Genomic DNA, 71,332 nt, shown 5'->3' on the forward strand with positions numbered 1-71,332 from the left:
TTTTTCTCAGCGATTTTACTATAACTGCGCATGTGCAGAGTGAGTTTCATAGCTTGTTTGTGATTGGAGATATTGAAGGTGTTACAACCGACCCGTGTTAAAACTGTCCCTGGTCTCCCCTACTTTTGTGTAAATAATGACTAAGGCAATTATACGGGTATCCAATATGTGCCATGATGGTAATGTGAATACTATTTTTAACATACACTCCCCTCATCGACACCCATTTCGTGACAATCTGTGGACGGTGAAGTGCAGTGGTGTAAATTAACTCAATTGATTTACTCAAGTAAACTACTGTACTTGAGTACAAATTTGAGGGATTTGTACTTGACTTGAGTTCTTAAATGTTTTGCTACTTTTTACTTCTACTCCACTACAATTCAAAGGTGCATTGTGTACTTTTACTCCACTGCATTTATTTAATATATTAAATTACTTTGCAGAGTTGAAATTATGATATTAAATATAATCCACAACTGAATATTATTTTAGTTACACCCGTAAATTCAGAAGCTACCCAAAGGAATTCAAATTAGATCCACCTTTACCAGCTGTTATAAACATATTAATGTATCAATAATTATAATCAAATCATATAATTATTCGAAAATGGGCCATTCTGCATAATGAGTATACTTTTGGTGCTTTAAGTATAATTTGATGCTAATACTTTTGTACTTTTACTTGAGTAACATTTGCAATGCAGGATTTTGACATGTCACAGAGTATTCCTTCCCTGTGGTATTGATACTTTTACTGAAATATAATAGCCTATATGAGTAGGCTACTTCTCACCTCTGCTCTTTAACAGACACTCTCCCTCATCTACACCCATTTGTTACAATCTGTGGTGAAGTGGAAGTAACAGCAGGGCTTGCCCTCTTATTCAGATTGTATCTAGTGTGGATAATTCGCCTTTTCAGCCATTAATGAGTTCCTTTAAATATCACTTAATTCATAAAATTGAGGTTCAAAGGTCCACTTGAGTTGTCAGTATAGTGCAATGAGGGCATGATGATTGTAGTTCAGGGGTGTCAAACTCAATTTAATCGTGGGCCACATCAGCATTATGGCTGCACTCAAAGGGCCGGTTGTAACTTTAAGACTATCAAAATACATATATATATAAATATATAAACTAATGTATTACAGTATATTACATTATTGCCTCTGCATTGGATTATTATCAGATAGGGTAATAACTTCATAATTAACTACGTCTGAAAGCAGAAGTCTGGGGCAAATAATTGCAAGTCTCTTCAGTGAGAATGTCACAAAATGATTTTTAAAAAAAGAGTCAAATTCTGAGAAAAGTGCACATTCTAAGAAAAAAGGCATATTTAGAAGAAAAAAAGTCTAATTTGAAATGCATTATGGGACATGTAGTTTATGGGCAACGTGCTTCTGTAAATCATTATGTAACCGTATAATAAACATATAATATTCTTTGCAAGCTCTTGTGGGGCCACAGAAAATGAAGTCACGGGCCGGATTTGGCCCCCAGGCCTTGAGTTTGACACCCCTGTTGTAGTTGTTGAAGAATGCCATCGGTCCATGTTTTTTTACATCTATAACAGGAAATAAAACCACCAACCTTTTGTTAAAGGCATGATGTTCATTATTTGTTGTTGTTTTTAGGCAGCAATGCAGCATTGTTGACTATCTATCTGTTATCCTAACAGTGATGTAATCCCTCCAAGTCAGAGTTCTCTAAAAATAAATAACAGGATACATCTGGTAAACAGACTCTCAGGAAATGGAAGGAAATGCACATCTGGGTTTACGACAGGCTTGTGTATTCTTTTTCTTAGAATCCACCTGGAAATCTGGTCTGTGTTTAACATCAAAGTCTGCTTTCTCACAGCAGACTCTTTTAACATCAAGACAAACAATATACAGAAAGTATTCAAAGTGCAGCAAGTGTTCAGAATAAGAAATGTATTACGACCATTACGACATATGTTGTTTATTTGAAATATATTAGAATAAAGTTTCTATACAAATCTCAACTAGTTTAAATATCTTAAAACACATTAATAGGTAACTAGCCATCAGTAAATCAATATAAAAACATTATAATGTTAGACTATCAATAGATCTATGCAACATATCTCATCTCTAAGAAACAAAGATGTCGTTCCTCAAGAGTGAAAACAATTCTGTAAATAGTAAATATAAGATACATTTGATAAAAGACTGCAACAGATGATTACTTACATTATGGATAAATATTTTTTGTCAGAAAATGTTTGAGAGAAGATTATGAAAATTGTCAAATCTTTAAAATGCTTGTTTTGTCCAATGCAAAATGTTTCTGTTTATAAGACAAATACTATCAAGTATCAAATGCTTACATATGAGAAACTGGAACAATAAAATGATACAATTTATTAAAAAACAATAATAATAAAAGGATTTACCAAAATATTTGCAGATTATAATTTTTTAACTAATCAGCCCTCTTCAGCTGTGATTTTCGCAAATCATTTTGCGTTATGCAAATGAAATATAAATATATTTAGATTATATTTAGGAATAACTCAATGTGCATGTTATACATAGTTTGACTCAGCTATTCCATTGAGAGTAATTATCCATAAGTGAAGTGAAACAAGCAAATACAGTCTTTAGCATACAGCTGGAAGGGACAGCTATGATAATTTTCCAAAGTAATAGCCGGTCTTACTTTGATGTTTTTCATACACCACCTCTACAGTTTGAGGATGGCTGTAATCATAGAGTGGATGACTCCACAGGCTCCTCTGGGACACTGTCCTGCTGAACCCCTGGCACAGACTCCATCTCAGTGGCAGAGATGGACTGGCTGAGCTCTCTCAGTGAACTCTTAGTAATGTCCAGGCATGCATGCTTCAGGATACGACGCACCTTTTTGCCTAGGAGCATATACAGGAGGGGGTTAATACAGCTGTTAAAAAAGCCTAAACTGGTGGCGAGAGGAAAGCCAGCGCTCAGTATGTTGTGAAGGTAAAATGAGGAATGTACGGATAACTCCATCAAGCTAAAAGTATGATAAGGTGCCCAGCATAAAAAGAAAGCCAGAATCACTGCAGAGATTGTTTTAGAGAAGCTTGACACCCGGACCGAGCCACCAGATCGATTCACCTTGATTGTCAGAAGGAGGCCCGTCACACATATGGCAGTAAAAGGTAAAATGAAGCCCACAGCAGTTCGAATGACCACTATCATAACGTGCCTCATGACTGCAGTATGTCTGTCCTGTGTGTGGAAGTTGTTGAAACACATAACCTTGTCATGTAGGCGCACTGTGTCACGGAAAATCAGCGCAGGGGAGCTTGTGGCAGCAGCCAGCAGCCATATGCAACCGCATACAACCCAGGCTCTCTTTATAGTGCGATACTTCTGAGACCAGTTCAGGTGGACAAGAGAAACATATCTGTCTATACTGAGCACTGTTAGAAACAGCACACTGGCATACATATTCATAACGGACACAAATGAGTTAAGCTTACACATGACCAAACCAAAGTCCCAGTGGAAGTCTCGCAGTATGTAATCAATGTAGAAAGGGAGGAAAAGCACAAATACAAAGTCTGCCAATGCCAGATTGAGCAACCAAACACTGTTGACTGTCTTTTTGCTTTTAAACGCTACCACCCAAATAACAGTTCCATTTCCAATCAGCCCGAGCACAAAGGAAATAATGTAGATGACCACTGAGATTATGTGCATAGTTTCCTTCTGTCTGTGGTTTACTTTAAGTTCCTCCAAGTCACCGTACTCCATGTCGTTTTCGTAGGTATAGTTTCCATAGTCCTCATCCAGTTCAGCCATTGTTGATGTAACCTCTGGTGAAGCTATCTGCGGGAAGGAAAAGCTCAAGATTAGATGTTCCTTAACACAGTAATTCAAAACATCCCAATGCATTATAATCTTCCTGTGTTCTCAACTCACACACTCTGTGTGATTATGCCGGACTGTTCCCCGGAAAGGATCCCGTCTGTCCTGTCTCTGATAAATCAGTTCCTGTGTTGAAGTCAGATAAGGGTGTGTTCCGAGTAACCCTGGAACATAATGTCAACAACCATTTGGATCATCAATGTGGTCAGTTAAATGCCCAACAGATGAGATAGAAAGAGGCGTCAAACTGCATGATTCACAGTGTTTGCTCTGAAACATCTGACAAATACTAAATTGTTACACATTGTACCGTTTTCATTTCATTGTTCAACTTTTCCAAGGTTATAACATTCCTAGATGTTTTCCACATATCAAACACTTGTATAATCATCACTAACGCCAGAATAAAGCCAACACAACACCTTTTATTATAGCCATATTTTTTTTAATTTACCAATGATGTTTATGTTACATAAGTGTTATAATCTGTTTTTTCTAGTCTTCATTGCATAACACACATGAAGTGATAGTATATGATTAAACTGTCTTTAGGAAACAGCATCATGAAAAATAGTAACTACCAGAAGAATAAGAACACTCATCACAGAAAAAAGTCAAGCTTAAATAGACAGATCAGACTTTGACATGTGTTGAAAAGCCATCAGACCAAATGGAAACTGTATGCCAAATCACTGCAATCAACACTTATTATTTAAATAACTAAAGCCTGTTGAGTAGGAAATAGTAGCTCATAGTAGACTTAGTGCCACATTAAGGCTACACAGTATTCGCATACTAATGGGATAAACAGCTTTCCAGTTCAGATTGAAAGACAGAGCATGGCTTACCTAAAAGTGCAGCTCTCCCTTGTATTAGTATTTGGCTGAAAAACAGCGACAGCTCCCGGCTGGATGAAAGTGACTGCTAACTTTTAGCCTTTTAGCTCCGTGTTGCCGGGCCTGGTCCCTAACGTCCCGATTCGGCTGCAGAAGTCTCTCTGCGGCATGTGTAATGTTTCCGTGCGTCCATCCAGATCAAACCCCATCTCAGAGGAGCTGTGATGTGCAGAGGGCGCGCCTGGCTGACGCGTCTAACATCAACCACGGAGTGAAGAAAAGTTATTGGTCACCCGCACTGAAGAATGCTTTCATTCACTGAGCAGCGGCTGCTTTTCATAACAGCAGAGTAAACCCTCCTCGCTTCCCCCAGTCAGTGCACAAACGGAAAAGTTGTGAGTGCTGCAGAAATGTGTCTGTTTTTTCCTGAAATGCACAAATTGCTTCAGTCTGTATGTAGTGCCAACTAAGGCAAAGTTTATTTTCGGCTGTCATATGCATTTTAACTGCATTTTATTTCCTCTTACCGTGCATTATCGCTTTCATTATGTAGACGTTTGACTGGTGCTCATTAACACAGAAAGTAAACCTGTCTGTGGCAGGCCTACTTCATGGTTGAAAAACATATAACATGAGGCTTTGAATCTAGATGTGAAAGCAGGCTTATTTGTAAACAGTTTATTAAAACTTGATGAATCCAGAATTATTTCAACCCTATTCCCAGACATAAAATAGTTTTCTGTGGCAATGTTTAAATTATGTATTATTATGTGGCAGATACATCACAGTTTATGTCTACAGTTTGAGGACCTGCAAGACCCCTTAAAATAAGGTCCAAAACAATAATATAAGTCACATTCAAAATCAATCATCTCCTAAACTACATCCTGCTCTTTAAAAATGTAGAAAATGTGAAGCCTGAAGCACTAAAGATAACCCTCAGACTTGCTAAAGCTTCCCCACACAAGGCATTATACAACTGTTTTCACAGACTAAATACATAACAAGCTGGACCCAGAGCACGGTCAGCACTTTCCCCAGTCTGGCTTTCACTCTGGTCTCCTAAAGATTACCTGTAAGGACATTTGCATTTTCAATCAGATTCGAACTAACAAAGACTTAAGCCTTTCATGTGGAATCTGCTGCTAACTTTTCCTTTTTTGTTTCATCAGATGGCCAGAATGCCCTGTCAGTTGTCTCAGTATCCAGCGACCCAAAATGAGCATCTCATCCCTCTGTGAGCCCTGAGGGGGGAGCTGTCACATCCTCCAAGAGTGTGTGTGCAGTGTGTTTCCAATTCAAAGCCCATGTAGCTCTCTGCCATCTCAGAAAGAGATTAAAGGGGGAATTTAAAGCCTGCACTGAGACTTTTAATGGTATTGTATATTTTAATTCATTTCTTATGGTCCACCACTGATAAAGAAATGTTCAATGTTACCAATTGACCAGGTTTGATCAGCCACAATTGTTTTCTGTGGGAAAGCTCTATCCATTTTCCTTTAGTGTCTTTTTCTTTAGTGCTGAAATATCAATACTATAGCATTGAGGAGATTGTGTCACTTAAATTCTATGTACAACAGCTAACCATTACTCGTTTATAGTTAATGAAAACCTGTTTGATTGCAATTTAATAAAATAATAAAATAAACTTCTACTGCATATGAAGAAGGTGTTCTGTTTTGTGATTTGTCTCACTAATACTCTATCTGACGAAAATGACTTGGACTCCAAGATACATATGAAAAGGTCAAAATTGTCCCATAGGACTGTTCCCCAGATGTTAGAAAAAACTTAAATATTCAAATTCATTATTGTACAATGTATGTATGTATGTATGTATGTATATATATATGTTGTTGTTGTTTTTTTGAATATTTTAACCAAGTGTTATTGACTCAATTTATCATCATTTTCTTTCTGAGAAGCAGACCATTTATAAATAACAGAATCCTTGTATTAAAATGGCTATAATGATTTATTACAACAAAAACACAAACATGTGCCCATACCATTTCGTTTAATGGTATTTTTATAGATGTTTTTTTCCTAATACCCCTACAAACAGGGTTCGAGTTATAAATTTAGCTCTATGGGGGTCTTTAAAACTAACGCACGCGCACAGTCACAGGCATAGATTGCGCAAAATAATGTATTGCGCACCTTGGAGGTGCAGACTCCAACTGATGGTATCTTTTAATTGCATACCCTTGAGAGTATACAATTAGCGTCTGATGTGTAATAATTTTGTATCACAAAAACTCAGGAACTCTGTACTTGTGGAGCGTCACAAACACGCCTCCGTTTATTACGTTTTACTCTCTCTCCACAACTTCAGGACAGACTGTGCATGCTCAAACACATGAACTCTCCCCCTAATACTTACACAATCAATAACAACGTAAGAGCTATACAAATTAAAGAAAATACAAAAATTAGCTCTAACAGATAAAACGAGAGAGAGAGAGACTTCACTGCTAATTACGTGGTCCAACAAACACACACATACACACACACACACCATCTTACCATTACGCAGATAAAATAGCCCAAAGTGGTCTTTTTTCAGCAGGCTGTGGTCGCGGTCTTGGAACCCATGATGTGGAAGTCCGATGTCCTTTATTTATCCACGATTGGATGAATGGGAAAGGGTCACATTTGTTGAATGGAGGCCCATTTAAGTCCACAAACAACAATGCGTTGAGGCTTCTGGCTCGCAGCCGGTTCCTGGTCTTACAGTCGGTGTCATTACATGCAGAAAAGCCCCTCTCGCACTCTGCAGATGTCGGAAGAACAGTGTTGCTCGCCACTATCAGTCTTTTCAAGGGTTTACCCTGATGTTCCTTGCCTTGTTGTTGTAGTTTCCAGTCTCTGAACTCACTGACAGCTTCAGTTGCGGACTCTCCGAGAAGTTTAGCAAACTTCCCCACCTCACTTTCTCCAAACAGAACAAGCTCCGTCCTCTCTTTTGGCCAGACGTGCTGATCCATTCTTTCACACACACATACGGGTTTTGGGCCGAGGGCGACACCGTACTTCCGGTATCCGCCATTTCACACGAGGTGCAAGCAGAATATCATAGTCTATTGCCTTAATCAATATAGTCAACTCCAAAATACCACATATATGCATTGGCATGATAATATTATTGTGACAAGTGGGGTATTCACCTGGTGTTTCCAGAAGATAGACGTAGATGCTGACAAAATCGACCGAAGGCCACTTTCGAGGGTCGTAATTCCATACATTGTAAGGGCAATCCGACAACCCACACAGCTCTAGTTTACGCTGGTAACGACCTAGAGCACACCCCTCAAATCCAGAGATGTAATCCGAAGACATGCAGCGATTTCTTCGGTCGTTAATTCAGAAAAAAAACCTAGTGCGCTCTGCCTGGCAACGTTAGCTAGCTGTTTATATTAGCACCTCCAGGATTTTTGCACCTCCAGAAAAATGGCGTATTTATATATATATATATGGCGCACGTTGCATTGTGGGTAGCTCGTGACGTCACTGTGTGTGAAAGAATAGGCTTCAACATAGTTACCAGCTCACTATCGGGGAGACACCTGGTGAGGTTATCAATGATTGACTGGTAAAATTGGGACTTCTTTACTTTAGGGTTAGTTTCTTTAATATCAACCCCTTTGAACTGGCCGCTTGTTATGCCCGATTTGACTTTTAGTTCAGGTTTCCCATCGTTGTCCTTCGTGGCAGAGAGCACCTCGAAACGTCTGATGTAGCGGCTTGCATCAACCAGGGACGTGTCGCGTTTCTGTAGTTTCAGGGAGAGACTTTGTAGTTCACGCAACACGTCTTTCATTGTCGCTAAATCAGTGAGGAATCCAGTGGATGTCAGATGCTTATGTAAACCAGTGTACTTGGCTTTCTCTGCACCGGAACGTGAGCCATCTTCACTAGCAGATTGAAAGTGATGTGCTAACACTGGGAAGTCCTACAGCACAGCTGTGACTGTGTTGTAACTGCTGGAAACCCATCTAATTGTAAAGACTTGTCCGATTTTCAGAATCTGCATGTTCTCATATTTCTTTTGGAAAAACATTTTTGTTTGCCTATTTACCTTGTTAACGTACATAATACTCATTACATTGAAAAATGCATTATTTGTGATCAAAATAATGGTTGTTGGTAATGTATATTAGCGACCCCCACAGATGTTTGATTTCACTAGATCCGTGGGAGCTCAGGCCCCGCTGTCACTGTCACTACCCGATCTGCAGCTCTGCCCGATCTGCAGTGCGCATGTGCAAGATGGTCCGCCATATTGGAGAACTCCGGACGGCAACCCAAGGACAGTTGACACAGTGGCTTTTGGCAAAGCTGAAAAATAAAACTCGAGAGAAATTAGTTATTGTTATTACAACGTGACTTCACTATTATTTAACAACTCTTTTTATGGGGTTCTTTTATTTGGGGTTAAGTACATTGTCAGTGAGAAAAGGATTTAACTTCTGTTAGACAGCCATATGCCATACATTTTTGCATACATTCACAGTAAATATTTATTCAGTATGATAGCTGTCTAACAGAAGTTAAATCCATTTCTCACTTATTCTGACAATGTACTTAACCCCAAATAAAATAAAAAGAGTTGTTAAATAATAGTGAAGTCACGTTGTAATAACAATAACTCATCCCGCTCGAGTTTTCTTTTTGAGCTTTGCCAAAAGCCACTGTGTCAAGTGTCCTTGGGTTGCCTACGGAGTTGTCCAATATGGCGGACCATCTCGCACATGCGCACTGCAGATCGGGCAGAGCTTTTTTGTATTCTTTTTTTTTTTTTATAAATGTTTTATTGAACATTTTTAAAACATACAAAAGCTCGGTGAGGATATCATCAACTTATAAACATAAGTGCAAGACATTCATTCACAATAAGACACACATAATACATCCAATAAGAGCCAGGGGGAGAGAAAAAAGCATAAAGGCACAAAAACATTTGAGAGGCATTAAGCTTACTTAAAATAATAACCATTTGGAAATATCATTGCAAATCTTTATAGACATGTTACGAGATTGTATTTTCCTAAGGGACATAAAAAAGGACTTGAACTCATTTATGAAACAGGGAAAGGAGGGCTTGCCTCCTCTCCATTTACTACAATGTAAATGGTATTTACCCAAAATAATAATTATATTTACCAAATCAGATATGGGAGATTCCAAATTATCAATATAATATAAAATGTGATATATTTTGAAGGCCGGAATGTTTGTTAATTTAAGTAACAACCAATCTCTCACATTCGACCAAAACAATTTAGAAAAAGGGCATGAGAAAAATAAATGTTCCAACAATTCATCAGATAAATTACAAGAGGAACATGGTTCCACTTCAAATTTAAATCTTGAATTTAAAAAAGTAGAAACCGGGTAGATTTTATGAACAATTTTAAAATGAGTTTCTTTTGCTTTAGGAGAAATAGGCCATATTATAAAACAAGATAGAGCTTTTTCCATTACAGATAAAGTGTCTAAATCGGTCCCTTGTGGAAATAAGCCTCTGTTCAAATTGTGAAAAATGTGGGATTTCAAAGAAGCATTAATAGAATTGTTATTCTTAAGAGTATCGCCAATACATTCCAAAGGTAAAACTGATACAACATTTGAGTACAGTAAAGTATTATGAATCATTTCAATAAGTGGTACAGGAATTGCTTTACAGATTTTGTTATAATCTTTAGCAGTATAACACGTTATATTGTATTTCGTTGAAAAAGCCAAAACATCTAGCAGTTTACCATTGCAATCTAGTAAATCACTAACAAACAAAATACCCCTCTCATGCCAATCACTCCTAAACAAGGATTTTCTGTTTATAATAATCACTCTATTGTTCCATAAAGTAGATCCATGAGGAGAAAAATTGTCGGTAGATCGGGCAGAGCTGCAGATCGGGTAGTGACAACCATGGATGTATAATAAGAACTGGATACAGCGTGGGAGGCGGGGTATGGAGTCAGATTTGGGTCAATATTCTAGCACGTAAAACAAGCTACTCACGAGCGGAAAATGTGCTTTTACACGCGCATAAAATGACTCGTGCGCAGATTAAACCCCCGCGAGCGGCTATGCGCTCGCTCGCGAGAGAGACAGCCCTCTTGCTCCCTCGCGGGAGTGTCAGCCTCACTCGCTCGCGGAGTCTGTCTACGCGCGCGTGAAACGTTTCTGACACTTTGGGGCGGAGCCACTGGACTTTGATTGACAGCTGCCAGGAACCCCGGAGTTGCCAGGTTTGATAAATGCCTGAACTACCAAGAGCCGAGGAGTGACAGCTGCAAGATCAGTTGGACGAGATTGAATGGTAAAATTGTCCATAAAAAACTATTATATTCGTAAAGTGTACAGCTAATATATATATATATATATATTAATTAATTAATTAACTTTTTTACAGCAATGGCGGATCGTGGAGCCTCTCATTCGTTCCCCGGAAGTTAGCGCCAAGGCTAGCAGAGCGGTAGAGTTGCAGCATAATAACCGTTCGTGACCCAATATACAAGCTGTTAATAAACTTTTCAATCAATCAATCAATCAATCAATCAAAGGTAAGAAGAAGTTTAAAGATTTATATTGCGGATATTATCAGTACATCTGATTCAAATTAACATGTGTATTAAAGGATGTCAGTGGATTATCCCTAAATCTACTGATTTTACAGATAACAGATCAAGCTAGGATACCGAAGCAAGTTAGCAACAGACGTTGAACAACCTTTTAATTGTAAATTCCGTTCTCTTAATGTCATTTGGTCCAACGTTGTTGAATTAGAGAAGAGGGGCTTCTAAACGGGATTGTATGCGGGGGTGGAGGGAGTTAAATATTAGATAAATATAACTTTGGTGCGTGTAAGAGTGAGTGTTTTTAGCAGAGCCATATTGTGTCCTTGTGATTATGTTGATTATTACCTGCCTGTATAATGTTGCAGCTCAGCTGATTTTGGATTGATGGCAAAGGGAGAGGGACTTAAGTGAGTGTGAAAACACAAGGTAAGTTTAATACTACTGTTTTATATAAGTAAGCATACTAAACATGTATTCTATCACTGTATTATATAAGTAATCTTGTTAGTAACCTACTGTATGGCAGGTGGAGGGGCAGTGATGTTACAGGTGGAGGAGCAAAACTGCAAGACTGCAAACTCACAAGACAGAGAAATCAAAGTTTGTTCTCCAGAGAAGAGGTTGATTTCACTTCAATTTTTTATTTCATATTTTCTAAAGATGTGGAAATGGCAACAAAAAAACACGTGAGAGCTGTAACCAAGACAACTGTAACAACAGGAGTAGAGAGCCACCAAGGTTTTTCAAGTCCCTCTCTTACTCCATTTTGCCAACCCAAACTTCCAGGTACATGACGGGACACCTTGCTTGTTTTTGTTGTTTGCTCTCCTCTGGCTGGGTGCTGGCAGGTGGAGGGCAGTGATGTTGGCAGGTGGAGGGGCAGTGATGTTACGGGTGGAGGGGCAGTGATGTTACGGGTGGAGGGGCAGTGATGTTAGCTGGGTGCTGGCAGGTGGAAGAGCAATGTTTAGTCCAAATATTTCCATTGCAACGGCTAATGGAAATGATTGCAGCTGTGGATCTGTTTGGGGGTTGCTGGATGTGGTAGCTTGGCTGCTGTTGTTCCTTTTCACCTTTTTGGATTGGCTCTTGCTTCCAAAATGGCCATCTTTTAATTTTATTTTTTTTCTGTCATTTCTGATTTGTTTTGCCTCAATTCTCAGCCTCAGCCGTATAAATCTTTTTACGAGTTTTTGTTGTACTCCACAGCATGACGGAAGCCTGCTGGAGAGGGCCTGAGCTTCTTTCTCCAAGACACCCACTGCGTTGGGGAGCTACATGAGGGAGGAACCAGTCTTGGTCCTAAATAGTTCCTCAATTTGGTGAATGAAGTCAAAGGCTTCTTGGGAGGGACGACAAAGAGCACCTGCTTTGAAGTCTTTCAAGTCCACTAACAAGCTGTTGTCACCAGAAGGACTCTCATCATGGTGCTCTGTTGCAATTTTGCATTTTTCACAGATGCTGGCAAACTTGATGATTTTGTGGACGATGTAGCCTGCAAGATGGAAGAGAATACATTTCTCAGTTTTTGTGAGGTCAGGTGCTGCTGCTCTGTTCACCGCCATCAGCTGTTCCACTCTGACTGATGGAGTGATTTTTGGCTCCCCTGTGTCCAGGAAGTCTGCCAAAAAGCTACTGTGGTCTTCCTGGTAGCTCCCAGAGCTGATGGTGGTGAGGAACTGCCCCACAGATATGATTCTCAGTACATGATGGAATTCCACTGGAGTTGGGACAGGATTTTTAGACCTCACACAGCTGAATGTATTTTCAAGGCAGTCTTGTGTGAACCTTGACGTTAACACAAACCTGTGTCCTTGTGTAAGTATCTCCTCTTGTATGGCCAAAATTGATGTTGTTGCCATTATCCCCCCTGTTTGAACAGGCTTCCAACCTCCCTTTTGACCTATCTTTATCCCACGAAACAGATGGACGATGTTCTGGAGGAAGGTGATGGCCTTTTGGTACTCCTCCATCTTGAGCCTGCTCAGGGCTGTAATTGGATGGCGAGATGACATCAGATCAAACCAACGATCAACCTGCTCCAGGAACCACGCTGTCGTCAGGTATGACAGAGGGCGGTTTTCTTGCTGCACCATGTATTTCAGCCCAGCACTTGTAGCCTTACTGAACACATTTAGAGCAAGACCAACCTTCATCTTATCAAAGTGACTTGGCTCGATGGCTGCAGCTGAAAGATGGGGAGCTATATTTAAGGCCATCCCTTCCTGAAAGGTCAATAAGTCCTTAATGGGGACCACAGAAACCTCGTTAGAGGGGAGGTTCTCTCTGTTAACAACATCCTCAGGAATTATGAAGACCTGCCCACGGACAAGGGCACTTTTTAAATTTTTTACCAGATGTGGGACATCGGGCATGAAATAGAGCTGCCTGTCTGGTTTTGCTGGATGTGGCACCGATGTTTTATTTTGGTCCACCCCAAAGGATTTCCACATGGCTCGGTTAGGGCTACCCATGTCGGTGGTGACATCAAGCACATGTAGCCCTATGGATGCTGCCCTCTGTATTATCTCAATAATGATTGGCCTGTACTCTGCTCCATTGGTAGAATTGCCAGTGTAATGATATGCCACTACTTGCTTCCACCGTGTTGTGTTTCCAGCCAACATAAACACACAAGCATGTGTTGCCACCCCTGTGTGACCTGGTAAAGTCACATCACCGTACAGTTTGCCTGTAATCATGTCTAACTCCACACTTGGTGTGATTGTCATTTCATCCAAGGTCAACACACACTCCCTTTCAAGGTCTGTCAATTTATCTGCCTTCAATTTTAGGAAATCAAAGACCTCTGTCAACACACCAGGCTCAAACTTAACACATTGCATCCTTCTTTGCAGTGTCCTTATTCCTGGAAGGGGAATCTTCAATTCCTGCAGAGTTTTGTAACCCGTTGGTCCGCTCGCAAAGCGAATTTTTAAAGCCTTCTTAATTGTCTCATTGCTCCATTTCATCCCCTTTGTGGTGAGTCTGCCTAATGCCTTCAGTTGGTCTTTTGAAAACGTTTTCTTATATTTCTTGTCCCTAATTGTCATTGTTTTCTTGAGAGCTGCATTTTCCTTCCTGATTTTTCTTAGTGCAGCCTTTGCTTTTTTGGTGATTCCTTCTTGGCTCTTTAATTGTTGTAATAGATCTGTTTGAATGGCTGCTGGTTCCCTCGTATGCTGACTGGCTGCTGGTTCCCTCGTATGCTGACTGGCTGCTGGTTCCCTCGTATGCTGACTGGCTGCTGGCTGAGTGGGTGGTGTCCGCCCTCCCTGTCTCTCCTCACTAGCCATGTCCTCTCTTTCTTCACCCTCACTTTCCTTTCTCTCAGTCTCCTCATCCCTTCTTCCCTCAATCTTTGAGACTAATGTAAGTAGAAGACATGGCACTGTAAATGTTCGAACATTTAAAATATTATACCACTTAAAAATAAGAAATATTACTTTTGTTACTAAGAGTTCATACTTATTATACCTGTGTCACCTTTCACACTATAGCTGTGATCATGAGCTATGGGCTTTGTAGATACAGGTCCCGGGGTGAATCGTGGTGCAGGGGCCCTTCTCTTTTTGACCACAGGGCGATGCACGAAGATGGTGGGTATAGCCTCTGCTCTCAGCCTAGTCTTGCCCTTTTTTGTCTTGACAAACTGGTCTGCATCAAAATGTGCCTGCGGAGTGACTTGAGGTTACTTCACACACAGAACAACTGTGTCTGAATCTTGTCTGCCCACATACATATTCCATAGTGGTTGAATACACAGTATTAGGAAACACTTTATACTTACTGGACATTTTATACTCATTACATACTGTATATAAAATATGACCAAGAATGTGAGACAACTTTATAGAAATTCATATCACATCTGTTACTGATGCAATTTGTCATACTTTATTAAATTCACAAATAATAAAGTTCCATAACTTCAGTTGGGAACAAAGACCACACCTTATCTCCCCAAGGCAATTTCCCATCTAATAGGTGTGCTATATAGGTGTGTATAACCCTTTCTCCTGTCTGTTTATCCCTCTTTCAGCACAAGAACCAGAGGGGGATTCAATGGAGCCTGAATACCTGCACTGAGACCCTCACCCTGCACCCTGAGTCTCAACTCTGTGTTTTTCAAGCCTTTCCCTGTTTTTTTGTATTAAACAAAACATTAAGCTTTCCCAATGGTGTGGTTTTCGTTTTGTGAAAAAGTGCAAATGCAGTGTTTGTATATAATTACCTCACATATTTTTTTGCTGTTGGTCGTGAAATTGCTCCTGCTGACTTGAGCCAGCCATTTTTTCCTCCGCTCTGTGTCAGTGGGGAAGCCGTACATTTGTACTCCTTTCTCGGAGCGATTTGAGCATCCCCAGGCAGCACAGCAAACCATGGTGGCGACTGGGAGGCAGCACAGCAAACCAGGACAACACGGAGGAAAAGGCACAGACAAACTGCATGATATGCTATTCAATGTTTATTGAATTCCATGTATTTGCAATGGATAATCCTAAAACAACACATTTAACATCATCATCATCATGCTGCTGCTGCTAGTCCTTTGATAGTCACCTGTCGGTCTCCTGTCCTTTCTGAAAGCCATAAAGATGACATTAGTCATTTAGATAACTTGTGTCCTCAATTACCATGGGATTACTGAAACTACCATGAATTTAAGAAAATGGTAGACATTAATCTAATCTGAATTTTAAAGCATTACTTTAGATCCCCTCCCTCTAAATATATCAATAAACATTAGAAAGTGATGCTCCTGACTACCATACAAGTTTAAGAAGATAATATTGGTTTTAAAGAATTCAAAGCTATAAATAAACAGCAACAGGCTCTTTAACCAAGGCACTGTTAGCCTACCATGTAAACTAGTTGTTCACACTAATCCTAATATTATCACTTAATATTAGCAAATTCTATTTTATTTTTTAAAACATATTGATGTAAATACATACACATATCGATTTGTTGTATAAATATTGCAAATCAAAACCTTTATTCACTAATAATTACCAAAAATCGTAGTTCTATCTCCTGTTATCAGTGCATTCACATTGCCCGCCATGAACTTCCGGGGAACGATCCTCGTCTACATGAACCACGTGACGATAACCGTTTTTGGACTTCCGTTGTCGTAACTCTTCTATTATACGGCTCTGGTGTATTGTATTCACTGAATTTCACTCTCTGCCTTTAACGGCTTGTTGTAGCTCCAGCCGCCACCCTCCCTGTGAGCACAGTGTGCTCTGATTGGTCGGGACCAAACCTGCTGAACACGTAACATGAACGTGCCGGGCGGCGCGGTCCCGTGGGTTAGATGCGCGTTCATAATGGGGAAATAACTCTCAGAATAACGTTATTAGCACATTTTTACAACTTGAGGAACGAATGTTTTTAATAAGGGCTATACAAGTGTTCATACTGGGTAGTTTATTTAGTTTAAAAAAAAGTATCCAACGATTTACAGACCACTCTTTCCACATGTAAGTCAATGGGAAAAAGTGTTTCCGGGCCTGGCAACCAAACGGAAGTGTAGTACCGCCGTTTGGCCACCACGAATTTTTTCATCTGAGTCCGGCGCACTTCCTGGCGGCTTGGTAGTGACACCCTCCTTATGGGAGCTCAGCTCCCATTGGCTCCCACGTAACTCGAACCCTGCCTACAAAAATCACTCGTGGGTGATTATGGCTGAAGGGAGCTGAGAGGGTAATTTCCTGTTTTGTTTTCTGGTCGATGTTGTCTGACAGCCGTCTCCTCGAGGTCACCTGCAGGAGCCTCCTGTGGTCCAGGAGGGAGGACTGACGTTTGTGTTCACCGAGGAGGAGTCTGTTGGTGGACTTCCAGTAGCTGCCTGGCCACCGCCTTCTTTCTGCTCCCCCCCCCCCTCCTCCTCCTCCTCCTCATCCGCTACTGCAGCAGCAGCCCGGTGCCTCCCGGATCCATGAAGGAAGCCCCTCTGCACGGCACGTCCCCTGCCACGATGGGCCGCAAGCTATACACTGCGTTGTTGTGTTGATAATGAGATATTTCAGTTATCAAATATGAATCATGCATTTTATATTTCTGGCCACTTTGCTCGTCAGCATCCTTTCGCCTTGGCTTCATCTATCACTAGCGTCATCCGGTATGTATTGCAATAGCCTGCTGGCTTTCTTTTATGCTCACTTTCATCTTATTAAATAGGCGTTTCACTTTATGTGCCGGGCTAAAATAACATCTGAAAATGTACTGCGGGTGCACAACATCGTGTTCCACCCCGCAAAAAAACGATATTTGATTTAATATGCGGCATCTACAGCGTGATGGTGCATGGGACAGATTACAGCATCTCAGCATCTATCGTTGAGCTCTTAAAACAGATAGTGCTTTTTAGTATGTTGAAGTATCACAGTGAATTAACAGTGTTTTTTTTTTACTTTAAGTGCATTGTATTATATGCTATTGTTGTCTGAGGCTGTTTGGATTTATATTGCAAAATACACACTGCATTAATCCATCTGATGCAGAGTTTTTGACTTTGGCAATGCACAAGTAGCCTTACTGAAATGAAGCTATTTATATTCTGTATTGTAAATCAACCGTATGTGGTTGACTGTCAGTATACGATAGCATGTAACCATCTTCCTGAACTGTGTCCTGAAGAATCGCAATGAAGCCGGGGCCACTTTCCTCAGTATTGTCAATGCGTTTCATGAATAAAGCATGACATTTGGCTGTGTATGTGTTTGTCAGGTTTTTCATGTATGGTGGCAATTGTCTTGCAGATTCTCAAGGAGTAGGGGACAAGGTTGAATGGGACGCAGTGCCAGCCTCGCCAGAGCAACAGGCAACTGCAGCACCTGCCACAGACAACACAACCCACCATGCAGTAGAGCATGTGATCACCTACCCCTCCCGTTTGATATACTACCTAAACGAGGACTCAGAGAGTACTTACCATGACCTGGACACCCGGATCAAAAACCAAGCCACAGACGGGCAGGTAAGTCAGCAAGAAGGAAGGGTGGGGGAGAGTGATTGATACTGGGATGTGGTCAGAAGTTATTTGCTATTCACTTAATAGCATGCTGTGTGGCCAAGGCTTTGAAGTTAGAAGTAAGAAGCAGTACATTACGGTTTATGCATTTATAAACTGGAAGGATGCCAGAGCCACCATGCTAAAGCTAAAGGAAACCTTTTCTTCCAGCTTTCCCACTTTGCATTACCATCTGCCATGCATCTGTCATCAGTGCACTGTACTGTGGAGGATGTTGAAGGTGGACCCTAGAGGATTTTCAGTTTGTAGACGACCATAATCGTAAACTTTGCATCATCTCTAATAACAACTCTCCTTTACAGCCGGTCCACCTCGCTCAAGCCAGTTTCCAGTTAGAGGCCTTTGGCTCCAGATTTGCTCTGGATCTAGCATTGAACACGTAAGTCCATCTCATCTTATCCAGTAACTAGGGCTGTTGTGAGTTTGTCTACAATGTTGTCATTCAAAAGTACTACTAAAAATATAGTCATCTAAGTCCAAAACAACAAATGAGTATCCCTATACTAACCATGTTCATATGGTTTCAGGTTAGCTAAAACTTGTGATTTTAGATATACTTAGCTGGTGTTGTCATTAAAGCTAAACTCCAGATGTTGACCCCTATGCATGCACAGGGGGCTACTGTGGCCCGTTTTTTTACTTTTCTATCTGACTCAGAGACATGTTTGTGAAATTATTAATTTCCTGAATATCTACAACAGAGGTGGCAAGTGCAAAGTTGGCACCACTCATAGAGTCCTAATAGCAACATTTACGAGAAGAAAACCGATTAAATAAACCGGAACTTCCCTTTAATCATTACAAACGTCCATATGTGTGGCTGAAGTTACAGTGAGATAGATTGATCTGTTTTTTACAACAACGTCTATCCTCTGTCAAGGTCATGTTGACAGTAATGTGCAGATGGTTGAAAATTGCAGTACGTCAGTATTTTCATTCATCAGGGGGTTAAAGAGAAGCTGTGTAAACCTTCCTGCCACAACAGATCCACACTTGGACTCGCCATATGGATATTATAGAAAAATACTGTAAAAAAGCTTTTTAGAAATGCATAATATGAAAGCTGTGATTTAGGATTGTATCTCCTATCGCAAGGCTATTTAGTTGTACTAAATGAAGGCTTAGTGTAAACTTAATATGAGCTTTAGTAAGCTTATTAAGAATAGAGTTAGATTGGATATTAGAAAGATTCAAAAAGCATGCCAGTAAGTACAAACTAACATCAAACATAATATATCACTAAACATCATTTTTTACTATGGAAAGATCAACACCCTCATAGGCGACAATTACATTTAGGCTTAGGGCAGGGGTGTCAAACTCAAGGCCCGTGGCCAAATCCGGCCCGCGACTTCATTTTATGTGGCCCGCAAGAGCTTGCAAAGAATATAATACGTTTACATGCCACTTTACAGAAGCAGGTTGCCCATAAACTACATGTCCCACAATGCATCTCATTTTGTGACATGCACACTGAAGAGACTTATCTAGAACTTCTGCTTTCAAACGTAGTTAGTTATTACCCTATCCGATAATAATCCAATTCAGAGGCAATAATGTAATATAATACATTATTTTATATATATATATATATATATATATATATATATATATTATATATTTATATAAGTATATTTATATAGTTACAACCGGCCCTTTGAGTGCAACCATAATGCTAATGTGGCCCGCGATGAAATTGAGTTTGACACCCCTGGCTTAGGGCATCACACGCACGACACTTGTGATTCCCATCTGAAGATGACGTTTGTAAATGATACGCACTATTATATGTCAGATCAGTGATTAATGCAGCGCCGGTCGACGATAATGTAATCATGGAAACTGTAATTGAATAGGTCAGCGCCCTAGTTTCTAGAATCCTCATTTCCAGAGTGCTAAAGGTATTTTATTTCAGCATCCAGACTACTAGGACTATTTGAGAAAAAGATCTGGAAACACAAATATTCATCTTTAATGAGGTTTAATCGGTTTGCATCAGAACCTGCAGAGAGAAAGTTAGTCTGTGGTGTTTGATCACTGTCCCGTTTGGAGACACGATGCTCTTGGACACTCGATGCTATTGATTTGCTGCCTTCTCAAAATAGCCGGTCTACATGTGTGAAGGCTTAATGTTCATGTGTACAAGGACTTTAAAATGCTTATTGAATTCCATGTCCTTTAATGTGATTCCAAGCTCGATTCTGTAACATAATATTGTACATTTATATTATCTGCATAGTGGAATGCTGTTTTTTTTGTTATCTACTTGCTGGTATTCTGTGTCTGGTTGCTTTATTTAAGTTGGAAATATGATCTCTTCAGCAAACAAAAGTAATTATGGAAGGTTTTACTGGGTTGGACATTTAGGTTCTTGCTAATAGCTGTAGTAACACAGTGTTGAAAGGAAATTACTCTGGATGCTTTGCTATCTGTTTAAGTAGTTTGAGTGTTATTTCAATGCCACTGTAGGAAGTGCAGATATCAGCAAGCAACTATCCGCAGTGAAGTGTGTGTTATTGTGTAACTGTACAAGGTTAGATAATATAGGAGATACTCCAGGAATTCAGGGAGGTTTTTAAACGAATATAAGCAGAGTCAATACAGTCACACTTGCTAGTGTCCATGTAATGATTGCAGCTTACGTGAAGTAGCATGGAGAAAGATACATGTACAACGTAACCCTTGCCATGTCACTCCCATCCCACACATTCACACATCATGTCTAAAAGATGTTGTCCTGTACATTTATCACACATCCAATGATCCCCACTTAACAGAGGAGCAACTCTTTGCAGCAGCAGTAGAGAGGGTTGAAAGTGTGACCTTGATTCCAAGCTGTTTGCTTGTTTTGTAGGTTATCTGTGAGATACATGAGCTAACACAGTGTGTGCCTTTTTTGTGTGAGAACAGGGGTTTGAATTCTGCTTGGTGTTGTAGCTGCGACAGTACAGATCTAAATATAGATACAACCTGCCAATGAGTGCTACTTTATCTACTCACCTTTACTGTACCTGGATTGCAAATCAAGGTGGCCATTTCTTTCCACTTAAAGACAAGTCAATTGAAATAAATTGATATAATTGAAACAGAAGGGAAAACTACTTCTTCAGAGCATCTATATTTATTTAGACTAATTATTTACATGTGTTGGAGTAATGAACATTATTAAGTGTCACTACTGCATTTGATCTGGCGCCAGACGAAGGAACCTCTTGCAGTTTTCCTGGGCCTCGCCTCTGTCTCGCTGCTGCAGTCTCCCGTGAACTGAGAGACCTCAGTCCAGAGCTTCCTTCTCATGGTCTCCTCACACTTTCACATGCATTTTAAACGCACACACACTTCGTTTCACTCGTAGTGCCTTTACTCCTCCATGCTCTGCAGTGCTTCCCACTCACACACTCATACGAACACCGATACACGCTTAAGTGTGGCCCACTCTCCTGGCCCTGCCTCATCTGTTTCCCTATTAATAGCCCCTCACTCAGGAATCTCTCACAGACGGCGCTCATACCTGGACTCTCCTCTCATAATGGTGCACTTCCGGCTCACATGCTGCTGAGCATCACTCACAAATGTCACTCTGCTGGTGTTACAGCACTAGATCCATCTCTTCTATCTGTTTTATACCTTTTTTCTGTTGCTGTGATGACACTACATGTCCATGGAGAGGAGGAGTTTTTTTTTTTTCAAGGTTACTCTGGGGAAAAAACGCTATTGTGGCAGAAATGGCAGTCTCTTGAAGTCAGCTGTCGGCTAACAGATTGAGTGTGTTAAATGGTGAGGGACGCTGACTCAGATAGAGGGACCTGCCGGGAGGATCGCTGTGTTCAAGGTGAAGCCGAGGCCTTGAAATCATTACAACATTAGGCGTCATTGGCAGCTTTTTAGAAAACATTATCTCTTTCTGTTCCTGTTATGAGAGCTGTTCCTCAACCAGTGATCTAATTTTGGGACATTTGAGGAACATGTCCTGTCCATGAACTCTTGTAAAATGTAGTTTTCTAAATGATTGTTTCAACTTCTCGGTTCACTTGGTTAACTCATGCCCACTTTGCTAAAATTGTGAGGGAACTGCGCATCTTGTTGAAGCAGTATTTATTGTATAACATGTGTCATCATTTTTCCTGAGGTTAGGCAACATTTAACGTATTTTTCGCAGTATTGAAAAGCCATTGGAGTGTTTGTGCAGGCTAATCCAGGCACAGTGGTGATGAGTGTTCTTGTTTAAACGCCAACCAAAGCACTACTCACCGCTAAGTGAAAACCACAATATGTGAGTCACAGAAAGTAAAGGCAGACAGACTTGTTTTTTATTGTCGCTGCATCACATCCGTCCACATTAACCAAATAAAATCTGTGTTTTACAGTGACTTGCTGTCTTCCGATTACGTTGAGATCCACTATGAGGCGGGGAAACCTGTTCTTTCTAAGGTAACATTTTTTTTGTGTGACTAAAATGGTACAGGACACATCTGTCTTGTTTTGGAGTCTTTGTTCTCTTTAGCTGCTGTTTTTATTTTTACACTGTCACGCAAGTTTGACGGTATGTAAAAGACACAAATATGCTTGGTCTCCACTTTAGGTTATAGACTTTGAAAAAAAAGACAGGAACAGATGTGAGTGCTGATTTCCTGAAGTCCAGTTTCACCTCTTATCATCAAACCTATTGAAAGTTGGTTATCAAATCAGCAACTGTCATGTCATCCCCATAACTACAATTACACCAAGGCAATCTTGTATGCAGAATAAGAAAAATAACTAATTGTACAGCAAAAAGAGATAGGTAGGTTGGTTGATAGATGGACTAACGTAGGTTGATTAAAATGTGATCGTACATGATTTTCCTAGAACTGAAGGAAAGAGGAGATGGAAAGCGGGGGGGGGGGGACCAGGTTGGGAATGAGAGCTGGATCAGGCTGCTGCTGATTCAGGAACAGGGCTGTAGCTGAATCAGCAGGGTTTTGCTCTCCTGCAGACTCCTGCTGCTGGAGCTCTGGTCACATGACAAGGGGAGAGAAAGCCCTCTGCAGTATCAGTGCAGCGTGGGATGGGGGGAGAGAGGAGAGAGAGAGAGAGAGAGAGAGAGAGAGAGAGAGAGAGAGAGAGAGAGAGAGAGAGAGAGAGAGAGAGAGAGAGAAGCGAGGAGAGAGAGAGAGAGAGATAGCATAGAAGATATCTCTCTCGCCTTACTCTATCTCTCTCTCATCTCTATCTCTCTCTCTCTCTATCTCTCTCTCTCTCTCTATCGCGTCTCTCTCCTGCGCTCCTCTCTCTCTCTTCTCACTCTCTCTCTCTGAGAGGAGAGAGAATCCACCTGCTACACCCCTGCCTGGATCTGACAGCTGAGTCATTGATAGTGCCAGGACCCATCATTGCAATGTTTTAACTTCACATCTTAACAAGCAAAGACCTCCTGCAGAAATGCGTTGCTAATGTACTAAGCCGGCATCTGTGAAACAAGCTGTTACCTCCTCTGAGATGTTAGAAAATTCCAGCGCATGATCATTAAGTAAAGTATATGACATATTCACGTAATGGTGAATCATTACTGTAGGCTCAGTTCTGTGTGTGGTGCTGCCAGGAATGCTGCTTAAGTTAAAGGTGAGTTTTTCTGTGATGCTGCATTAGCACTGTGTCTTCTTCCCTTAGGGCGGTGAGCACTGTTACTACCACGGCCAGGTGAGAGGGAACGATAACTCCCATGTGGCCTTATCTACCTGCAACGGGCTGCAGTAAGTGAACAGCAGTGTTGTGTGTAATCCTCGCCGTGTTCAGAATATTTCTGGATCCACTCATCTCTGGTCCTCAGCTCCTATTGACTCACTATCGTCTTCTTTCTCTCTCTTTTTTACTCTCTCTGCCCGGCAGTGGGATGTTTGACGATGGAGTCTATGTGTATCTAATTGAGCCCTTACAGCAGACTCATTCAATCGTAAGTTATTCCTTACGCAGAGAAACTAAATATGTAGCACACTAAGGTTACCATCTGCTCACCTCCACCTCGCATGCAAAACAAGCCTCAGCTGTTTACTGATTTTTAGATTTTCTACTGATGGTAAGCTAATCACTCTAACATGAGACAATGAAGCACTGGCCAGCAAAGTAGTCAAGTACATTTTCTCACGTTCTAGTATACAGAATTTTGCTTTAATCTTAACTTATTTTATTGCATTGGACATGTGGTTATGTTGAGTCTTGTTATTGTTGTTTTGTATTAGTTTCAGTAGTAGAACTGGGTAATCTAGTTGATATCAATATCAGAACAGTAATGTATGACTTCACTATGCATCGTAGTATTTCAAGTTTATCTAAAAACTGATGTCCAAAAAACTTAACTGTAATGCATCACATGAACCTAAACTCTTCATATGTGAATAGCAGTACATTTTGCAATATTTATATATACTTTTTGGGGAATATGCTTATTCACTGTCCTGAAGAGTTAGGTGAGAAAACATTTTAATATCTGTTGGGTAAATATGAAGCTACAGGCAGCAGCCAGTTGGAATAGAGACTTAAAGTAGAGGGAAATATCTAGTCTGGATAACAGTTCCTGGTTTAAAAAAACAGAAACATTTTCTAGTAGAGATAACATCCAATAAAGTAACAAGATGCCGATAATCCACAAATGCTGCTTTGTGGATTTGTCAATTTGAGACGATACCAGGTTTCCCCTGTTTTCTGTCTTAATACTAAACGGATCTAACATGCTCATGGCTGTAACCTCATATCAAGCACTTTTGGATTTCTGATCAATCTCTCAGCAATTTACACATGTTGTTCTCGGCCTGCAGGATACAGCTGCAAGGCCTCACAAACTAAGAAGAACAGCCTCTATTCAGTGGAACAATGATGTAGAGGAACAGGGTGAGTGTTTCCTTCACTTTCGCCACATTTCAAATGACCCTGACTTTAATTTCCGCTTATGATAGTCCACCACAAAGCTCTAAGGTAGCTGTACTAATCTCTGAGGTTGTAGTAATAGAACTTTAAAATAAATTCAATGATTGTTTCAGTTTAACGTTTTATAATGTGTACTTTGGATAAGTCACAAAGGGAATAACACTTGGAGAATTTGCTTTAATTTATTTTACAGTGGTGGTGTTTGTTGCCTCCTACCATGTTTGCCAAGTTGAATGACTCCAGCCTAGCATCTGCACCGTGATTTAACACAGCACTAAAGGGGCACTTCAGGAAAACCATTTTGGATGTTCTGGGTTGGAGCATAATGAAAACGAATCCCTGCGGCCTTGAACTCACGAAAGAGGCAAACCCAGTTGTAAATACATCATAATGTCACTGTTTCCTTGTGTTTGTTCGTAGTTGAGGAGGAGGAGCAGCTCTTCTCAGAACTGGATGACTTGTCCTGGCTGAAGCGCAGGAAAAAGCGAGCAGTAAGTCTGTCCTCTAAGCTAACCCTGATGTACTGTTGTGACAAACTTTAACACAGCCTTGAATTGTTATGAATTAAATAACTTTGCATGACATTAAATGGTTCAATGTTTTTGTTTTGCAGATGCCTCGCAATGTATTTGAGGAGATGAAGTATTTGGAGATCATGATTGTCAGTGATCACAGTATGGTATGATACTCATATCTCTCATATGTATATATTAAAACAACTCATTCATATTTTAGGACCTACACTGCTTTTTTTCCCACAAGAGGGACCAGTGAATGTAGAATAGTTTATTTAGTGAGCATCATTAAATCACTACAGCTGATTTATCTTTGTTCTATTTTTTTGTGCTTGCAGTATAAACGACACAAGACCAAACAGCACACAAGGAATTTTGCCAAATCGGTGGTGAATTTTGTGGATGCTGTAAGTAAAGTCTTAATTTGTTTTTATATACAACCACTAAGAATGTACATACAAAAAATGAGTTGGCTCTGGGAAACGCAAAATAACTTAAATCACTAAAATAATATGTTGAAATGTAACCATAATGAAACTTTTGCACTTCATTGTAATTATGAGGATATTAGCATGATTATGTTAGCATTTAGCTTAAAGCTTCACAGTGCTTATATCCACAGCCTAACAGTGCTGGAAGAAGTTTGCCTACATTTAACTTAAGCAAAGTAGTAATCCCACTCTGTAGAAATACTCTTCTCCATGAAAAAGTCCCGTGTATCAGATTTTCACTTGAGTAACAAAAGTATTAAAGTCAAATATAATAAGTATTTGTATTAAAGAAAACGTACTTGTTGGCCAAAATGTTCCTATTCAGAGAGTTATATTATTATATAGATCAAACTATTGGCTTACTATTATTACTGATGCTTTAACACATAGCATAAGTTACATGTTGTAATTGTTTTGCTGATGTATTACTAGTACAGCAGAAGACAGCCTTGTGTTTCATAATGGAGTACATCTTTCTAACCCTGAGTCGACCCAAAAGTTGTATTTTCTTATGTGTTAATCTTTGTATTGTGAAGGTGTTTGCTCTGTGTTCTTGTCACATGCATTAACACACCCTGTCCTCCTTTTTCCCAGAGTGCTGCATCCCCAGATTAATATTCACACCCAGCGTTGTTCTCCTTTCCCTGTTGCCGCTTTCACTCTCTATCCTCTCTCCCTGCCTTTTATTATTCTGGCATTCACTGCGCGCTTCAATGGCAGATCTTCAAAGAGCAACTTCACACACGCGTGGTGCTCGTTGCCGTGGAGATCTGGACGGACAAGGATCAGATCCCCGTCAGCGTGAGGCCGCTGGAGATGCTGCGGGATTTCTCCAAGTACCGGCAGCAGAGCATCAAGCACCATGCCGACGCTGTGCACCTCTTCTCGTAAGTTATTCATTTTCACTTAATGTCTTTGCATTGCCCTTACTTCATACAACATACAACAGAAATACACATATGAAAAATAATAAAAAACTAATAACTCTTTCCTTTTGAAGTAGTGACAAACCAAATCATTTAATACTGAGTGACATAGTGATGGCATAACCCTTAGTTTATTACATTTATTTACATATTACCCTTTTTACATTGCACATTTTGTATAACTCGGATTAAATTCATAACAAAATAAAATAAGCTTTTTCTGCATATCCTTTTGAATTGTATGTTTTCTTTGATTTCTGTTATGTGCTATTTTTAAATATAAATACAAAGAACAGATAAATGTTAGATATCAATTCGTTTCCATTGGTTTTTTTCTCTGATGGAAGTGTATTTTGGTTGTTTTGCTGTGTCTTCAGGAGCAAATTTGTACATCTCACTTTTTGAATCTTCTGTGATGTTTTTTACCTTTTCATCTGTTGTTCATGTCTGCCTTTTTGTTTTCCTTTATTTCTGTAGAAATGCGACCTTCCACTACCGCAGGAGCAGCGCAGCATACTTTGGAGGCATGTGTTCTGGGAGCCGAGGAGTAGGCGTCAACGAGGTAGATTTGCTCTTAAACACTGTATCTGTATCATAGAGAGTGACTGCAGGTGAATAATCTCACGCCTCTGCTGTGTCCACAGTACGGCAGCACCTGGTCCATGGCGGGGTCTCTATCCCAGAGCCTGGCTCAGAACCTGGGCATCCAGTGGGACCCCCCATCGAAGAGAAGTACACATGAACACACACAATGTCACGTTTTAGCTAGTTTAAAAGAACGTAGGGATGTCAGACTATTCAGAGCCAAAATCACAACGTTCCCATCATTAAAATGACAAAAACATGTTTTCCTCTTGTTGTATATACGACTTAGCAGATAGTTCTATTGGGAGTTACTGAAGACAAAAGACAAAGGGGTCTGCCAAAGGATTTATGATGCCATGAACTAAGACTTTGGAAGTTTTTTTTTCAACTTTTTTTTAATGTTCGGTAGACAAAGGGTCTCAATTAAACTGTCCACAGAGAGGTCTGTGGTTTGACCTGAGGAATCTTTGTTCTGGATTTGTGCTTTGACATCAGAAAGTCATTGGCATGACCGTTTAAATCTTACAACTTCAGCATATACAACAAAACTGTTGGCATGGCTTGATCCCTCTAGGCATAAGTATAAGTATATTTTTGGTTTTGTGTTGATTCTGAAAAGCACATTAATTGCCTGAATATTGGTCTGTACATTTTTCTGTAATCCACTTTAGAAAAAGTGTCATTTAAGGTTTAGAAATGTAAATAACTATCACTAAAAGCAGGAAATGTTGCCTATGAAACAGCAAAGTGCATTTTGACTGGGACAAACTGTCAACTCTTCTCTGTGCCAGACCTAACAGATGGAGAGATGACAGTCTTAGAAAAAGTGGTCCAAGAGTAGATTTTCAGCCAGGCTTGAGAAGAATGACTCATGCCATTAGCTTTAAGATCACAGTTCCTAATGAGGCAAAGTCAGAGCCGAACAGCTGCCATGTTTGATACTCAACCATCAGAGGGATTATTTTATGGCCCCCAAAAAACTGGCAGAGCTGGAGAAGAGGTTGAAGTGAAAAATAGAAATACTCTGATGAAAACTTAAGGATTCAGGTGCTAAATCCACCAATTAAATCTGATGATTTTTGATATTTTAAGGTAGAAATACAATCAATTTCATATAGTGTGTATAATATAACCTTGAATTGGAAACCTGTGTATCTCTCTGACTCTCTGTTTCTGTGGCTCTCCATCCTCTCTTTCCTGTTTGCAGAGGAATGTGGTTGTGTTGACCCGTGGGCTGGCTGCATAATGGAGGACACTGGGTAATGCCTCACACACCCCTGAGACACACGCACACACGTTTACACAGAAGAGAGGGGAAGTGGCACAATTACAGATGCTTGTTTACTGTCATTTAATAATGTAGTCACCGCACAGGGAGGGTTGGAATTAATGCAGAATTAATGTTCTGATTAAAAATCTCTGTCCAGTGTCAACCCATTTGTTTTGCAGTGTTACATAACTGTTAACCCGCAGTCACTAAGAGAATACTAATCATTAACACCTGATACAGATTGCATATTAATGCAAGGTGTAGATGGGATCAGTAGGATATTATCAAAAAGTGTTAAGAACAAGGAACTCTTTTACAGTGGGCAATACATTCATGCTTTTTTAAAATCTTAATTATGAATTGTCCTTGTATCTGCTCACAATGTTTTTGTTTTATTTACATCCTTAGTTGTTGATGAATTGGGGAAAAGTCTATGCTGCCTCTACACCTAAAGTTATCAGTTGTGATTTTAGTGGCCTCATTTTTATTCAAACTGATCCATGCCATCTCTCTTTTTATATAACATTCTGGCAGTATTCTTACAGTGCTTTAAAAGTCCTAAAATGCATTGAATTTAGTGTCTTTAGAAGGTTTAAAAAGGGCTTCCATTTCATTCACAAAGTTCTTTAATCTTCCTGTTTTTGGCAGTCAAGTTTTGTATTTGTCTGGAGACATTCTAAGACTTTAAGTAAAAGTGCACATTTTATTTTTTTTGTGGAGATCACAAAGATCTTTTGCAAACACTGTCATAGCTACAGCAGCTCATCATCTCATCATGGGAACGTTTCTTTAAGCACAACACTTTAGCCTCTTATCCAGGTCTAAGTTGCGTTGATTACATTATTAGAAATATAGGAATGATTATGTATTGCTGGAGAGTCAACCTATCAATGAATCAATCACATTTGATTTATATAGCCCAATATGACAAATTACACATTAGACAGTAAGATCACGAAACAGGTAAAACCATCAAATAATATGAGTTAAAGGTCTTAAAACCTCTTAAATGTAACTCTTATCATTGTGAAGAATTAGTATTGCATATGATAAGACAAGATATCACACACATGGCATCCCACAGTCTTTTGGACCAAGCTTCCTCCCTCACAGTTCTGGTTAATTATCACCTGATGTTCTCTCTCTTCAGGGTCCAACACCCACGGAGATTCTCCAAATGCAGCATCACAGACTACAAGGACTTCCTTTTGAGAGGTGGAGGCTCATGTTTGTTTAACAGGCCAACAAAGGTAAGACGCTCACATGTTGTCCCCACCTGTCCTGAAACTCGACACCAGCTCCATCCTTTACACTGTCCTGTCTCCTTCTGTTAGCTGTTCGAGTCCACAGAGTGCGGAAATGGCTTTGTGGAAGTGGGAGAGGAGTGCGACTGTGGAGCGAGAGCAGTGAGTTTATTTAACTTCACAAAGTTGTTGTCGTGTTGTTTGTTCAGATGGATGAAGCTCTTCCTGTTTATTTTTAAGGAGTGCTACAAGGACTGCTGCAAGAAGTGTTCCCTCGCCAACGGGGCGCACTGCAGTGACGGCCCGTGCTGCAATAACACATGTCTGGTATGAGTTTGGTCTTTTTTTTTTTACAGCACAACATGTTTATATAGTATTTATTTATAGGATTATATTGTTTAATTAATCCAGCATCACTGAAATAATTTCCATTTCTACTTCTTTAATGCATTTGCAGAGTTATTACATTCAATTAACATGTATGTCTTTGGGCATCCTAGAATAATATGTTCAATCCAATATGCAAAACAGTTAAAAACATACTTCATTGAGGTAAAAAGCATATACAGTAGAGTTAAAGAAGATCAGATGACAAAATCCAATTACAAGTCAATTACAATATACGTACGGTCATGTTAAAGGTGGATTTAAAAAAGCATCAGTGTTGACATTAGTTCTCAATAAGCAATGCTTATAAAAAAACACTGATATATGGTTGATAATATGGTTAAAGGCTCTCTTCAAATCTCTTTACTTATATTCCGAGTGTATTTATTTGCCAGAAAGACACAGTCACTAAAAGTTAAAGATTAATTTGGCTGATAGCATTGACATTATTGTTATAAATCACATATTGTAGCAGCTATTATTTTTTACATCTGACTTTTATCTTCTCTTTTTTTTACCAGTTCTATCCACGAGGTTACAGCTGCCGCTATAATGTGAACGACTGTGACATCTCAGAGACCTGCTCTGGGGACTCTGGACAGGTGTTGTTGTGTTGCGCTGTGCACATTTGTTTCCGTTTCACACTGTTCATTCCTTGTTTTTCCGTGTTTATGACAATGTGCATGGCTAAGGAGAAGTCTTGTGTTTTAACTGTTTGCAGTGCCCTCCCAATCTTCATAAACAAGATGGCTACCTCTGCCAGGTTAACCAGGTACGCAGAGTGGTAAAAAGCAGCAGACATGAATCAGAAAAGCAGCTTTGGAGCAGCTGACTGAAAATATATTAACATTGTTTTTCTGTCTGAAGGGCCGCTGCCTCAACGGAGAGTGCAAAACCAGAGAAAGCCAGTGTAAATACATCTGGGGGTCAAGTAAGATCAACAATTATTTTGACTCGCATTATCTCTTGTGTTGTGAGTGTTAGAGTATCATCACACAGAGACATCTAAACAGACAATTCACGCCTCCTTTCTTTCCTTCAGAGGCTGCAGGCTCGGAGAAGTTCTGCTACGAGAAGCTGAACACGGAGGGCACAGAGAAGGGCAACTGTGGGAAGGATGGAGACAAATGGATCCAGTGTAGCAAGCAGTGAGTTTCAAATTAAGACAAATTAAATTAACAATGGAATTTTCTCTGTACATGTCAGAATGATTTCTATTTCAACAGAGGATGGGCTTTCTTAGTTTTTTTTACTGACAAAGAAGGAACGTGATGTTATTTTGAAATCAACCAATAGAGGGCCACAGAGGGAACATGTTTTCAGAGACTTAATCCCTAAAAGCATTTCATATATTTTAAGAACCTATTACTGAACCACAAGATGGAAGCTGCTCATTCCAATAAAACGTGTTTCATCAAGTTGTATACTTCAGGGTTGCTGCAGTGTTAAGCTGTCATCTCATAATCAGTGCCTTCGCCCATAGACTTGCAATTGGAGCTTTTTCTGTCATCACATGTTCATTTCCAGCTGCGTGTTTTGGCAGCAATGCTCTCTGAATTTGGTAGTTGTTAGGCCCTCAACATTGAGTTGAAGCACTGACAGGCCTCGGTTTTCGACGGTCGGGATGACTGCCGGTCCTAAGCCTGCCAGCTCGACGTTTGGTTGACGACATTAGTTTCACAAGTTGGTCTTGCACCATTTCTTGTTACTTGCAGAGGAGGTCACGTGGAGGCTGTCGTCTTCTCCTGCTTTTTCTGTCATCACATGTTCATTTCCAGCTGCGTGTTTTGGCAGCAATGCTCTCTGAATACACCCATGATGAAAACCAGAGCCACTTTTTAATGTGAAAATGCTTTCTACAACTGAAATGTAACAGCTCACTGTGAGATGAATTTTGAGTCACATCAATTCATGTATACAACAGATTTGTTAAATGAAAAAGTGAATGAAAGACAATTCTAGAGACATTTGAAACAGTACTACTAACTAATTAAAACTAAATAAATGGGTAGGGTACAGTCACAGAACATTCCTTTGTCTCAACCCTGTGATTCAGATATACGCTCTGATGTGATGGGTTTTTTCCTTTGTCCACGCCCTTCTACTACATTCCATGAAAATCTGGCCAGCAGTTTTGACATTTTTCCAAAGAGACAAACAAACATAACTTCCTTTATGGTAGTAAAGAAAGCAATCATGATAGAACTCAATCGTGTCGAGTGTTAGGACCTCAAAATCTATATAAAATGGACAATAGGATTCTGTACAGACTTCTCTCTGTGGTGTTTTTCAGCGATGTGTTCTGCGGTTACCTTCTCTGTTCCAACATTGGCCGCAACCCACGCATCGGCATTATGAAAGGAGAAATCACCCCAGCCTCCTTCAACCATCAAGGCAGACTGGTAGACTGCAGGTAAACACGAGTACTATATAATAAGACCCTTTGAGACCGTTTACTCTCATCCCGTTTTGTCACTTTTGGTATAATCTTCCATGTATGAGTTTTCTCTCCTTCTCTCTCTGCCCCCTTTCCCTATTTTCTTTATTTTTCTCTCCCTTTCCCTCCCTCCAACCTCTCCTCACAGTGGTGGCCATGTCCTTTTGGATGATGAGACAGATTTAGGCTACGTGGAGGATGGTTCTCCTTGTGGGCCGTCCATGATGTGCCTTGACCGCAAGTGTCTACCCATCCAGTCTCTCAACATGAGCACCTGCCCAACTGGACCTAATGGACAGGTGTGCTCTGCCCATGGGGTGAGTCATGCTGTACACTCACAGTATTGCCAATGGGTTAACACACTAACAAGACATGGGGGGCGGTGGTGGCAAAGTCGATAGGGACTTGGCTTGGCAACTGGAAGGTCACCAGTTCAAGACCAAGTGCTACCGAGGTGTCCCTGAGCAAGGCACCGTTCCCTACACTGCTCCCCGGGCGCCGTTCAAAATGGCAGCACACTGCTCCTAACACAGGATGGGTCAAATGCAGAGAAACAAATTCCCCACGGGGATTAATAAAGTATATCAAATCACATTTACTTGTGTGTGTAATGGTATATACATAAGCAAAGTAAAGAAAATCAAGACATCATTTAAAGTCACAGTGAGTAGGATTTCATAAAACGAAAACTATGTACAGACTCATACAAAAACATCCTATTCAGTCCTGATGTGTGACCCAGTAGAAGTGTAGTCCAGAGACCCTGCCCTCTTCCTGGATTTTCCGCCCTGAGGCATTTTGATTTCAGTTTGTACGTCCGCACGTCGCATGAACGCAACATCTTGCGAACGTGTAGTGGGATTTTCTTCAGAAACGTCAATCGGACTTAATGATGAATTTATTAGATTTTGCTGGTCAAGCTCACTGTAACTTTAAAATGTATTTTGTTGCCATAATTTAGGAATTAATATGCTACTTATGACAATTTCACACTAAAGTCTAATAAGAAAAAGGTGATAACATTTTGTAGTCAGACATAGATGTAAATTGCAACAGGACTGATTGTTTGGCATACAACGGCTGAGGCGAAACCAAGTCTTATTTTGTATTTATTTTGATTGTAAGCACACCTTCAAGAGGTAGCCTTGGAAATAGTCTCCAAAGAAAAACGCAAATATTGTGATGGTCAAAGCTTGATCCTTAACATAGAATCTGCGGTTGGCTTTCAGCTGCTGGAGAGCAACATTACCTTATTGAGCTGGGGAGGATGGTCCATCTTTGAATTATGTGCTTACAAACCACAACAGACAAATTGTGCTCATTGTACCTTTAACTCGGCTGTACAATAAATTATGGACATTCCTTCCTTCAGACATCAGCATAATGCAAACTCAGCTCGCTTAATAATGTAACTGTCCATCATGCACAATACAAGCACCCTGGCATTGTCACACTTCTTCAATAATGTACAATGATATTAACAATACACTTTTTTATCTAACTTTGCATTATTCAATATTTTACAGATTTTGTCTCATTCCTGCAGCACTCCTTGTAGGAGCCTGTTAACTGTGGATAAACAATGGAGATGATTTCCAGAAAGTCTCCCAGTGTGTCAGCACCTTTATTTACAGCTCTTTTGTTCCTCGCGTCACCTCATCTATTTCTGTCTGATTTGTGCAGGTGTGCAACAATGAAGCTACATGCACCTGCGACACCACCTGGGCGGGGACAGACTGTAGCATGCCTGACCCGCCTAAAGAGCCTGAGGCCATTCAGGACGAAGGACCCAAGGGTCGGTTTCAAACTTTTTCAACCTCTGCCGTCCGATAGAATGAATAACACTCATGTTTATGTGCACTGATTTATCCTAGCACGCTGACTAATACACTGTATACATTGTTCTGCATTACTGCAATTTCATTCTCTGTCACTATGTTAGATCTGAGTCAGCGCGCAGTTTCACAGGTGTACTGGGGTCGTAAAGACTCCATGTAAAATGGCGACGGAAGGAGAAAATAAAAGCAGCGTTAACATTTGTTTAGTTTTAGAAGATGAAATGAACACACAGTCCAGCTGTACACCTGATACTTTGACATCAGGGGGACGATCGGGGGGGCGGTAAGCGTCACAGCGGTAAGCGTCACAGCGGGAAGCCTGTCTCTTCATCCATGACTCTGAAGCAGAAGCCTGCTGTTTGTTTTTGACAGCGTGGTAATAATGCTCCTTTTCCCTCCACACAGTGAGCGTGGCCACTAACAGGCTGATAGGGGCAGTAGCAGGGACCATTCTGGCCCTGGGGGTGATTTTTGGAGGCACAGGGTGGGGAATAGAGTAAGCATTTTTAACCCTTTCACAGCTCTTCCTCTCATAGTGGTGCCTCAGTGTGCGGGCGGTCTCGTGAGCCGGCCTGAGCCCGTGTGTGCGTCCCGGTGGCTTTGTGTTTTCTTGTGTGTTGGTGATGACCATATAATTGTCATGTGATTGGATGTTTTCAGTGTCGTGTGATTGATTGATGGATTCCTCCTCCTCCTCCTCCTCCTCCTCCTCCTCCTCCTCCTCCTCCTCCTCCTCCTCCTCCTCCTCCTCCTCCTCCTCCTCCTCCTCCTCCTCCTCCTCCTCTCTTCCTGATGTTTCCTCTTTCTCCATCCTCCCTCTTCTTCTTATTGTCCCTTTTTTCCTTCTCTAATTCTTAGTCGTTATGTGGTTGCTCCTGTGATCCTCTCCTTTCTGGGGCATGTGGGGCATTTAGACAGAAAACAGTCCTGAGAAGTGTCCAGTTAGTGACCTGGCTTGTCAGTCAGTGGTAGGCTGTGTGGTGACTGGGACCCCTAAAAAGAATTTGTTCCTGCTTATACCACATATACATATAACCTGTTTGATTCAACCTTTATAGTGATGGACACCCATGGTCTAGTCTTCTGCACAACTTTAACAGACTAACAAACACTGATAATCACTACTTCAACTGACACCAGATACATGTTAAAAAAAAATCCCAGGGCCTCTACTTTATAAACTTCATAATACACACTGAAGGGGGCATGCAAAACTAAGAGTCATTTTACTGTAACAGTACTTATGGTTATGTTTTCTGTTCCATGTGAAATCCTCATTGTGTAGTTCCATGTTATTTATACAGTTAGTGAGTATAGAAACTCATGTCTTTTTCCCCATAACCTTTTACAGGTCCTAGTGCCACCAATCTAATAATAGGCTCCATCGCCGGAGCCATCCTTGTGGCTGCCATAGTGCTGGGGGGGACTGGATGGGGCTTTAAGTAAGCAACACGCCGCATGCCTCTCCTGCTGTAACTCTAGCATCCCTGCTGCTTCTAGAAACCAGGGTTTGAGCTCCTGCTACAGAATACGGACTCCAGGGTGGACACACAAACACACGCTTAACATGCATTTGAACTGCTCAACTTAAGGATGTGTAAAGGGTGATTTCTCTTTTAGGCACTGGGCTCCATGTGGGGGTCGTCTGTCCATCTGTAGTAGAACCTCAAACTGATTGGACGGGCAGAGCTCAAAGCTTGACGTGCATGTTCAGTCTTCATGAAAGAGGGGAAAGAATACTCATAGCTAAATATTTATTTTTGAAAACTTGTGTATGCTTGTATTAATAAGTAAAAATTCCCCTCTGAAATCCAAAGATAGGCCTCTAACTCTTCCCTGCATAACAAGGAAATGTACTTGCTAGTACAATAGGTTGATAAATGATAATCTACCGCTGATTAGCCTGCTGTCTTGAGCAACAGGGGTGTTACACATTTTAATCTAAATAGGACTAAGAAATATCTGAGAAATACAATCCTGCAGCCACCAAAGCATGCCAAGTAGCGAAGCATCATGGTTTTCACCAAAAACACAAAGAAAGAAAGAAAGTGAACAGCATAAGAATCATTTTTTTTGCATGTTGACTTGTTTATTTGGAGGTGGTCAGTTCATTGCACAAAGGCTGAGCCAGACCCATACTGTAGGTGATGATCTGGTCCATGGTTGTCGTGCTCTCATCACCTCCATGATCTTTTTCTCAGTCCGTTATTGTTTGAGGTTGAGACTTAAAATGGAAGTGTGAGAGCGACACAGAGACAGAGGCCAGGACCCTTTTTGTTGGCCGCAGCCTTTGTGCCATGGCTGGCCGCACCCACCTAAGATGGCCAGGCTCCACCCTAGAACAGAGCAGGACTCTCGGACCCCGCCCACACCAGCTGCCATTGCTGCCTGCTTCACAGACCTGGTACAGACACGGCGCATTGCACTGCATGAACCACGCACAGCAATAGTGCCACCTTCAACTGGCCTACTATTGGAACAGGTGCATGAGAGTGATAGAAGCCCCACAACAAGCCACAGTACGGGGAGGTTATGCATCACTCCTATTGTCGTCTTCCTTGTCGTCCCACTGTTGTGGTAGTAGATATTGTTGCTGCTGCTGCTGCTGCTGCTGCTGCTGCTGTGGTTGTTGTTTTTGTGGTTGTCTCCTCTTTCCCTCCTTTATATAGAGTTTATATATAGTTTATGTTAGCTCTTTCCTCCCAGATGGTTATGTTTTGAGTGGAACTATGTCTTTCCCATCAAAACTGGTAATGAGACATGTGTCCTACACTTCTTCACCTTGTAAACTGATGTTGCACGCACAAGCTGGTCGGCAGTTGTCTGCAAGAGGGCAACAGAGGAGATTTATGTTCATAAACCTTCAAAATGATTTATTAGCTAATTTGAAAGTGTCCATTAGGTCCACAGATAAAGTGCTTTCCTCAGTGTCATTGAAGTGACTTCTATCCAAAGCTCAGTGTCACAAATCCTAACAATAATACTCAAAGGGGAATGGATCCTGAATGAAATTAATGTGTTTACCGTCAAATATTATCAATTGGGATGTAAAGGTTTGTGAATATAAAACCCTCAGACTGCCTTGTTGCAGTCAAAGCCCACCCAGCTCAACATGGACCAGCCTTTCCTCACATCATTGTCTTCAGTATTTTGTGAAGTCATCAAAGATTATGTTTATTTTTCAGCTCTTTAATATACCAATAGATAAATAACTGTTTGTGGCATTTTACTTATGTGTCTACTAATCTGAAGAGATGAGTGTGCTTGCTTGTCCAGGTTGCACTAGCTGTGTTACAGATGTGATTATATCAAATACTGACTCCTGTTTCTTGTCTCCACGAAAGAAATGTGAAGAAACGTCGATACGACCCCAACGCCTCAGCCATTTAACCCGAGGAGAGATGGCAATATGAGACGGACTCTTCCAAGGCTTCCTTAGTTGGCTACCTGACAGCTGGACTGCACTTATTGCTGCTGATCTTTGGCATTAGATTTACTTGAAAAAGACATAGTGGACATTTTAACAAATTCCATCGTAGTGACGTTAGAAATGCAGCCTTTTCAACTCATCTCACTCATGTAACAAACCCCCCCCCCCCCTGATCTCTAGAGTGACAGAGCTCCTCTTCCATCCTTTAGTGCCAGTGCACAGGCGTTCAGGCGGAATCCACACCACTCTCTCACCTGGCATGATTATCCGCACAAAAAGCGTGCTGCTTGCTGGCCCCCTGGAATGAAGAGCCCTCTCTGCAGGGCTCTGCATGGCTACAAAAGCTACAAATATACTGCAAAAAAACATACAAAGAGAAAAAAAAACGGAATGATCTAATGCAGGAGATGGCCTTGTTAAAGCCAAACCCAGTGGAAAGCAGTTGAAGACTTATAGCTCACGTTTTAGGTGCTGTAAAGGTTAAGGAGGCTGCATGTGAGGACCCATAAGGGAAGTGCAGACCACAAAGTGAATGCACACACGCAGAATTGTACAGATAAGGAGTTCAGGTTTGGAATTAACAGCATATTTTACCAAGACATCAATTGCTTTTGTTTTTTATCTTAGCATGTTGTATAGCGGGTGTTTTTGGCAATGTTATTAAAAGAAAATTGGCCAACATTATTGACACACGCTGCACACACAGCCTCCTTCGGACAGAGTTCATATTCAGCGGACAGAGCAGCCGTGGTGGTCGAGGAGAAGCATGTCAGTTCTAGAGGGATTCGGACTGATGTCAGATTAACATCACAAAAAATCCCCCCCTCCCCGGAAGTATCTTCAACCCGCGACTCAAAAGCCAAAGAACCAATCACCTGAACATATGGATGTTGTTGCACACAGAGCACTTTCCCCTCTGTCTGCAGCCAGTGGTGCCTCTCCTACTGCTGAGGCATGAAGTCTGTCCAGCCAGGTCTCACGTAACAGTCCTCATCAACACCCACTATACTGGCTTAACCTTTTGCTCTCATAAACTCTTAGTAGAATCAAGGTCAGCTCTACTGCTAACGCTGCATGCAATCACTATAGTGGGCTTATAAATCTATATGGGAGTCCCCAAAAATCAGCAAGAAAAATATGCTACAAAAGATAGGTGCATGTCAACGACAAAAACATTTAACTTTTATTTACTATGCAAGGAGAGATATTGCACAAATGTATGGGTAATAATGATATCAATGTAGTACATGGAATTACAAAAAAACCTTCTGCTAATCAGCTAATCTTTTGTATTCGGCCACTCCCTCGTCTCGTTTCACTTCCACGTACTCAAACTATGAATGGACAAACAGAAAACAAGGAATTAATTGATATTTCCAATGAAAAAGCGAGAGAGCACCCTTTTACATTTGTGGAACTGAAAATCATTTTTGTGTGTTTTTCATCTGGTCTGATATTTTTTATCTCACACATGCACACACACGTACACAAACACACTGTATGGTGCCTGTACATAATGAGGCCTGAACAGTTTCCTTGTGCAGGGCTATTATTTCCAGTCCAGCTGATAGTTGGTGTGTTCCAGGTGCTGCCATAGCACTGGCATCGATGTAATCCTCCATGTTACTCATCATATGGCGCCCCCCTCTCACTGCATCATGTACAGTTCGACCAATGAATAAACTAATGACAAATTTTATCTGATCGTCTCTGTGTTTTTCCTTGAAAAATCATCACTGACTGAACTGATTTAATCTCCTTTATTAAAAAAGATGTAAGACTTGATGTGACAAAAAATTCAAGACAGGTACACAGTGAAGCTGATATAATTAACGTGCCAAGTAAAGTTACATCTTAATTAAATTAATTAGTGTGTTAAACAATAAAATATAGAATCCTGAAGACGATAAGTCTATGGGAAATATTTCTGGGCTTCCGGTGTGCACATTTTTAACTGTGTTGCACTTTAGTGACTAGATATTTTGGGTCAAAGGTCAATGTGACTGCACAATATATGTTTTTTCCCATGACACAAAAATTCTTACACACATGTCTTAAATGACACAATTATTAAAGTGATGACATTTTGGACTGACAGAGCTGTAAACTGCAGCTTGGCTGAGGCATACAACTGCAATGCAATACTTTTATTTTTTCCTAACATGGCAAAGGAATGATCTGCAGACAGGACCTATAGACATGATGCACTGATGAAGAGGACACCTCTGCAGTACCCAGCAAGTGGACTGCCACCTCCCCAGCTAACAGTCCTGCCTACCTATTTAGGGTCCAACAGGGAATTGAACCGGCAACCCTTCGGTTCCCATCTTAGTCTCTACAGACGGAGCAACTGCTGCACCATATTTACCTTCTTGCCTACTGATGTGTGCAGTTTGCTCTTTCTAAAGCATTGAAGTGGTAGTAACAACTGATAACGGCTATTTAATGGCCTGGTTACATTTGAAACATGTTGCTGACCGACAGCGATGAACAAACCAACAAGTACTTCTAGTTAATCAAATGAAACAGATTTTTCTTTGGTGTAGATTGTGTTCCATATAATGCTTGGATTAGCATCTATGGTTATCATCACACATTTAAAAACTCCCTTTAAAATATAGGTTTTATTTTATAAAAAAGCTGAGTATAGGCTTGTGTATACAAAAACTTTAAAGCAGATATTAATAAGTGTACCCCAAGTACCCCATGGGATACAATGCCCTTGATTCATCACTGAGCTGTATGACCAGCATGATCTGTGCGTTACAAAAAAATCTACCGTCTTAGAAATGTTATTCCGTCAGATGACATGCTCACTAGACAATTATTTCTCATCTCATAATAATAATTATTTGTACCTTTCAGTCTCTCCTCCACTCTAGAAGCATCCTAACAATTTGTTTTGCAATATGAATATAGAACTGGTATTCATTTAAATGTTATAATTTAGGCGTTGCAGCGGAAATTGTTGTAAAGTCTGCTTCTATGCATCATCAGAAGAATGAATGAGTAATAAAGAACCTTGCCAATGCATTTAGTGTTGGCCTCTTACTGTGAAAATAATTGCATTTAAGATCAGATATGTATGTGACATTTCAGTAAAAGCATAGAAACGTACCTCGTGCACTACTCTGGAACAGTGGGGCTTGTTTTGTCAGAAAGCGGAACCACCCAAGTGTCTGAGGTCAGATTGATTATGTTTCCTGCCTGGCTTTTTATATTTTTAACGTGCATTCTGGTCATACATCAAGCACAATATACCATACTACCTTGAAGCCCTGAATGTGGACATGGTCACAGAAATAAAAATAGTTGTCATTATTTGAGCCACAAACAAACAAGTCTTTCATCTGTTGAATAGAGTCAGACCTCGTCACGGTAGAAATATGGACAGGAGGTATGATTTTGCAACCATTTCTCATGCTCAATTTACATATGGTCACGTAAACTGCAACAATAAAATTAAGAAAATCAATAAGTCAACTGAGATCAAATTAATCCTTTATTAATTTCATAACCAATAAGTACTGTAAGACAGTTTTAAGCAAATAAATCCAACGTTTGCATGCTCTGACTTAACTAATGTCACATATTGCTTAGAATTCCTTGTCTTACATTATAGTTCATCAAATATCTTTGGGTTATAGATGTTTTATTTGACTTTTATAATATTCTAGACCTCATCTTGGGACCTAAGGAAATGTGATATGTGACTATTTTCAGAACGTAATATACACTGAACAAAAATATAAATGCAACACTTTTGTTTTTGCTCCCATGAGATGAACTCAAAGATCTAAAACATTTTCTATATACACAAAATAACCATTTCTCTCAAATATTGTTCACAAATCTGAAAAAATGTGTGATAGTGAGCACTTCTCCTTTGCCGAGATAATCCATCCCACCTCACAGGTGTGGCATATCAAGATGCTGATTAGACAGCATGATTATTGCACAGGTGTGCCTTAGGCTGGCCACAATAAAAGGCCACTCTGAAATGTTCAGTTTTATCACACAGCACAATGCCACAAGTTTTGAGGGAGCGTGCAATTGGCATGCTGACAGCAGGAATGTCCACCAGAGCTGTTGCCCGTGAATTGAATGTTCATTTCTCTACCATAAGCCGTCTCCAAAGGCGTTTCAGAGAATTTGGCAGTACATCCAACCGGCCTCACAACCGCAGACCACGTGTAACCACACCAGCCCAGGACCTCCACATCCAGCATGTTCACTTCCAAAATCGTCTGAGACCAGCCACTCGGACAGCTGCTGCAACAATCGGTTTGCATAACCAAAGAATTTCTGCACAAACTGTCAGAAACCGTCTCAGGGAAGCTTATCTGCATGCTCGTCGTCCTCATCGGGGTCTCGACCTGACTCCGGTTCGTCATCGTAACCGACTAGAGTGGGCAAATGCTCACATTCGATGGCATCTGGCACGTTGGAGAGGTGTTCTCTTCACGGATGAATCCCGGTTTTCACTATTCAGGGCAGATGGCAGACAGCGTGTGTAGCGTCGTGTGGGTGAGCGGTTTTCTGATGTCAATGTTGTGAATCGAGTGGCCCATGGTGGTGGTGGGGTTATGGTATGGGCAGGCATATCTTATGGACGACGAACACAGGTGCATTTTATTGATGGCATTGTGAATGCACAGAGATACCGTGACGAGATCCTGAGGCCCATTGTTGTGCCATTCATCCACGACCATCACCTCATGTTTCAGCATGGTAATGCACGGCCCCATGTTACAAGGATCTGTACACAATTCCTGGAGGCTGAAAACATCCCAGTTCTTGCATGGCCAGCATACTCACCGGACATGTCACCCATTGAGCATGTGATGCTCTGGATCGGCGTATACGACAGCGTGTTCTAGTTCCTGCCAATATCCAGCAACTTCGCACAGCCATTGAAGAGGAGTGGACCAACATTCCACAGGCCACAATCAACAACCTGATCAACTCTATGTGAAGGAGATGTGTTGCACTGCGTGAGGCAAATGGTGGTCACACCAGATACTGACTGGTTTTCGGACCCCCCCAGACCCCCCCAATAAAGCAAAACTGCACGTTTCAGAGTGGCCTTTTATTGTGGCCAGCCTAAGGCACACCTGTGCAATAATCATGTTGTCTAATCAGCATCTTGATATGCCACACCTGTGAGGTGGGATGGATTATCTCGGCAAAGGAGAAGTGCTCACTATCACAGATTTTTTCAGATTTGTGAACAATATTTGAGAGAAATGGTTATTTTGTGTATATAGAAAATGTTTTAGATCTTTGAGTTCATCTCATGAAAAATGGGAGCAAAAACAAAAGTGTTGCATTTATATTTTTGTTCAGTGTATATACAAATAATTAAAACCTAACCTATCCTTTAATCAAATGGACCAATGATATCGTCCGAATATGTCTCTGATTCATCAAAATGAGCTTTACCTAAATAAAAAATACAGCTTCTCTTGATAATCACTTAAATGTAACGGAAATATAAAAGTCAATGAAGTGTGATAAATTATGTAACATGACTCTATTATGTAACGTTATGTCAAAGATAACAAAATTGAATTATTTTCACAAAAAACGAAAATATATTCCATGATGCAACAACATAAGAGACTATGGTAAACATAAGTAATAACTAAACTTCAAATAGGGCTATGTATTTTTAAAAGTAAAGAACATTTTAAGATGCTTGCTTAAACATGATCAATAAGTAAAACATGGGCTGCAAATAAAGCATATTTAACAGCAGGTTGTAGACAAGAAGAAGCCAACATACACAGCTCGCAAAGGAGGGAGGCACTGACGTCAACTAAGAACCAACAGATATTTACCAAACTCCAAACAACGCTATAGTCTTGTTAGTCGGCCCAGCTTTGGTGGTAAGTACATTTTATTTCATTACTGCGATTTATTTAAAACATTTCTTCTTATATTAGATCATATATTAAGTTTTCTGGGTTTACATTAGATTGGTATCCCTTAAATGCTCTGGTTGATTACAGGACAAATCTGCATTTTGAATGGGTTTTTAGGGCGAATTAATAGTCTTGAATTAAAATTGCTAGGCCATTTTGGAGCCTTTAAAAAAAAGAATGCAATAAGAATAGCCTAACATGGGCTTTTAACTTGAAAAAATCATTGTTTTGAGAGAAATGTGTGTGTTAGTGAGCTACTAAAACAGCTTAACTGAGGATTTTGCGTAATCAATATTGTTAGTAAGCTTTACTGATAATAGTAACAGCTGCTTTCCTGCAGATGGTCCCGGTGCTCCTGAACATACCTGCGGCCACATTGTTCGTGCTGGGCTGCATGTGTGCCTGTGTGCCGCCGCTGCAGGGCCACAGGCCGGAGCACGGAGACCCCCTGGCGGCCCCCCGCTCCGACCCGCAGTGCTGGGACTCCTCCTCGGCTCTGCTGCTGGAGATGCGCTCCCCGAGGATAGCTGACACGGTGCCCGGCTTCTGGGGCATGATGCTGGTCCTCAGGTCGTCAGAAAACGGCAAACACACGGCGCTGTTCTGGGACCTGGCCCGGGTCTTCTGGGACCTTTACCTGGACTGCGTGCTGTCCAGGAGCCACGGCCTGGGGAGGAGGCACATCCCCACTTTACACTCCCTCATCTCTGACAGTAAGTCCATGAACCTCTTCGTGGGAATTTGTCTCAACTTATTTCAGTGTTGTCTGTCTTTTTCTTGTTCTTGTTCTTCTTTTTCTTGTTCTTCCTAATACAGAACTAAATACATGTACTGCTGTATTTATGTATCATTTTAAGGTAGCCTCCTTTTATTTGACTTGACTATTTTCATTGTATGTCACTTGCACTTCATTTATGTGAAAGGTTAGGATGCTGATTCAGATTATTAATATCAAATATTATTCAACTATAAAATGATGTTGTATCATTATGGATTAGGCCACTTAGCAGTATATACAGCCAAGTACTAAGTATATAAAGTTAGAATTGGCCCCACATTTGCCAGTTAAAAGGTCGAAGTGATTTTACACAATAATGCATTCATTTTCATGATACAATAATATAGCCTATCATTCTTAAACATGTAATTCTGCATATTGAAGAATCCACTATTAAACTGACAAAGATTTACTTTACATGGTCAGATAAGAAATATAAATATAATAAACAATGAATCATGATGTAAAACTATGGACTAACTTTATTGACCCTTTGTGGGGCATTCATTTAAATATATGAATCCATATTATACATCAAAGATAAGATCCAATAATTGAATTAAATGTGCCGCTCTGTATAATTACTCCTTTTTTTCATGACTTAACATACAAAATACGTCACCTGTGTGTGTGTGTGTGTGTGTGTGTGTGTGTGTGTGTGTGTGTGTGTGTGTGTGTGTTGTGTGTGTGTGTGTGTGTGTGTGTGTGTGTGTGTGTGTGTGTGTGTGTGTGTGTGTGTGTGTGTGTGTGTGTGTGTGTGTGTGTGTGTGTGTGTGTGTGTGTGTGTGTGTGTGTGTGTGTGTGTGTGTGTGTGTGTGTGTGTGTGTGTGTTATAGAGTTCCTTAGATTCAACAGCTCAGGAGCGATCTCCGGGGGGTGGCTCAGTTTCAGATGGAGACCAAGAAGACACATCAAGACCCTGAAGAGCAAATCCAAATCAAACCCAAACTACCACAAATAATTCATATTATTTCAGGGTTTATACATATTTTCTTCTTCCCTTTACGGTAGCCTACATGTTTCTCTCAACAGCATTTTTCATAGACATCATTTATTAGTGGGAATCCACAAATACAATTGACAGGATGGAGGCCTTAACCCAATTGTTAAAGATCTGGCAGGCAGTTTATTGTTGAAGCCATTTGCAAAAAATAAATAATCGTTCAGCTTCTTGTGAACCAAATTATCTGACAGAAATCCAGACCTCTGACCTCTGACCTTTGACCTTTGCCTCTAAAGTTTCAGAGTTAGAGAGAAGATTTAAATAACAGTTTAACCTCCCGCTGCCGCAAACAGACCTTTCTTTGATGAGTATCTTCCTGTTTTTAGGAGGCTTTACAGTGGCAGTTGTTGCCAATGCTGGAAAAGTAACCTTTCTGCAGGACATTCTCAATCAGACTTTCAAAAAAAGGGTGCGCACCAAGTCTGAATTATTTGGAACGACCTCTCTCTGAAATGACCGGAGTTTGTCCACTGTCACTAACTAGATTTCATTTGAATTACAATAAGCTAAAAGGATTTGCTAAAAGATTATTATGGACATTTTGCCTAAATCATGAAGAAATGCACAGTTTACCCCAGCTTTAAGATACCTTGAAATTATTGATCACTTCATATCACAGCCCTAAGAAAATGAATTGTTGTCCATTTTAAAAAGTCTCTATGGTTACCTGCAGTTTAACACACCTTACACACACATTCAAAATAGTGATCATATATTTGGACTGTATTTGATGTTTTGTTTTTGCTATGATGTCCCATAGAAAATAAATGTATTTCTGTAATGATGTACAATTCTTATTATGTTTGTCTATTTTGAGTGTAATAAATGAATATATCATGGCAGCAAGTTGTACATCTTGCACTATACCGTTGATATTGGTATCTTACGACACCAATACCACAAGTGATGTTACTGACAAGCTCCTCATCAAACAATGACATTAATACAGAGATACACCTATACAAATGTTAAATAGATAACTTGACAGCTCACTGTCCTACTATAGCTGACTTGGATTAAATACATAATATCTTGAATACATGTATGCATAGCCATAGCAGAACCAATTGGCAGGTTATAACAATGGAAATCCCATCAGTGGAGCTGCTGTGCCTTTAAGTAAGAAAATGCAATTTTCTGCTAATCCAATTTTGTGCAAAAGCAATTATTGCTTCAAAGGAATCTCTTAATATAGCCGAATTAGTATATCCAGTAGGAAGTGTTAGAATATGTGAGAAGTTATTTTGGTAGAACTTTACTTTATGACAGGGAAGTAATTGATTGCTTGTTTGATAACTTAAATACCTGTCTGTTTCTGGGGTCAAAGCACTTCAGTCCCGAAGTGATATCAAAATATGGGCAATTGCGTCACACAGCGACGTCTCTGAGCCGATAGAAGCATCTCTCTTTCACTTTCGATTTCGACTTCCTGCTTCTCGTTACTTGTTTAGCTAGAAACTACGCCAGGTCTACGTTAAGTTCTTGTGTTTGATTAACAAATATTTATCAGCTGTTTACGATCACCTTCAGTACTGGGAGTATGCTGAAGTGGACAAGATATATCCTGTTCGGTCAGACCTGCTAAACACACTCAAACAGGTAGGCTTACACTTACACAGCAGGACACGTTTTAAAGTGAATTCATCTGGTTTAAGGGTTAAGTTGAGCTAATAATTTAATCAAAATCTTTGGATGTTTAATAATCGCCGTGGCTGTGAGTGTTTTTTTGATCATGTGATGGAATGTAAGGCTGTTGCCTTTCTGCTACTGTTCGAGATAAGTGACGTGATCTCTTCCTTGTCATGAGATTTATTTTCTTAACAGATTTCTCTCTCTGAAAAACACATGTATGCCCATAAAGACACTAAAGCTAAAGGTAAATTAATTTGCAACATGTAGATAAACATAAAGATAAAGGACATGTTCAACTATAGGACAAACCATTTGCAATATGTAGATAAAGGGCTATAAAATACATCTGGTCCAGAATAGCATCCATCATCGTCAAAATATTTTATCTGAGAGAGAATAACCTATTTTACACATATTTGACATAACAGTATACTCCATTGGTTATAATCTTATATACTATCTTGCACAATCTTTTGAAGTTCCCTTTTTGTAATCATGTTTGATTTGTTTCTGTTTAACCAGTTTTAGTCAGGCCATTTTAAATACAACATATTTAATCTTACTGCTTTTAATATTTTTCTGTGAAATAAAAATATGAAAATTATCTGTAAGGAGCTGGTATGATGTATTCTTTTTATTGCCAGGCCCAAATCGTTTGTCACTTTTTTTCTAGCTCTCAAAATGGATTTCCAGAAGCTGCTCTTAGATGTAGGGAAGGACATATCTAGGGACGATGTAAAAGCTCTTTTATATCTTTGCACTGACCTCCTGGACCGAAACCAGACCTCAGTGGAGGCCAGAGACCTCTTCCGTCGTCTGCAAGATAAAGACCACCTCTCTGCGGAGCGACCACACCTGGTGAAGGAGCTTCTCCTCATCATCAAACGCAACCGTCTGATCCGAGACCTCGGACTCCACGACTTTACAACCAGCAACCTCATCTCTCCTTACAGGTGTACTGCCTACGTTTTACTGTTTTTACGTAAATAATTAAGTGCATTACCCAGAAGAGCGCTAACAAATGTATATCTCTATAGTAACGCATCAATCTAATATACAACTTTAAGTATTTGAATAAGGGTCATTAAGGGAATGAGCTTGTGAAATTATGTGTAGAAACAATTGTAAAGTCTATGGTTGAAAAACTCATATTGCCAAAACAATTTTTATTGTGTGTAGTAAGGATTTTAATAGAATTTACATGAATTTGTATCCTTGTTTTACAGCCAAAATCAGGGCTGATATGTGTACTTGTTGCTTAAATTAGTTCACATGTTCAACCTCTAGCACATTAGGCCAGCTTTAATAAGTTGTGCGTGGTTACAGCTGATATAATAGTGAAATAGGGTTGCAACTAACACCCTGCAGTTGATTTGCATGATGAATGGATTAGTTGTAGGTCATTGCAATGTCCAAATATAGTCCACAGTTCAAGGGGACATTTTCAACAACATACCATTTATAATACCACCATTTATCAACATCATACAAGGTCATTAAGACCAGAACATTTGCATAATTCAAAAGGCTGGAACCACATATTTGTGGGTACATTTTTACAAAAAATATGGCTTAAACAATTTTGCTGTTTTATTCTAAAAATCAACTCATCAATTGAAAGCATTTAATCATAGAAAAGGTTCCTAATCAGAGGTGCATCCTCTTTGTTAAATGTATTTGGTGACCTCACAATGGTGTCTACTTAATGTCCAGTTAAACACTTGGCCTCCTTTAGAACATTAAACAGTTTTACTTGCTTTTAATCTTTTTTTCTATTATTACAGAAAGCTGCTTTACAACCTGTCTGAGGGGATTACTGATGACGACTTGAGAAATGTGAAGTTCTTGTTAATCGGAAGGCTTGACCGTAGAAAACTGGAGGAAAATGTTGTGAGTGCATCATCACAGAGTCCTTTTTTAGAAGTTGAGATTGAGTGTGTTTATGCCAATTAATCTAAGTAGGCACCAAATAAGCATCAAATAAGCTCTTATTCAGTAAAGTGTAAAAGAAAAACTGTAATCTGATCAACTTGTCAGTCTACACTGGAGGTCTTCCTGGCGATGGAGCACATGGACCTCATCGATGACACTAATCTAAAGCTACTGGAGACCATTGTCCAATCAGTCTGTCCCATGTTGAAAGAGAAGATCAACCGCTTTAAAGCACTGCAGGGTAAGCTACAGACAAAAATAACACATGCTATATGTAATGACACATTTGGAATGAAGACACAAATAAAGACGCTGAAAGCCGCAGGATAACTTTCATAAAGTTTTACTTCATTATCAGAGTAGCGAGGTGAGGACAGCAGCACAGAAACCTCACTATACCCACAACATGCCAACTCTTCCCTAATTTATATTATTATTATTATATATCTCAAACTCCGATTTACAATTGCACCAATTACCTAGTCAAAACTTGGATGTAGGGTCCATACAAATAATATACTGAAAGAGGAAAAAGGTAGACAACTGTTTAAAAAAGAAAATATGATTTAATATTTGTTTTATATTTACTACAAAAGGAAATATTATTTTTAACTGTGGGGACTTGAGTTTTGTCTCTAAAGCGTGTCAAAATACTTTTGTCCCTCAATGTAGAATGTAGCCAAGTACCTCACACACACACACACACACACACACACACACACACACACACACACACACACACACACACACACACACACACACACACACACACACAAGTATCATGTCTTTGTGTTAGTCTTTGTGCAAATCACGATTCTATTGGTTTATGTGGGTATTTTTCAACAGAAACTAACATCAGCCCTTCAGCTGAAGAAACAGGTCGGCAAAGATCAGTGTCCTTCCCAAATGATCAAAACCAGGTACGTTCTGCGATATTTTGAAACGCTCTGAGTTTCAGTGACACATTTCTTATGTTATTATTGCCACATCTCTGAATTGTCGAACAGTAAGGCAGTGAGAATGAAGTCTTGTTCATTATTTGTGTTTGTTTCAGGTCCCTCAATCTTTAGATCTTGAGAGGGCTGCCTCATGTCAACTAGCAGGTAAAATACTTTTTTAAAGATAATTTTGGATCACCATGTTATGGTTTATCTGTGTTGAAAATAGTTAAATAAATAAATAACCCATAATACGCTTTGCTTGTATGTCAGCAATGACTATGCAAGAGTGGGTGTAAATGTATTTGTCTTTGTTATGTCATATTACGTTTTGTTAAATGATTTTTCCTTGTTATCCTTAATTACGATATATTAAGTTATACAATTAACTGTAAAATGCTGTATATTGTTTAGTTTTTTTACCATTATAGTGACAATTTTAATACCAATGATCTTTTTCTATTCTTCAGAAATATTCCCTTCAATGAATGAGGTGAGAACATACCATTAAAATGTATGACGATATCATTGTTTAATTTCTCTGTGACTTTAATGGTCTTTTCTTTTGTCGTTCACACAGTCTACCATGAATACTTCAAACACCTCTTTGGGTGAGTCTTGTGTTTGGTTGGCTATCTCAAAACTCCATCATTTGATATGCAGTGAGTGGATTATTTCTGAACCCTCTTTTATCATTTTTCAAGATTTACCAGAGGGACAAGCATGTGAGGTCCTGCCTGGGCTGAGTGATTTAAACATTGGAACAAGCAGCTGTGGCTACTTGAGAGGTACTTTTTAGAAGGTTCTTTGTTCATGTCCATCCTTTTTATTATTCATATATAATGTTTGTGTCTTTATCTTTGCCTAAATTGATTGTCCTTCCCCCATGCAATCCTCTGTTCCATAGGGAGGATTGATGCTTTGGAAATGTTGCCTTCTCAGAAAAACATGGCTTCCTCTGAAATGAAAACATCTCTGGCTACAAACACACACATTGAGGTGTGTCATTTCATATTTATTTTACAAGTACATGTGTTCAAGGAAGCAGTGATATGGCTCTGTGTGTGTTCACTAAAGCTATTGTTTGAATATGAAACCCACTGCAAAACTAAAAAAAGTGCCCTCTCAGGAGTGCAAAGCTCTACCATGTCTGTCTGCAACGACCACTGCTGTACTGTTTGATTGAATAAATACAAACCATAATTACCCCGTCTAGACCACAAGCGTATTAGACATGTGTCAGTGCACTGCGTTCATCCAGGCTCTCATCTCAGCCCTGGATGATTGGCGTAACCGCATCCTGTACCGTTTTAAGCGTTAAATCAAAGTTTTGGAAACTACTCATTTATTCCCAGCATCCGGAAAGCAAAACATTTAATTTATTGTGTATTCAGGACTGTTTATAAATGAACAAACTGTAACCTAAAATGTACATTTCCTGCTATAGACCTTTTTTGACATGCACTTCCCCATTGATCCACGGTCATATCAAAAATAGATCAGGTATACTACTATACTGACCTATGCGTGTAAATCTGGACATTTCAAATGTAAGCAGTTCTTAAAATCCTATCCTAAGTTGAATATTTATCTCTGTAGGTTTTGGGAAAATATCCCATGACTGCAGAAAAAAGAGGAATCTGCTTGATTGTGAACAACTACAAATTTGCTCAAAGTTTTAAGACACGGGAGGGCACCAATTTGGATGCAGGTAATCCTGTGTTTATCTTGTTTTTTAAATTTGCAAACTTGCAAACTTGAGTCTGTTTTATATATTTATGTTTGTATTTGCATCTGTCTGTGTTTCTTCCAGAGTGTCTGTGGAAAGTGTTTGAATGGCTCGGCTTTGAGACGGTGTTGGAGAAGGACCTTAAAGGGGATGAGATTATGTCCATGATGCTGGAGCTCGGCAGAAGGAACCACAATCAGATGGATTGTCTGGTTTGCTGCATCCTCAGCCACGGCAAGGAGGGGAGTGTTCACGGTGTGGACGGTCAACCTGTCGAGATCAAGAGACTGATGGAACGTGTCAATGGATCCCATTGCCCCTCTTTGGCAGGGAAACCCAAGCTCTTCTTCATCCAGGCCTGCCAGGGCAACAGTGAGCAAAAGGCTGTTTACATTGAGGCTGACGCTCATGCAGAAAGTTATATTTTCAGCGATGCTTATAAAGCCAGTGACACCATCCCAGCAGATGCAGATTTCCTGCTGGGAATGTCCACCGTTGCTTCTTTTGTCTCTTTCAGAGACAAGAGAAGTGGCTCGTGGTATATTCAGTCATTGTGCCAAAACCTCGTCCAGATGGTGCCAATGTGAGTAGAACAAAATATCTATAATTGTTGTTTTTGTATAATGGGAATATGTTCAGTGCTTGGAACTAGTTGTGTATTTTTTTCATTGTATGTGACTTTATATACAGGCCTCTTTACTAACCCGATACAATTCAGTAGGGAGTACTTTCATCCAGTTAACACTTTTAAATTCAAAACATACATTTGACTACCAGACAGTATGTAAACTAGTTCAAATTAGCTCCAGCTAGACTAACTACAGGGCTTAATACATAACTTATAATAATATATACTGACGTATGCTATTCAGCATAATCAGTTCATGTACTTTCGATACTTTTAGTACTTTTAGTGGTTAATGCTTAAATATAACAGTTTTGAATACAACACTATTACTTGTAATGCAGTATTTGTATTGAGTGTTATTAACATTGACTTGAATCAATAGGTTGAAATCTTCTTCCACTTTTTATCTTGGTTACTACTGTAATATATGATTGTTTTGAACAAATTAAAAGTGATTTGTGTCGTTTTTAAGTTCACTATCTTAAAGCTTCTTTTGTTTTTCTCCCCAGAGAATGTGACCTTGGGTCTATCATGACCAAAGTGAATGCAGATGTTAGCAAGAAGTCCAATGGTATAAGCAAGCAGATGCCTCAACTACTTTCCACGCTCAGGAAGAATATCGTCTTTCCGATCCCGAAGGCCCGTCCTCCCGTCCTCCCAGCCTGAGACCATGACAACAACAATCTGCTGTCAGATGATCCCTGAGACACAAGGGTTTTACATCGACTATTCACCTTTTTTATCTGCTGGATTTATTGTTATAAAGCAGTACCTACATGTGTTTTGAACAGTGTTTTCACAACAACACTTGAGACAGCTCATTTTGATAATATAGAATATGAAATGTAGTTTTGAAGAAGAGAGGATTACAGCTGAGGAAATAGATACATTTTGAACTATTTTTGTATAAATACACCTGGTATGATACAGTACACTGCACATTTTTACATAATATATATATATGGGGCATTCTACCAAATTAGTACAAAGTGCGGTCCCACAACAAGAACAACTATTCAACAAAACAATTAAGTATTCAGACATAGATATTTACTAAGAATATGTTATGGTCTGTTTAAACATAAGGCATTAAATGATATAGTGATAAGCTTAATATATACAAAAACATCATTTATAGGGTACTTTCTATTGGGAAGTAGCTGTCCCTGACATCTAAATTTCAATTTCTGTAAATAACACTTAAAACATTTTATTTTATTTTTGTTCAATGGTGTATTTAGAAGAGCTTTATGATTACATTCAAACATACGTTGGAATATTTGTTCACAATATGTTTATTGGTATTTTCTTTACAGTTGGAATATTTAGATTTATTGTGGGTTTAATTTTTTAATAAAAAAAATTATACTAAAAAAATCATGTCCCCAGTTTTCATGTCACTACCGAAACACAAGGGGTTTTAGTCCAATGGCTGAGCCTGGTTTTTAGCAAGACCCCTGCATTTTTGACAAGGCAGTGACACTGCATCCCTGTCCCTCATGGCTGAATGGTAAGTACACTGAACAAAAATATAAATGCAACACTTTTGTTTTTGCTCCCATTTTTCATGAGAGAACTCAAAGATCTAAAACATTTTCTATATACACAAAATAACAATTTCTCTCAAATATTGTTCACAAATCTGAAAAAATCTGTGATAGTGAGCAGTTCTCCTTTGCCGAGATAATCCATCCCACCTCACAGGTGTGGCATATCAAGATGCTGATTAGACAGCATGATTATTGCACAGGTGTGCCTTAGGCTGGCCACAATAAAAGGCCACTCTGAAACGTGCAGTTTTGCTTTATTGGGGGGGTCTGGGGGGGTCTGAAAACCAGTCAGTATCTGGTGTGACCACCATTTGCTTCACGCAGTGCAACACATCTCCTTGGCATAGAGTTGATCAGGTTGTTGATTGTGGCCTGTGGAATGTTGGTCCACTCCTCTTCAATGGCTGTGCGAAGTTACACATATTATCTTCAATTAAGTAAACTTTTTCGGGGTTTTATGCAAAGTATTAGGTTTTTATGTGTGTGAACCTCTTAAAAAATGTGTATGTAGCCATGTACTTGCTAGCATTATTTAGTTATGCTCAATTTTAGTCAGAATCGTCACTACTGAAACAGTCACTACCGAAACATACGGTTACGTTTCGGTAATTGACATGATCGTTTCGGTAGTGACAAAATGGAATGGTAAGCAGGTAAATCCCATAGTTTTTTAATAAATGTGTTTTAAAATCTGAAAATCAGTGTGTTACTTTAAAGGTCTCTTATTATACTATTGTTAGGCATATATTATAGGTCTCAGATATATAAAAAACATGTCTATGAAGTGTTTTGCTCAAAATACCAAACAGATCATGCATTCTAGCCTCATCCCCCTCTATTTCAGCCTGTTACTAAAGTGCTGATTCTGGGTCAGCAGCTTCAAACATTCACACTTCAACATAAGGCATGTTATGATACTGATTGGTTTAATGTATGTTCAATTTCAACAATCATCAACTCTGGAATCAATATGATCAGTATTATGCATTTTACAAAGAAAGTTTGCATTATGATTTTTATGAATTGTATAAATTGAACTTTGAAATTTGATTACAAATTAAATTGCATTCATTTAATTGTGAAAACCCTCAATAAATATTTGTTAAAATACTATTTAGACAACGGAAGGTAAAACAATCTTAACAGGTTAATATAATACTTTTTTCTTCAGTGTATGTATGTTTCGGTAGTGACCATTTTTGGTAGAGGAAGAACATTCCAATACAGTCTGAAAATACGATATAGTATTGGGGAAAAAACATACAACATTTTAAAACGGTTCCAACCTGACTTTGCACCAATTCGGTAGAATGGCCCATACTGTATAGTGTAGAACTTCAATAAATTATTTAAGCTAATCATGCACATACAACCAGCAATCTATGCAACATCCAGCTCTTTAAATGCTAATTTAAATGTTGCAGGATTATTAAAAGGCATTAAAAGTCAGATATTCTTGGTACAATCCCCATACACAAGATGATCTCCCAAATGTAATGTAATTGTTGCTATTGTCACTTAATACAACTTTATATATGCTTCATTTTACTTTAGACATAAGTGTAGTTATCAATCAATCATCAGAAGTACAGGACATATTGTGGTGTTCTAACAGAGATGTTTTACCAATGAGAAAATGCATTGTAATGTGAAATAAAATAATCGTTTTATTTCAGTTCATTCTTACTGTTCTTATATGCACTAAACCAAAAATATATTATGTTTCTGTCTGATAAACTGATTCATTTCCAGCAATCAAACAAAAGTACCATATATTTACTTATTTTGTGTGTTTGTTTTCTCAAACTCTAAGACGCTGTGATGGGCATTTCTCATAATGTTAAAATACTTCATATACAATATGTTCTACTTATTAAAACAAAATACAAATTAGTAATACATTTAGGAAAAGTGTTATCTGAAGCCCTGCTCAAAAATGTATTTAAACATTTGTTTTTTTGTATCAATGAATGTGAGTAAGCAGAGCGTTTGTAACGGAGGTGATCTCTGGGGCCATAGATAGATTTAACTCGGGCCATGTCTTGGCAGGCTGTCACTGGTTAAATTAACAAAGGGAGTATGAAAGAGACAAAAGAAGCAACGGTGGACATTCCCAGCAGGAAATCTGCATCTGCTGGGATGGTGTCACTGGCTTTATAAGCATCGCTGAAAATATAACTTTCTGCAGGACCGTCAGCCTCAATGTAAACAGCCTTTTGCTCACTGTTGCCCTGGCAGGCCTGGATGAAGAAGAGCTTGGGTTTCCCTGCCAAAGAGGGGACAATGGAATCCATTGACACGTTCCATCAGTCTCTTGATCTCGACAGGTTGACCGTCCACACTCCCCTCCTTGCCGTGGCTGAGGATGCAGCAAACCAGACAATCCATCTGATTGTGGTTCCTTCTGCCGAATAATAAAAAAAACTGTCAATTTAAATCTGAATTATTTTGAGAAGCTAAGAGCTCAAATGTACAGTATTGGTGTCGCGAGTGAGCCCTCTATGTAATGGCCCACTTGCTCGCACCCAGTCCTTTTAATCCCCCAATTAACCCACACACACGAGGAGCAGGCAGATATTAGGTAACACAATAATCTTTATTATAAATTAAGTTAACAGTAAGGGACCATATCAGCCAAGCTTCTCACATGGAAATGTATCACAAGGCCAAGTAATGCAGTGCCTATAGACCACCCCGTCATTCAGGCTGTTACTGCTCTACCCCACCCCCTGCTGGCCGCTAAGGGACTATCAATGGTACAACTAACAGTAAAAGATCACAAAAGCATGCAAATAACGCAAACACATGGCACTTCTATTAGGGAATCACTACACATGACACGTCTATTTAAAGAAAGCACTACACACATCAGACCATGAACATGCATCCCCTTAACAATTGTATGTTTTGAGCTGTACTGTACTGTACCCAATATACAAGCTGTTCATAAACTTTTCAATCAATCAAAACCACTCACTGGCCGCTAAGGAGTAAAAATGGAACAGTCACTGGCACTGGTGGGCAAATGACAACGAGTGGCACTATTTGCACTCCATACTCCCTTTGTTCATTTAACCAGTGACAGCCTGCCAAGACATGGCCCGAGTTAAAATAGTTATGGTCCGCTCTCGGTCAGGAACACCTCAGACCGAGAGGAGTTAAAAGTTATTTCTCTCACACTTCCTTAAGCGCAGCGTGTTCCAATACTGAGCGACCCAGGTTTCTGGTTGGAAGACAGCAGCTGGAGACTTGGCGTGCGTCTCCCAATAGTTTGGAGCGAGTCTGACTCAGATGCGCACTGGCCCTGATAGGAACAAGCGCTCGGTGCGAAAGACAGGAACTTGAGTGCGTTGCAATAACAGGAACTTGGGAGCGGTGCAATTCTGCCTTCAACCGACCCGTCGATCAGCGGCTGGCAGCCGTACAGCAAATCGCAGTGCAGCAGAACTTCCACAGTGGACCTTCACCTCACAGTCGCTTCCTCGTCGATCCGTCCAGAGCCTTGTTTCCCGTTCCCTCTTGGCCTCGTAGCTTCACCTTTTCCGTTCTCCCGGCTCATGTCCCGGCTCCTCGCTTTAACCAACCACCGGCCAATCCACGTAGCTCCCTGGAAGGCTGGGCAGGCAGCAGCCAATCACGCTGCTCTCATCCAGCTGATTCACACCAGCTGCGACAACACACATACTCCGCCCACCTGACAGGCTAACCCTTTTTATGAATGGAAACACACATTTGTCCCCACTTCTGCTTAAAATAAATATACACAGTAAATATAACGCATCATATATTTGACATACAAAATCCCATCCCGACTGGCGACATTTCCCCCCCGATATTGGTGGTCGTCCCGACTACCCCTTAGACCTGGTACCTTTGTGGAGGCACCCCAACATTTCGACGCTGCGACCTTCTCACAGGGCCTTGTCCTTCCCCTGGCACAAACCCACCCTCCAATTGAGGCTCAGGGTCCAACTGAGCTGGGACCTGCTCTAGTTCCCCAAACTGCTCTGGCTCAGGCACTAGGCCTGGTATGACTGGAGTAGGCTGAGAGTCCCACCTAGCTACAGGGGCAAAAGGCAACAAGAATACAGGCTGTTTAGGCTGGGAATCAATTTCTTGAGGACACACCTGAGACTCAGTCCATAATCCTGCTGGGCAGGGACGCAGGTTGTTGCGGTGCATCGTCCGTATCAGTCCTTCCTTCCCCTCGGGCCGGATAATATACACTGGATGGCCAGGCCGTACCTGTGAGACAACAACATAGGGAGAAGGCACCCAATGTGGTTCCAACTTGCCTCTGGCTCTCCGTCTAAAGTTCCTGATCAGCACCCTCCCTCCGGGCAACAAGGGGATAGCATGGGCCTTTTTATCATACCGTGCCTGGTCCCAGTTCTGCCTTTGCTTGGTATGAGCTCGTACTCGGCTATACGCTTCAAGCAGTGTCTGATGGTGTGTTCTCACCCAGCCATTAATTGTTCCCTTTTTCTGTGGGGGGACAACACCTACACACAGATCAACAGGCAGTCTGACGTGACGGCCAAACAGTACAAAGTAGGGAGTCAGTTTAGTGCTACAATGTACAGTGTTGTTGTAAGCTTGAACTAAAGCTGGCAGCTTTTCCCTCCACCGTACCTGCTCCTCTGCACCTAGTGTGCCCAATAATGACAGCAAAGTTCTGTTGAAACGCTCACAGGCCCCATTTCCCTGGGGATGGTATGGGGTAGTGCGGCTCTTTGTGCAGCCATACAGTTCACAGAGCTGCCGCATTACCTCAGACTCAAAGGCACCTCCTCGGTCCGTCAAGAACCGTTCTGGGCACCCGAAAGGCTGGATGAGAGCAGTCCATAAAATGTCTCGCCGTCGTCTGGGCTGTCTGGTCCTTGGTGGGCACTGCCACAGCATACCTGGAAAACAGATCTGTCATAACCAGGATATACTGGTGGGTGTCGGTTGGCCGTCCCAATGATAAATAGTCCAGGGCTACAACCTCCCATGGGTAACTGGATACAATGGGCTGAAGAGGGGCCCTCACCTTGGGACCAGCCTTCCCTGTCACACATTGTGGGCATACTACTGTCCAGGACTTTATGTCCTTAGCCATCCCCAGCCAGTAGAATCTGCACTGCAGGATACTCAAGACCTTTTCGCTGTTGGCATGTCCAGCCGCTTTGTGGTAATCCTCCCACAGCTCCCGGGCATGTTGGGTTGGGACAATCAACTGGAAAGCCTGCTGGCCCGTGTCGGGTTCCTGAATGCAGCGCCCCAAGATTCCGTCACGAAGTTCCAGCCGATCCCATGTCTGCAACCACCCGTGCACTTGGGGGAACTCAGACCGTCGCACCTGAGACACATTTAACCCGTTGGTTTATCAATTGTCTCACCTTGTCCAACTCCGGGTCTTCCTGTTGGCGCTCCAGCCAAGACCCTGGATCACAGTCCTGTCCAGCTGGTGGATCCTTCACTCTTAGACCTCCCTGAGCTCTGGGCACGTTGTAGACTGCTTTGACATCTACTTCCCCTGGGAGCCGGGACAAGGCATCTGCATTCCGGTGTTCCACACTGGGTCGATACTTGATTGAAAAGGTGAAGTTTGCCAGCTGGGCTGCCCACCTCTGTTCCACGGCCCCCAGTTTGGCTGTCCCCAGGTGTACCAGGGGATTGTTGTCTGTAAACACTGAATTCTGTGCCACACAAGTAGTGTTTGAACTTCTCTGTGATTGCCCAAAATAGCACCAGAAACTCTAACTTAAAAGAACTATAGTTCTGGTCATTCTTTTCACTAGGGCTTAGACAACGGCTGGCATATGCAATCACTCGTTCCTTCACCTGCTGAACCTGTGATAGTACTGCACCCAGCCCATCCAAACTGGCATCTGTATACAACAGGAAGGGCAATTTGAAATTGCATACGCCAACACAGGCGCCTGTAATAGAGCTCGCTTAAGTTCCTCAAACGCACTCTGGCACTCTTGAGACCACTTAACTGTTGTTGATTTAACCCCTGCAGTAGCCCGAAGCAGAACATTCAGGGGAGCTGACAGCCGGGAAAAGGCAGGGATGAATCGGCGGTAGTAGCCTGCAAAGCCTAAGAAAGAACGGACTTGAGTGACTGTCTTGGGGACCGGCCATTCCTGCACAGCTGCAGTTTTTTCTGGGTACGTGGCCACCCTTTTCTTGCTGACCACATGTCCCAAGTATTTCACTTCCTTCTGGAACAGGTGACATTTGTGGGGTTGGAGCTTTAGGCTGTGCTGGTGTAGTCTCTCAAACACTTGTTCCATGTGCTTGAGATGACTATCAAAGCAGGGAGAATACACAATGATATCATCCAGGTATATCAATAGAAAGTCATTTACTTGCCCTCCCAAACAGCGTTGCATGAGCCGCTGGAATGTGGCTGGAGCATTGCACAGACCAAACGGCATCCGCTCAAACTGGAAGAGGCCCACTGGTGTTGTGAAGGCGGTCTTCTCCTGGTCTCGGTGGGCCACTGCAACCTGCCAGTACCCGCTAGCCAGATCCAGTGTGGAGTACCAAGCTGACTCCTTGAGGTGGGTGAGCGACTCTTCGACTCTGGGCAAAGGAAAAGGAAAAGCATCTTTGTGAGTTATGGCATTAAGTTTCCGGTAATCTACACAAAAACGCCACGATCCATCCTTTTTCCTTACCAACACTACAGGTGCTGCCCAGGGGCTGGAACTTTCCCTTACAACATACCTTCCAGTAGGGCTCGTAACTCAGCATAGAGTGTTGGTGGAACTGGCCTGTGTCTCTGTCAGATTGGAGGTGCATCACCGGTAGGGATCTGATGCAAGACTGCACTTGTGTGGCCAAAATCATCTTCATTGGCTGCAAAAACCTTGGTCCACCTCCGAAGTAGATCACTTAAACGCTGCTGCTCGTTATGGTTGAGGTCCTCTCCCTGCAATGCCAGGGCCGGATGATCTGGAGGTACAGTAGCATTCGGGACTGGAGTACTGCTTATACTTCTCACCTCTACCTCCACCGCAGATGGCCCCGTGTGGGTCAACACCAACTCCTCCTCGGTCTTCACAGCCTGAGGATCCACCTGGGACACTGTAGCCAGGGCACAACGCTGGGGGATCTCTATGGAGAAGGGATGGGGGTTACACACTCTTATCGGCACTCTTCCACTCCTTACCCAGCTCAGTGTCCTCGCAACCCGTCACTCCTGGTCATCATTCTGGAGATTTTCCACCATAACACAGCAGTCTGGGGTGCCAACTGCTTGGGGCACCTGGGTCCAGATAATCATTTCTGTCTCTGGGGGAACCAACACAGCGGACTGACGGGGCAGTTTGGCAACCCCCTGCAGTTCGGTGGGGAATCCAACACAGCCCACTCGTCGACAAACAGCAAATGCCTTTCCCCAGGCTGTGCTGACCGTAGGTGGCAGTGTTGACCTGAAGGCCGCCTCTCCTTGGTGGCCATCCTGGAAGATAGTTTGCCAACAGTCCCCAATCAAATTCATCCCCAATAAGGCACATTCCTGTTGAAGGCAGGAATCTTCACCCATTGATCACAAAGTCCAAAAGCGCATATCCAATGTATGGGATGTGAAGCCCATTTGCAGCCTTCAGAGTGAGCCAGGGGATGTCTCCTCGGACTAATCTTTCCTCAAACTTCTGGTTCAGAATAACTGAACAAAGTGACTTGCGAACCAGTGTCCAATATACAAGGAATATTTTCACCACTTATAATTACATCCACCTCTGGGCAGGTACCAATCAATGCAGGCTTTGTTGGGGGTGTGGTCTGGGTCCCCCTCCTTGCCCGGCAGCGACCGAGGAGACTAAAAATCCGAAGGTCCAGAGCGTCGTCTGGAACAGAACCGGCGGGTGTGGCCCGCCTGCCCACACTCTAAACAGATTGGCCGACCTTGGGGGTCCCACTGGAACTGAGTCCTGGCTGTGCCCGGGGGTGGTTGACGAGGCCTAGGCTGAAATGCGGGCCCTGCTTGTGGGTTTTGCCTCTGTACAGTCGAGTCAACAGGCCCCACAGAGGTTAGCAATTTGACCACGCATCTCTTCCGAGAGACTTGCCCAGTGTTAACATCTGGTCTTTAAGATCCTGTTGGAGCTCTGCCCGCAGGGAGTCCCATAATGTCTGGCTGTCCTGGGCAGGTGGGGGTACTAAGGAACATGAAGGCGTGGCAGGTGGTTGGGTTTGTGGAGGCCTGGGGGTATAAGTGTGACAGGCCCATGTCTCAGTTCCATCTTTAGCCTGCTCCCTTTCAAGCGCTTTGGCCTCGGTGCAGATAGCAGGAAAGGTCATTCCCGGCGTGCGACGAAGACGTCGTTTCAATTCTTGTTTCACCAGGCTTTTCTTGCCTGATGAACTGTGTCCTCAGAGGCTCATCTTCAATGTCCTCAGCTGGTGGTTCCCGCGCTTGCCACTTGTGATAGAGCTCACAAAAGCGTAGAATGAAAGCTCCTATTCCCTCCTCTGCGCCCTGCCTGCATTCATAGAACTGAGCCCTCAGTGTTACCAGTGACTGACTTCCCGCATATAATGAAGTCAGACAAATATTTTTTTTTCAATGTCCCGCTAATAGTAAAATGTCCCGTTTAGCTTCACCACCCAGAGCACTTAAGATAAAGTCAACTATTTGTTCGTTCAAAAGACCCTGAGCCCGTAAAAACATTTCAATTTTTGCCCGCCATTCCCCAACCTTCTCTCCGGTTTTCCCTTCAAACATAGGAAGCCATGTTCCAATACTGAGCGACCCAGGGATCTGGTTGGAAGACAGCAGCTGGAGACTTTGCGTGTGTCTCCCAATAGTTCGGAGCGTGTCCGACTCAGATGCGCACTGGCCCTGATAGGAACAAGCGCGCGGTGCGAAAGACAGGAACTTGAGGACGTTGCAATGATCAGGAACTTGAATGCGTTGCAATAACAGGAACTTGAGTGCGTTGCAATAAACAGGAACTTGAGTGCGTTGCAATAAACAGGCACTTGAGTGCGTTGCAATAAACAGGAACTTGGGAGCGTTGCAATTCTGCCTTCAACCGACCAGTCGATCAGCGGCTGGCAGCCGTACAGCAAATCGCAGTGCAGCAGAACTTCCACAGTGGACCTTCGCCTCACGGTCGCTTCCTCGTCGATCCGTCCAGAGCCTTGCTTCCCGTTCCCTCTTCGCCTCGTAGCTTCACCTTTTCCGTTCTCCCGGCTCATGTCCCGGCTCCTCGCTTTAACCAACCACCGGCCAATTCTGCTTAAAATACATATAGGCCTACACACAGTAAATATAACGCATCATCATTTGACATACAAAAATCCCATCCCTACTGGCGACATTTGTATACAACTGTAAACTAAATATTAAATGGGAGGGTATAAGAATACATACATAGCCTACTGAATGAAGAAAACAGCAACACCAGAATAATGTTCACATGCCACATTTGAATGGTTTCTGTTGTTGTTGTTGTTGTTGTTGTTGTTGTTGTTGTTGTTGTTGTTGTTGTTGGTATTCGAATGGAAATCGTGGCATATAATTGCTTTGAGACCCCTTTGAGTTTAAATAGGCTACCTAACGTTTGTTGAATAAAGTAGGCTATGTTTTCTATATTTCTCCAATTCACTTAGGCTATATTATACATTTTTTTTAAATATATAAAATGATATTCCAACAATATACAAATTTAGAAAAAATGAAATATACTGGCTTAACATGGATACATTTTTCTTAACCGAATGTTTGTAGAAGTAAAACATAAAATGGAGGGAGAGAGACGAATAGAGAGAATGCTTGAATCACCTTTTATGCTAATAAGAAACCCACTTTTTCTGAAACATTTACTTTAATCCAGTAAAATATAGCTGAACTTTTGTAACCATTAATTAAGAAGTATGTTCTATTGCAAAGGCACCATCACCAGAAGGGGGCGCTGAATATCTCTATCCTCTCATTGGTGTCAGGTGACCCGCTGGTGACCCGGATGTTGACATGATGATTTTACCCGGGCGCTACCATGAATAACTGCTAGCATCTTCACAATCACATCTTCATAATAACACAAATTGATGCCCTGAAAAACATCTAAAATTCGTGTCTGAGACTTTATTCATTTTCTCACACAAAAGGACAGACATTTATAAACATGTCTCAAGAAGGATATACATCACCAGCAAGGATAACCAGCGCAGACACGAGGTTTGTTGATTTATTAATTACTAATTGTTTAACGTTTGCTTTACATTAATGACACAATGCTGGCAATGCTACCGCCAACCGGTTCTACTGACGCAAAGTCTTGTAATAATGATACACAACGTTAGCTAGTAATGATTGAATGAACGCTGTCAAGTTTCTCAGTCACAGTGAAATATTGACCTAACATTACCAATAAAACGCGATATACATTTTAGAAAACTGAAACACATGTTGCAAGCTGTTTTTTGCAGAACAGTTGTTAAATGTAGCTGTATTTTGAAGGTTATCTTGGTTACGACTAGAGGTCTTAATGCTTTTCTGTTTGTTTTTTTTGCCATCAAAAGGCAGCCATTCTTTAATTATATTTTGTATATTTAAAGCTCCAAATGTGTCCTTTAGAGACTCTCTGTAAGCATTAGATAAAAACAGATGTTTAATTGAATGACAGGACCTAACTGCGTCAACGTCTGAGAGCTAACGTTACAAAGAGAGCAACACATCCGCGCATTTTGCCTCTACGTCCTCACTGATGAGACTAGCTCGCTAACGTACATGTGATGGACAAACCCTCTTATCCAGTTACTATTACATTTTTAGCCAAAACACTCACATGTGCTCATTTAACTATGTTTTATCATTGCAATTCAGAACTTCTTGCAGCATTATGTGTATTCACAAAGTCTATGTTTTAACTCATTTCTATCTCCTTTATGAATTGTCTTTTTGTTCAATATATTTTGTTTTTTAATACTTATTGGTTATTGCCTATTTAAAGCACTTCAAATTGCCTTTTTGTCTGAAATGTGCTTTATAAATTAACTAACCTTAACCTTAACATGTCGAGTTTTTGTAATGTAAAGACCCTGGTTAGGCAGAGTAATATGGCATAATGTTCCAGCCTTAGCTATTGGTATTGGCTATATATGGTTTAACTAACTAGCTGACAGTTAAAATTAGCATTTTAAATATCAATATAATTCACATTTTCCCTCGAATAGAATAAAGGTTTTATGAAGCTGAAACATTGTTTTAAGAAGATTGTCTCTGAGGCACAGAAAGTGCCAGATTTGAACAACCCTTATTGTTGCAGCCAATTTGATGTATTTTAATATTTGTATATGAAGGTGCTGTGATACTACTGAATTGACCTGGGCATAGGCGGGGACTCAGCCAATTTCAGGGTACAGCCTACTATTTATGGAGGACACAGGTGCACAGCATTAGGGATTGGGAATCACCAGAGGGAAGCCACACAGTTTTTCAACCGTGCGTGTTTTCGCTTATTTTCTGTTTGTTTTGAGTTAATTTCAGTTTATTTCTTTATCACGGTTAGTTGTTAGTTATCAGTTAAACACCCGGCTCTTGTTTTGCTGTCATCATCCTGCAATCCAAATAAACATCTGAAATGCACTGAAAGAGAAGACCTGATTTGCTGTCAACCCCACGCGTCTGGAAAAGCTTCACACCATATCCCTCACTGGCAAATATTTGTTGTTTGGTTGCCTTTACATTTGTTGAAAAACTTGCTTCCAAAGACGGATGGACACAGGAGGACAGCGCTGTATTCATTGACTTTTCCTGACTTAAATCCATGTTACGCACCCGCAAGAGGAATGGGGACGGACCAAACATCAAAGTCACGGTAGGAGTATTTATGAATGAATAAAAGGTTGCGGAGGAGAGTGGCCTTCACGCAACGGGATACAGGCAAATCCCATAAAGTAATTCTAAACAAAGCCTCCGTGGATTGCTAAATAATGGCCATGCACGAGGAAAATCAGGAAATGAACGCTGCTGTCAATCAAACTGAAAAGGAGGATGGGCTTGGTAAAAGGACAGCTAAACTCACATATAAAGCAGCGGAAGCAAAGATATTATCTATGCAAAAGGATAGGAATTCTGGGATAAAGCAATTGTGTAAAATGGCAAAGGAATTGGAACAAATGATGATTTCAGATGGAAATGTTTCTGACATGCAAATCAAACATGAAATGTTGTGGAAACTGTCTGGGGAAACTACAAGGTTGCATGAGTCATTAAAACCTTTGTTGCCTGAGGATGAAATGTTTAAACAAACGGAATGGTTTCAAAATCAAATGCACAATGTTAAAGGAGTAATACACAAAATGGAAAAATGGGTCCATGCAAACAGGGAGAAATGCATACAGGTTGTGGATGATGAAAATGATGTGTTACATGCAATGAGGAGCTGGATAATATTGGGCCAAATGACAGTATTTCTAACATTGGTGACAAAACAAATGTGTCAGGTGGAAGCTCTGGCCATTCAAGGTCCTCAAGGTCAACAACGTGCTCTGCACGTATCAAGGCAGAGGCTGAAAGGGCTGCGCTCCAGGCTTTGGAGGCTGCTCTCAAGGAAAAGCATGAGCTGGAAGCTCAAGAGGCTCAAATTACGAAGAAAAGGGAATTGCTTGAAGTGCAAAGTCAGATTGCTGCGCAGACAGCAAAAGTCACAGTACTCCGAAACAGAGGGTCTGACATAGGAGTCACACATGGAACACATTCATATGTGTCAAAACACAAGTCTGCTCTCAAACCCTCTGCTGTGCCATTTGTTCCACAAACTTCAAGTTGTACCGTCAATCATCCACCATCAGGAGGCAGTAAAACTGCTATGTCAATGAAAGCACAATTATTGGAGCCAAACTGTCAATACAATCATCCACCAACAGGAGGCAGTACAACTACAAAACCCACTCAATCACATCAAAATCCATACAACCAGTACAATCCACCAACAGGAGCTGCTAAAGCTGCAATGCCATTACAGTCTCAGCAGCTACAGGATCCATACAACCAGTTCAATACTGCAGCTACAATGCCAAGTGGAACAGGGGCACGGCGCAAAGAAACCATTTCACAAGGAACCAGATAAAAAACGTATGCTTCAAATCACATCCCAAGCATGCCTCAAAGGTCTTTGCAGTCATATCCCAGTGCATATACACAACAGCAATGTATCCAAGTCGATGAGGACCAAGGCAGAATGCCTCAAAGATCTCGTCAGTCATATCCAACTGCACAGCCATCACAGCAATCAAACCAACAGTGAGGAACCGGACCAAGGCAATATTTTTACCATCATGCAAAAGCAAAACGACATCACAGCATTACTAGTGCAACAGCAGTCTTCATTATCATTACCCCCAAGGGACATACCAGTGTTTGATGGAAACCCTCTTGAGTACAACTTATTTGTCAGAGCTTTTGAAAATGGAGTGGAAAAGCTGCTAGCAGTGTAGACTGCTTATACTACCTGGAGCAGTACACTCGAGGGCAACCTAGAGAGCTGGTCAAGAGCTGTCAACACATGCCATCTGACAGGGGGTATCAAAGAGCAAGAATGCTTTTAGAAGAACGCTTTGGAAATGAGCAAAAAATAGCCACTGCATTTATGGAAAAAGCACTTGGATGGGCACCACTGAAGTCAGAGGACATCAAAGCCTTACAAGCATTTTCACTATTCCTACGTGTCTGCTGTAACGCTATGGAGGACATAAGCTACATGTCAGAAATGAATATGCCATCAAACATACGTGCTATAATCATGAAGTTACCATACAAACTGAGGGAAAAATGGAGAAACATTGCTTTTGAACATCAGGAGAGACGCCATCGTCAAGCAGGTTTCAGTGACTTGGTCAATTTTATTGAGAGACAAGTGTCTATTGCATCTGACCCACTGTATGGAGACATTCAAGACACAGTTGTCTCATTCTCAAAATTCAAAGTTGGAAATAAAGTGTCATAGGGACGCATAAAGGAGAAAGGAAGCAGTTTCGCTACATCTGTGGCAGCTGTTAACTCTGAAACTCAAAAGGAGAAATACTACCTGATAAGTCAACAAAGGGACCTTGTCTGTTGTGTGAAGAGGGCCACAGATTGGAAGTGTGCCCCAAGATGGAAAAGAAGCAGCATCGGGATAAAATGTATTTCCTAAAAATGAAAGGTGCTTGTTTTGGATGTCTATCAGTTGGACACATGAGTAAAGATTGTCACAGTTGGCTGTCTTGTAAGTTGTGTAACCTGAAACATCCTAGCATTCTCCATATCCATGCAAAGGAATGGAAAGAAATCAAGTCAAAGGACTCACAGCAAGAAACAACAAGGATGAGTCAAGCCACTACTCCCAAGACATGTGGCCATATAGGAGCCGGAGCACAGGATTGCGTCTTGTCAATTGTGCCTGTAAAGATCAAGGCAAAAAAAGGCAGCACAATTCTAAAGACCTATGCATTTCTAGATCCCGGCAGCTCATCTACTTTCTGCTCTGAGCAACTGATGAGGAAGCTAAAGGTGAGAGGAAGGAACACTAAATTCCTGATGAAAACAATGAATAAAGAAAGCTTTGTCAACAGTCACGTCATCTCAGGATTAGAGGTAGCTGCACTCAATGGTAACATCTATATTGAGTTGCCTGATGTGTACACCCAACGCAAGATGCCTGTGACTCGTAATAACATCCCACAACAGGAAGACTTGTATGCTTGGCCATACTTGGACTCTGTGGAAATTCCTGCTATCGATGCTGATGTGGAGCTGTTAATTGGAACTAACTCTCCAGAAGTAATGGAGCCATGGGAAGTGATAAACAGCAGGGGTAAAGGACCTTACGCTGTTAGAACTCTATTGGGATGGGTTGTCAACGGACCATTGAGAGGAGGCAATGAGAGTGGGAGTAGCTGCCCCACAGTCACAGCCAACCGCATATCCATTGCTCAAATAGAGGAACTGCTGGTGAAGCAGTACAACCATGACTTCAATGAGAAATCAGCAGAAGACAAGCCAGAAATGTCCATAGAAGATCTTAAGTTCATGCAAATTGCCAACACTTCAGCTGAACTCAACAACGGACATTACTGCTTGAAGTTGCCTTTTAGAGAAGAGGACAATGTTGTCATGCCCAACAACCGCCATCTTGCTGAGCAAAGGGTCCTCTGCCTAAAAAGGAAATTGGAGAGAAATCCAACATTCAAAGAGGAATACACCAACTTTCTTGATGTCATAAACAACGGCTATGCAGAGAGTGTGCCAGAGCATCAGGTGAAAGGAAAAGAAGGATAGGTGTGGTACATCCAGCATCATGGGGTGTACCATCCTAAAAAGAAAACCCTGAGAGTGGTATTTGACTGTGCGGCAAGCTACAAAGGTGTGTCACTCAACACTAAACTACTCCAGGGACCTGACTTGACAAATTCCTTGCTCGGAGTTCTCACAAGGTTTCGCCTAAACTCTATAGCAGTTATGGCTGACATAAAAGCTATGTATCATCAAGTCCAAGTGGCAAAACAGGATGTAGACTTTCTTCGCTTCCTATGGTGGCCAAGAGGTGATCTGACACAGCCGCTCACTGAGTACAGAATGACTGTTCATCTGTTTGGTGCAATATCATCGCCCAGCTGTGCCAGTTTTGCCCTTAAAAAAACGGCTGAAGACCACAAAGCAGACTTCCCAGTTCATGTAACAGACACCATCAAGCAGAACTTTTATGTGGACGATTGCTTGAAATCCTTGTCTTCAGAGGCAGAAGCCATGTCTTTGGTTACAGACCTGACCGCTCTATGCCAGTTGGGAGGATTCCAACTGCTGAAATGGATCAGCAACAGCAGGTCAGTGTTGGAAGCCATTGATGTGGAGAAAAGAGCCAAGGAAGTGAAAGAACTGGATTTTGACAGAGACAGCCTTCCTGTCGAAAGAACCCTGGGACTGCAGTGGTGCGCAGAAACTGACACCTTTGGGTTCAAGATGGCAGTCCAAGAAAGGCCATTCACAAGAAGAGGTATCCTGTCAGTGGTGAGCTCGGTCTACGACCCCATTGGATTTTTAGCACCCTTCACCTTACCTGTCAAGATAATGCTGCAAAACCTCTGTAAGATGAGCTACAGTTGGGATGAGCACATTCACAAGTTTCAGTTAATACTGTCATCATTAATGATGCACCAAACGCAACAAATAACATCTCTGATGAAGACCCACAGAATGCAGTAAATCAACTGATAACCCACTTCTCCTCGTGGAAAAGGCTTAAGATCTCAGTTGCGTGGTTTCTCCAGCTGAGAAAGACGTTGCAGTTGTTGAGTCAAAAGAGAAAATAAATACAAGCTTCTCTGTCCAGCAGTGGACTTGAGCCAACTCAACAAAAGAACAAAGAGGAAGAGGACATGAAAAGATTCAGAGCCACAATGGGTGGTCACGTCTTATTTCCTGAAGATATTGACGCGGCAGAAAGTGTCATCATTCAGTACTGCCAAATGGACAAGTTTAGTGATGAAATCACTGCTTTGAAAAAGGGAACATCTGCAGTGAAGAAAAGCAGTCACATTTATAAACTTGATCCGGTGCTGAAACAAGGAATCTTGAGAGTGGGAGGTAGGCTTAGCAAAGGAGCAATACCTGAAGACACAAAACATCCAGTCATTCTTGCTAAGGACCAACATATCGCCACTCTAATCTTACGCCACATTCATGAACAGTTAGGACACTGGAAGAAATCACCTACTTTCCAGACTTCGTCGACAATACTGGATCACCATGCAAATGCTGCTGCTAGAAAGATCCTCTCTCCCTGTGTTGTCTGCAGACGATATAGGGGAAAGCTGGGTGAACAAAAGATGGCAGATTTGCCAAAAGAAAGACTGCAATCTGATCTTCCA

At 41.0% G+C, this 71,332-nt stretch overlaps 5 protein-coding genes across 13 annotated transcripts in view; 4 read left to right on the forward strand and 1 right to left on the reverse strand.

Moving 5' to 3' along the window:
* Positions 1-1,482: 1,482 nt before the first annotated feature.
* gpr1 (G protein-coupled receptor 1) lies at positions 1,483-5,096 on the reverse strand. Of its 3 annotated transcripts, none has more exons than XM_034213407.1 (3): positions 4,731-5,096; positions 3,941-4,046; positions 1,483-3,843 (listed from the first exon to the last, which is right to left on the reverse strand). In XM_034213407.1, the coding sequence occupies exon 3, from the start codon at positions 3,814-3,816 to the stop codon at positions 2,737-2,739; it is 1,080 nt and encodes a 359-aa protein (XP_034069298.1). In that variant the 5' UTR covers positions 3,817-3,843; positions 3,941-4,046; positions 4,731-5,096; the 3' UTR covers positions 1,483-2,736. The 3 variants fall into 3 exon arrangements, with proteins under 3 accessions (XP_034069298.1, XP_034069299.1, XP_034069297.1); XM_034213408.1 differs by having other exon boundaries at positions 1,483-3,839; positions 3,937-4,046; XM_034213406.1 differs by having other exon boundaries at positions 1,484-3,843; positions 3,937-4,046; positions 4,731-5,093.
* An 11,866-nt stretch (positions 5,097-16,962) lies between these two features.
* Positions 16,963-40,066, forward strand: LOC117544363 (disintegrin and metalloproteinase domain-containing protein 23). Of its 6 annotated transcripts, none has more exons than XM_034213328.1 (27): positions 16,963-17,429; positions 18,070-18,287; positions 18,644-18,720; positions 22,709-22,772; positions 23,991-24,073; positions 24,210-24,273; positions 25,136-25,208; positions 25,665-25,735; positions 25,858-25,923; positions 26,098-26,166; positions 26,971-27,137; positions 27,654-27,738; positions 27,821-27,908; positions 28,969-29,020; positions 30,182-30,281; positions 30,366-30,437; positions 30,516-30,602; positions 31,184-31,264; positions 31,384-31,434; positions 31,530-31,593; positions 31,705-31,810; positions 32,956-33,075; positions 33,248-33,416; positions 34,783-34,894; positions 35,343-35,433; positions 36,289-36,379; positions 38,282-40,066. In XM_034213328.1, the coding sequence occupies exons 1-26, from the start codon at positions 17,354-17,356 to the stop codon at positions 36,293-36,295; spliced, it is 2,313 nt and encodes a 770-aa protein (XP_034069219.1). In that variant the 5' UTR covers positions 16,963-17,353; the 3' UTR covers positions 36,296-36,379; positions 38,282-40,066. The 6 variants fall into 6 exon arrangements, with proteins under 6 accessions (XP_034069219.1, XP_034069218.1, XP_034069221.1 ...); XM_034213327.1 differs by lacking the exon at positions 35,343-35,433 and adding an exon at positions 37,139-37,341 and having other exon boundaries at positions 16,964-17,429; XM_034213330.1 differs by lacking the exons at positions 36,289-36,379; positions 38,282-40,066 and adding an exon at positions 35,042-35,235 and having other exon boundaries at positions 16,964-17,429.
* A 4,565-nt stretch (positions 40,067-44,631) lies between these two features.
* Positions 44,632-46,786, forward strand: LOC117544331 (protein FAM237A-like). Its single transcript, XM_034213270.1, has 2 exons — positions 44,632-45,004; positions 45,906-46,786. The coding sequence occupies exons 1-2, from the start codon at positions 44,632-44,634 to the stop codon at positions 46,028-46,030; spliced, it is 498 nt and encodes a 165-aa protein (XP_034069161.1). The 3' UTR covers positions 46,031-46,786.
* Positions 46,787-47,450: 664 nt separating this feature from the next.
* casp10 (caspase 10, apoptosis-related cysteine peptidase) lies at positions 47,451-54,297 on the forward strand. Of its 2 annotated transcripts, XM_034213400.1 has the most exons (14): positions 47,451-47,671; positions 48,378-48,657; positions 49,489-49,594; positions 49,742-49,877; positions 50,483-50,556; positions 50,691-50,739; positions 51,045-51,067; positions 51,155-51,185; positions 51,279-51,362; positions 51,482-51,573; positions 52,174-52,285; positions 52,388-52,675; positions 52,821-52,886; positions 53,441-54,297. In XM_034213400.1, coding segments are annotated over exons 2-14 (1,335 nt in total). In that variant the 5' UTR covers positions 47,451-47,671; positions 48,378-48,385; the 3' UTR covers positions 53,443-54,297. The 2 variants fall into 2 exon arrangements, with proteins under 2 accessions (XP_034069291.1, XP_034069289.1); XM_034213398.1 differs by having other exon boundaries at positions 52,388-52,886.
* A 10,147-nt stretch (positions 54,298-64,444) lies between these two features.
* Positions 64,445-71,332, forward strand: part of prkra (protein kinase, interferon-inducible double stranded RNA dependent activator) — a 14,468-nt gene continuing 7,580 nt past the window's right edge. The window contains exon 1 of the mRNA XM_034213225.1: positions 64,445-64,658. Within this exon, the coding sequence (XP_034069116.1) occupies positions 64,606-64,658 (53 nt within the window). The 5' untranslated portion in view covers positions 64,445-64,605. The remainder of the gene's footprint in view (positions 64,659-71,332) is intronic.

This window comes from Gymnodraco acuticeps, unplaced genomic scaffold, assembly GCF_902827175.1.
Source record: "Gymnodraco acuticeps unplaced genomic scaffold, fGymAcu1.1, whole genome shotgun sequence".
In the NCBI taxonomy this organism is placed as follows: Eukaryota; Metazoa; Chordata; class Actinopteri; order Perciformes; family Bathydraconidae; genus Gymnodraco; species Gymnodraco acuticeps.

What these genes read in the sequence shown, in the direction of transcription:
- LOC117544363 (XM_034213325.1), top strand. Translation starts at nt 17,354, where the DNA reads ATGCATTTTATATTTCTGGCCACTTTGCTCGTCAGCATCCTTTCGCCT. An exon ending in AGCGCAGGAAAAAGCGAGCA is followed by an intron (nt 25,736 to 25,857) that starts GTAAGTCTGTCC and finishes TTTGTTTTGCAG; the next exon opens with ATGCCTCGCAATGTATTTGA. An exon ending in TCAGGACGAAGGACCCAAGG is followed by an intron (nt 34,895 to 36,288) that starts GTCGGTTTCAAA and finishes AACCTTTTACAG; the next exon opens with GTCCTAGTGCCACCAATCTA.
- LOC117544331 (XM_034213270.1), top strand. Translation starts at nt 44,632, where the DNA reads ATGGTCCCGGTGCTCCTGAACATACCTGCGGCCACATTGTTCGTGCTG. An exon ending in ACACTCCCTCATCTCTGACA is followed by an intron (nt 45,005 to 45,905) that starts GTAAGTCCATGA and finishes TGTGTGTTATAG; the next exon opens with AGTTCCTTAGATTCAACAGC.
- gpr1 (XM_034213407.1), bottom strand. Translation starts at nt 3,816, where the DNA reads ATGGCTGAACTGGATGAGGACTATGGAAACTATACCTACGAAAACGAC.
- casp10 (XM_034213398.1), top strand. Translation starts at nt 48,386, where the DNA reads ATGGATTTCCAGAAGCTGCTCTTAGATGTAGGGAAGGACATATCTAGG. An exon ending in GAAAACTGGAGGAAAATGTT is followed by an intron (nt 49,595 to 49,741) that starts GTGAGTGCATCA and finishes TCAACTTGTCAG; the next exon opens with TCTACACTGGAGGTCTTCCT. An exon ending in GGGCACCAATTTGGATGCAG is followed by an intron (nt 52,286 to 52,387) that starts GTAATCCTGTGT and finishes TGTTTCTTCCAG; the next exon opens with AGTGTCTGTGGAAAGTGTTT.